Source organism: Triticum aestivum, chromosome 4D (genome assembly GCF_018294505.1).
Source record: "Triticum aestivum cultivar Chinese Spring chromosome 4D, IWGSC CS RefSeq v2.1, whole genome shotgun sequence".
In the NCBI taxonomy this organism is placed as follows: Eukaryota; Viridiplantae; Streptophyta; class Magnoliopsida; order Poales; family Poaceae; genus Triticum; species Triticum aestivum.
Genome location: NC_057805.1, coordinates 516,350,963 through 516,423,051, shown reverse-complemented (window position 1 = coordinate 516,423,051; position 72,089 = coordinate 516,350,963). Strand labels below are relative to the sequence as shown.

The window sequence follows — 72,089 nt, the reverse complement described above, 5'->3', positions numbered from 1 at the left end:
ACGCCACTACTGTGAGACTTAGCACTGGTGTTATACTACTGGCGTCTCCTCTCTGTGCGGTAACCACGTTTTTGGAACGTCGCTACTAGGCTTTTTTCCTACTAATGATAGGTGACAGAACTTTTTGCATAGTTGTGCACATCAGAGCAGACTAGAGGGGGAGGATCGGTGGTAAGGGAGAGAGATATGTGCCGAGGAAGAAGGAGAAGAGAGGGAAAAATAAGGCATGTTACTGACAGGTGGGACCCCCATCCAACTTAGCAGGTCAAACATCACCTAGCACTCTCTGCCATATCAGCCCCACAGACAAGTCCCACCTGTAAGTTCTGCTGTTAGACGCGGCTCATTTCTGAATAAGTGTGTTTTGTTACTCGCCGCCGCAAAAGTCGGGGGTTTATTTTTGTGATTTTTGGTAGAAGTGGTGGCAATCCTTTACCCTAGCCACATATGTAGTCGTTCTGAGCAATTTACTCCTCCTACCGCTATTTGAGTTGCAAAATTCCACCATGGCTTGTTCTTTTTTTCCTTCCTCTGTCATGCATATCAATAACACAAAACAGCTTCAAAAATCGCCCTATCCATTTCATGATGATATAAACATGTGTTGATTTGTAAAACATATTTTTTTAAGTAACAACTTGTTGATATATAAGACATAATTTTTCTAAGCTGTAGTACAAGGTTTGGTAACAATCAGTTCATGTTTTACTTTTCGATGAATGTGCTAAACATTAAACTATGAATAGACCAAAAAGCAATATCGTTGCAGTTATGAATTCACACCGTTGTAACTAAAATATATGCTTTTTTCTGCAGTGGGGTGGGCATTGAACCGAAACTATGAAAATCTATAGCACATTTATATTTATGCAACTTATTATCAAAAAAATCTATCATGGGAAACAAAAGAGTATTAGACCACTGCCTAAACAAAAAATCTATCATTTGGAGTCCCTGGCTCTTAAAATCGTGCCTCTGGGCATAACAAAAATAAAAAATAAAATCCCAGTGAAAAGAAAAATATGGTTTCACCTGTGCACATAAGTTACACAATCTTAAATCAAGACCAAGCCTAGATTGGTTCCCACATAAAAGTCAATCGGTATTCTTGCTCTTGCAGAATTGTAGGACGGCCAAAATAAAATTGAAACATCAGAAACTAAATGATTCAGTAGTGGAGTAGATAGGTCCTAGATCATATTATAAAGTAAATGATACTCCCTAGTGGAGTAGATTGGTCCTAGTGATCTAAACACTCTTATATTTGTTTACAGAGGGATCTAAACAGCCTTATATTTGTTTACAGAGGGAGTACCTCTGATAAAGCATGTTTAAGAATTTTATAGCACGAACTATGCACAACAAGCCCAGGTTGATTCATAGATACAATGCCCTTGTATTCAAGAGTAAGAACTGTAGGGGTGATACAATTAAAAATTAACCTATCAAAAACTAACTAATGCAGTTATGTAGTATACAGTCCAGTCAATACAGACACTTTGCGTGTCAAAAGATCAAGTTGCTCTTTCATAACACTTTGCGTGTCTAAGCTATACTGCAAGGTTTGGTAACAGTCGATTGATGTTTTACTTTTCGATGAATGTGCTAAACATTAGCCTATGAAAAGAAACCAAAATGCAATATCGTTGCAGTTATGAATTCACACAGTTGTGAGTGAAATATATGCTTTTTTGTTCTACATTGGGGTGGCTGCTTAGCCAAAACTATGAAAACCAATAGCACCATTATATTTCTGCAACTTAAACTGAAATTTGTCATATTAGGGGAAGCAAAAGAGCATTAGACCACTGCCTATCAAATCATTTGGAGTCCCTGGCTCATAACCTAACAGTAATGAAAATGAAAATCTTAATAAAGACAATAATATAATTTCACCTGTGCAAATAAGTTACGCAATCTTAAATCAAGACCAAGCCTAGACTGGTTCCCACATAAAACTGTCAATTGGTATTATTGCTCTTGCAGAAGTGTACTAATATGATTAAATCGGGGGGGAGGGGGCAAAGCCCCCTGGTTCCATCTTTATAGAATGAAACCACACATCATCCAATTTGTGTACCAATTTCGTGTTCGTATTCCATCTGATTGTACCAGGAACTAAACGCGTAGTCCATGTGTTTTTCATCATGTTTTAATTAAACCAACTTGTTTGGTTCGATCCAGTGCAATGTTACATTATTATTTTCAATCGTGTTCCTCTCCTCACCCAATCTCAATTGACAACGGCGGCCGAGTGAGCGAGAGAAATGGAGCTTCGGGCTGACCCTAGGAATTTTTATATCATTCAATTTTCTTCTTATTGAATTTTATTATTATTTTTAAATCTGTACAAAAAGTCGAAATATTTTTTGGAATACCAAAAAAGTTCTGGTTTGCAAATATTATCTACAGTTATAAAAATGTTGTGAATTTCAAAAAAAATGCTTCGATTATCGATTTTTTTCAAGAATTTAAAAAAGGTTTGCATTTTGAAAAAAAGGGTAAATTTTTTAAAAAGGTACATGGTTTGCAATTTGTATTCAAAAGTTTCATCAGTTGTGGGGAATTCGTTAATAATTTTTTAAATAGTGTTCAAGTTTGTAAAATTTTCATATACAATTTGAAATTACAAAATTGTTGATTTTTTTCAAGAGATTGTTAGGACATAAGAAAATATTCAGCTTGATTGATAATGATGGAAATTCCAAATAGCAAAATAATTCAAATTAAGAAAAACTACAAGCTAATGAATGCACCCGTCTGGCCTAGTCCCGCACACACCTCTCAACTTGTTGGTTTTTTTACTATTAATAAATGACCCAACTTCTTGCAGCAGCCTGGCGCAGACATATGAGGCATCCATACCAAGTTTGAATGACTTCCAGCACCATTTGCACGTTGCGACATGTCCGGTCATTTATCAACTCTTTTTAACCGAGAAAACTCTGGAAAAATGCAAAAAATGCCAAAATTTCAAACAACTAGGCATGATCATTTGAATTGGTCATAGAAGCTGGTGGAAAACATTTGGGGTCATTTGACTGATATCGAAAAACAATGTGCTTTGAAACGGGCCTTTCTGGCATCTACTTGAACACCTCCATGGAACATGGTATATTTTTAGACATTTTTAAAACGACCCTAGCTTTTGCAAGCAGGTGGGCATCCCCATAGATGGCATCCATGCTTGTTTGCAACGACTTTTGACACCGTATGCAAGTAGCTACACGTCCGGCCATTTATCGACCTTTTTTAACCAAGAAATCTCAAGAAAATGTAGAACTTGTCGAAAACACAACACAAATATCTTGGCGTGATGGCTTGAATTGGTCGTACAAGACCATAAAAAAACTGAGGCTATTTAAGGGAAGTCGAGAAATGAGGTGCTCTCAAACAGACCTTTCTCGGCTACCCGAACACTCTTCATTGAAAAGGCTATTTTTTAGAAGAAAAATCACAGAACTAACCCAAACTTTTGCAAGCAGGTGGGCATGCCCGTGTTAGGCATTCATGCCTGTTTTGAACGACCTCCGACGCCATATGCAAGTTGCGACACGTCCGACCGTTTATCGACCATTTTTCTCCAGGAAAACTCCAGAAAATGCAAAACTTGTCAAAACCCCAAACAACTTGGCTGAAAAAAAGCTCATCGATTTGGAGACAAGTTCATGAATTTGAAAAATAAGTTCACAAAAATGAAAAAAGTGCACAAAATTGAAAAAAGTTCATTGATTTTAAAAAAAGTTTAAAAATTTTAAAAACACTCATATATTTAAATGATAAGTTTGAGGATTTGAAAAAAATCACGAATTTAGGCAAGTTAAAAAGAAAAGATAAAAATAAGAAGAAATAAAGAAAAAAAGTAAAGCCGAAGAAAAAAGGCCAAAAAAGGAATAAAACCAAAGTAAGAAGATGCACAATAAGAAGAGAAAAACAAGTAACTAGGCACAATAAGGGAGCTGTCCCAGTTGGTTAATGCATGTAGAAGTAAACCATGAGGTTTTGTGTTTGAATCCTACTTCACGCACCTATTTTTTGAATGTTAAAAAAGAAAAAGAAAATAAATAAATGGGCCAGGCCCAGGACGGAGGGATCATCGTACATTGTGTATGTATATCGCATGCGACCCACCATATTACCCTTTACCCGTTTTGTGAGGGGTTGTACCGAAGCGGGACTCTTATTATTATTATCTCTTAATCTCTACTTCTAATGGAGCAGTTGCTAGGATTGCGTCCAGGTTTCTTTCGTCCCACAACTTTTGTCTGGTTTTTTTGACTGATTTTTTTCGTCCCCTCCCCCACCCCACCGGTTTAGTTTCGCGTCACCCTCTCACACAAAAAAAAAATCTAAACGGATCATAACTTTCCATGCTGGCGCAAGTTATTTAGTAATATATTTATGTGAAAGAATCAACCATGATCAATCTCTAAATATCAAATCTTATTAATTAACCTTACCTTAAATCGCCGAATCACATTAATTACAAAACAAAATAAATGATTTAAAAAATTAATTTGTAAATCATAACATAGAAATCTCTACTATCTAAAAAACATGTAAGGTTCCTTTTCCTGCCAATGACCGCCCCCTCGCCCCCACATCGATAGTCCCTCGTGAAAAAAAGCCCTCCAAGAAAAATAGGATCCCTCCCGATCCAACTTTCTCTCGCTGACCAAGCCCTATCCCCATCCCAATATGGTCGTCGCCACGATTGTCAACGTCGCCTACCCTCCTCCATCTTCTCACGAGCGTCGAGACATGGCTGTCCTCCAGCAATGCGCCTCCCACCCACCGACGCCGCACACCTGCGACAACAATGTACCGTCTGCGGCCCAGCCACTTGATGCGAAGCCTCGAGCTACTTCTCCAATGGCGTCCGCTGTTCGTCGGCTTCGTCCTGGTCTTGAAGCCCCTCTCATCTCTCTCGCATGGCAACGACCTTGGATCGAGAGCAACGGCGGCCGGACCTAGGCCAGCTCTGGCGGCGACCCAGGTTTTTTTACGAAGCACATCACTATGTACTGCATATATTAATATTGACAGAAGGAAAAGAAAAACTAGATCTAGAGCATGTATAGGAAAGAACCTACAGGCTATACAAAATTGTTTGCCCGGGCCTGGTTACAACAGCGTATTAAGCTAAGATTAAGACCAAATAAGCCCCCTATCAAGTTTTCATTCGGGTTAGAAGATAAAGTTGTGCGTATTGTTTCAGACAAACCATGAAGTAGCAGGTATGTGAAGCAGCAGGTCTAGCAACCCTTAATGTCCTTCTTTGCATTTGTAAACACTTGGCCTCATTGTTTTTAAAGATTGCTGCGTTTCTCGTGTTCCAAATGCTCCAGCAGCCAAGGATGATCAACTCATGGTGAAAAGGTTTCTTCAGAGAGCCCTTTAGAGCAATGATCCATCGACTGGCAGAAGACAAATTGATTTGTGATCAAGGGTGGGGCATAAATATTTGATTCTTTTGGAAAACTAAGTAGTCACACTTTTGACTCGAAGCGGCCACAACATGAGTGTTGTAGTTCATCAACTCTATCATGGCTTCCATAAGCGAGGTCTGCTAACAGATCAATTACATGCTATTGTAATTGGGGTACACAAGATGACGAGAAAGGTCACTGACGACACAAGTGCATTGGGTGGCCGGCAACCTTAGTCATGGGGTCGGTGGCAAATCTATCACATCTTGTGAGTATATTGCATGCGCAGTCCTGACATTAATAATTTATTTTTATTTTTTCTAGGTGCCTGAGATTGTTGAGAGGGGACTTGTACGTACGGAAGGAGGGAGTATCATGTAGATTGTATGGTTAAATTATGGATCATTATTATTGATTGTTTTTCAACAGTTTTTCTTGTTTTGCATATTTTACAACGCCTCCCTTCGCCCAGATCCACCTTGTTCGAGCCATGGCTGAGTTCCAGCAACTTGATAATCAGACCACTACTTGATGTGCAAATAGCTGACGCGAACGGGGGCTTTGAGAAGACTGAGATCTCATCAGTGGCAGATATACTGGCTCAAGATGTTCATGAGCTTCCTACAAGGTGCAGTAGATAATAATTTACATTTTGGATTAGTTCAGGCACATGATTCCTTTTTTTTTCGCCTAACAGAAAAAATGCAATTCAGACCAAATGTTCGGGCACATGGTGTTCAGATGCCGTACATCAAGAACAATTTATTAGCTCAGATACCCAGCTTCACAACTAAGTGCGTTTTCCATTTACTTGGTACCCATCTGTAGACGTTTCATTTGTTGCCTGTTCTTATCGACCACTTTTTTACTTGACAGTGTCCAAAATGCATGGCAGTCATTTGTTGCATATGATGCATGTGCTTTCGGTTTTGTCTGAATGCTTGGGCAAAAAATTGCATGGATGCTTCAGAATTCCTCCGCGATGAGTGCATGGTACTTAGAAGCGCCTTTGGGTATGCAACAAGTCATGCATGAATTAATGTTATGCGTAATCTAGCTTTATGTTATTTGACCTTAATTTTCCTTTGGGCACACAGCTTATGAACTCTTTGTGATGAATAGAATACAGAAATTTTTGCTCCATCCAAAGCATAAGAATCGAGATGATGGAAAACATACCTATGATAAGGATGAAAGTTGTAGCATGAAGGCAAGGAAACTTGTTAAATGCATTGAGATCGAAAGTATGAATCAGAACCACAGAACATCATCTATGTAGATCTCAACTGCAGTTTTCCTTTCACTGGAAATAATATCATTGAGCAAACTCTTTTTGGAAATGAAAAGTTCTCAATCAACGAATCGCAGAATGTAATTGTACAGGTTAGTTTGCGTGTGCTTTCACAAAAATTAATGGTTTGTTCTCATATTCTTATTGTTTGCTAACAGTAAGAAAGATACGTGTTGTACCGCAAAGACAGCGCCGGTCCTGGAGTTTTGGAGGCCCCGGGGCGAACTCAAATGAATGGGCCCAGTGACAGCATTGGAGGAAAAAATTGATTCCATACATTGATTACATTTTTTTTGCAAAGCTATAATAAACAACAGTAATTTTCCTTGGTAAATAACACTCCAAGTCATAAATATTAATTTCATACTTTAGGTGTAAATCAAACATCATAGAAGTCACGGAGCATAATAAAAAAGAATGACATACTAGCGAACCTCCAAGCCTTCAGTAATCATGAGAAACGGCTCCGTGCATTTTTTGATGCAAAATCATTAAATGAAAACGTCAAGATAAATGTAGTCCGTTTCAAACACAAGATTTTGTTCCCTTGTAGGCCTTTTTCAATCAGAATATCTCTTTATTTATTGTCAAGAGTGTCCCAGTTTCTAGGGTCATAGATATCAAAAGGAGAAGATCCTTGTTTATCTACACTTGCAGGATTCTCACGGCCACTCAAATATTTAGGAGACTCATATGAGCATTGTGTTCCTCAATTGTGGTCTCATTCTCAGCAGGTTGTTGTTTTTCAGCACCATTGACATCTAATTTCTCAAAATTGTCAGTAGTGTCATTCCTCACAAAAATTTATGCATAGCTCCCTTCTGATTTCCAATAAACTTATCTGTTCTTTTCCTCTTTCTTCTTTTCTCGGAACCAGATACATGTTTTTTAGGCAGCATGTTTGGAAGAAAAAAGGAGTGAAGGTACCTGAAGGCCGCTGTAAATCAGTGACAATCTGTATTCTTCAGGCTGCAGCTATCCAAATTCAATCAAGGAATCAAGAAGTCCAGGACCAAGCCGGCAACAACATACGATCCAACCCTACTCCAAGGCCACTACTGTTGTAAAAACAAGAATATAAATTAATAAGTGGATTAAGATTGAGGGCTCAGATAAATTCATCAGATTTACCTTTGTCTCCTGCCGTTCCTTGTGAACGTGCCCTATGCGGCAGCCGGTGTCGCAGATCTGTGGGAGACGAACAGGCGAGAAAAACGAACCGGCGTTGTAGACTGAGGAGGAACAGAGTCGCTGGCCTTGTGCCCCCCTTTTTTTTGAGCAACTGGCCTTGTGCCCCTGTGCGTGCCTGCCTGCTGCCTTCAGGCCTCTTGGCAGTTGGGCTTCTGCTGGAGATGGGCCTCCCTGCCTACAGAATCTTTTGTTTTTATTTAGCATTTCATCAAGGCCCATATCTATATATACACTGCAGCACACTAGGTCGGGGCCCCTAATTTGGCTGGGCCCCGGGCCGTCGCCCCTGCTGCCCTGGCCCAGGGCCGGCCCTGCGCAAAGACCAAAGCTTCGCGCAACATCATCCTTTAGAACTCTCTACATGCAAGCTGGTAGCGAGTATGTCAAACAGATTTCTAAAATTCTGAAGAGCCAGGTTACTATGTTGACATCCACATCATTGACATCTTTGCCTGAAGGTTAGGAGGATGCAAATGTTTTTATGGCTTATACCTGGCAGAATTCATTTATTTATTTAGTAACACAAATATCATACTCGAGTGACCTGACTATATTGCCTACTGCATGCATCATTACAGGGAACCAAAAAACTTGGATTGTGCGGCTCTGTTTGTTCCTGTGGTGATTAGCCTATTGTTTTCGGTTATGGAATTGCAGCACTGAGCTAACTTTTCCCTGCATTTTTGGGTCAAGTCTTAGGCAACACCTATGGGAAGGTAAAATAGTGCCATCTTGCTTTGTCTTCTTGCACCATAGTTATGTTTCTGTGTAATTATTTTGCATTGTTCCAGTATGTTGTATGCATAGGCCTATTTTACAGTCTCACGACCAAGTATAATAGTAGGAAGAAAGATGATGCTATTGTGCTTTATCTCACAGTCGCACTTTTTACGATTAATCTTTCTAACCCATAGTGATTATTCCTCTTTCTTTTATTGTATTGTTAGCCAATTAAAAAGGTTTTATCATAGGTTTATATTTTTTCTGTATGGTATGTATTATGCGAGTTATTTCTAAAGCATCTTGATCTTATTTTAGAATCATCTGACTAGAGTCCTGGCCCTTCGAGCTTAGTTAACTAAAGCATCTTTTATATCAGATATCAAAGTATGCACACTTGTACTAAGATATACTGTATTAAACTAGATTTTCACTCCTTTAATAGAGCTTAGTTAGCATTCAGATTTGTTTTTAGAATCGTTGCTCCCATATTTTTCATGCTTGCTGTACTTTGTTTAAATGTTTCTTCTTGGTAGTATCAACTATAAACAGTGGATGGAAGCATACCTTTTAAAGCTTAAGCATTTGACCTTTGGCGATACAGTGTTTTCTCTTTATAGATGTTCCTTCTACCTTTGTTTTTTTAATACATAGACAAGTTGGATCCAGTGTGTGTTCATGTGTCCCATGCGTGCGTTGGGTGAATACGTGATGAACATGGAAAGTTGCTCTATTTGACATTGTCATGCGGAAGATGCATTCACATGTCTGTAACTTTGTATCTTGGTTGTGTCTGTGTCGTTAATTCCAAAAGATATATTCACTTCTATGCGAATTTTATCTTTGTAATATGTATACTCTTCGTTTATATATATATATATATATATATATATATATATATATATATATATATATATATATATATATATATATATATTATTATTATTATTATTATTCCAACCGCGTTGCTGTTAGCGAGCATGTTTCTTATGGAGAATGGAGATGATTGTTTGAGTTTTCATTTTGATCTCCTTGTATCACAAATAGAGTTTTTACACAGTCAGATGTATGTACCTGTTTGCCCGGATGCATGGATGATGCAATGTACTGGAGCAATTAACGTATATCAGCCTTGTAGTCATTGTGAGAAACATTAATGTATACAATTTACTTTGTTTGGACTGCACAACACCCCTAATATAATTTATCTTTGCTTAAATTCTACTACATTACAAGCTAGGTTTTAGATGCTCTTAGCAATGTGATGTTTGTTGTTGATTTATTATTTAAGCTTTAGATTTTGAAGGATTTGAGCGCTGAAATAGTTATGGTGTGAATAATGTGATGACCGGGATCAAAGAGTTTTAAGGTGTTTCTAATTGATTAATGGTCAAACATACTACTTCCGTATCTTTACTATAGGTGCCGCAAATGAAAATGTCTTAGTGTTCTACACTGAATCTATCTTATGCAGTTTAATTATTTTATAAGCATTTATCACCAAAACTACTTTGTTAGTAGTGATAGGCTTGGCAGAATTTCCTAGATGTTCCTCATCGTGAGATTAACTTGTAGAAGAATCTATTCATAACCTTATGATGTGTGTGATGTTGAGTTGCAGCCTTTGTATGTTGAAAGGCTTTCTTTCCTTACTTCCATTTTCTTCCATGTGCATTGACTAAACATATGTTTTAAAATGTGGCATGGTTTGAGCATTTCACATTATTTTCATGCTTGTGCTTCCATTATTTCCTGCCCCATTTATATGTTACTAGCGGTTTGGAGGAAACTTGGCGGTGCCAGGTGGGAGGCTCCCCTTCCACTTTCCTTTTTAAACTATGTAGTGGTATTGCATCATAGGCATATTAAGCAGGGTTCAATACACACTTGATTGAATGAGTGACACATGCACCTTGGTTATTACAGCATTGATAAAGAGTGCTGAAATCATCTCCACAAAAAGAAGGGGGGAAACAGTGATCGTGGATGGAGTGGCTGATCATCATCTCGAGCTCAATGCATCCACTGTTCCAGATGCCGGGAAAGTCTTCGTCGTCGTCGGTAACCACTTTATTTTTGAGCCTCACCTCACAATTTGAGTGCAAAATTCAGAAACAAAGAGAGGAAGTGGATCAAGAGGACGGGGAGGAAGAAAAGCATACCTGTCAGCAGCGGATCCCACACCAGTGCTCCTCCAGGATCCACCTGACACTGCCTCCCTGGCCCTGCTACGAGGAGGCAACAAAATCAACAAGTTCAGTGTTCCTATGAAACCTACAATAGATCAGATCAGTATGATCGTGAGCATCTATATGCAAGAGAGAACATAAATTGGTTTATCATGACCCACTTGCTGACCCGTTGCTAGAAAGCCAAGTGAAATGACTTCATTATGTGTGATGAGCACAGGGAGAGATCTAGCTCTGTACTAATAAACTATAGAAGTGTTGGAAAGTTAAACAAAATCCCAAAACGATCCTCATTATTAAGCATGGATGATTAGGGCTAAGTAACTTTCCGATCAATGTGGCATGATACAAAAAGTAATGTAATTAACATGAAGACTCGCTTCAAAATCATTGAGATGCTTTGTAGCATCAATGGAGATGTTTGCCACTATTGTATTTGAAGCTTTCCTGAACCAGTTAAGTATTCAACTCCCAGCTGATCCTGGATAAGAAGTTCAGGGAAAAAGATAGCATCATAAATATTTAGTAACTTGACTTGAATAAATCCTTCATTTGTCATTAATTAATCCAGTTAATGCATACAATACACAGGTAGGTGAACTGTTGATTGCTGAAAGATGTATTGCCCATATCTCCAAATCAGCACTATAAATAGTACTGCTATTAAATTAGCACAACTAAAAATATATAAAATAATATGCGTGAAAATGCTTATGGATTAATTTCTCTAGCTTCTATTGTCGAGACAATAGCTCTGTTCTCTTTAGTGGTGAAGTTTCTTCATGATACACGAGATGAACATCGAAATAAAGAAACTGAATGAGATCTTATTTGGTCTGGCATCCAGGTAAAAGGTGAACGCCATACACCAACAACCATGAACATAAAGGTAAATAGAAGCAACAACAATAAAAAAATTCTGATATTACCTACTGCCCCAACAATTTATCCTCATGTTGGATCCATAACAGGGAGGAGAGACGAGAGGCAAGTTGTACCTGAGGCGTGCATGCGACCAAGGGCACGCACGAACGAATTGATGAAGAAGCCAAGGCTCACACGACGCCTCTGCTGCTCCTGCAGCACACATCCATTTCAACATCATTCTTCACGATGTCAAAGACGAGGAGGAGAGAGGCGGCTGCTTGGCCAACGACCAGCCACAACACCCTTCACCAATCCGGCTCGACCCTGTCTTCCTCCACATCCTGGTCAGCGGCACCTTCCCGTCACTACTCGACTAATTACATTAGGGTGCGAGACTATGAATAGACTCGCATGCCGAACTTCACTGCCCTCGTACATATTCGAACTTGGTCTTCAAGCAGTTTCACTTGTAGGTGGCCAGAGATTTGCATCAATGTCAAATGTTCAACAATCTCTTCAGCGACTGAAATATTCTTATCCATGGGCTGGAAGCAACAAAGTATATCCAATGAATAGTGCTCAAGCCATACACTAAAATACGAACAAATGTTCCAGAAAACCAATTCAGTTTGCAAGGAAATACATTCCTCTAACAGAGACCTGAAAAAAAACCAGAATATTTTGAGGTTTGCACACGCATACCAACAAACAAGAACATAGCAACTTGAAGATTAACTGAGGCTTCACTACCTTAAACTGAGAAAGAAAATAAAGATGTCACAGGGGAAGTTTGGATGTACCCAATTCCTCATAGCATCCCCTGTTGACCTGTCTCCGGACGACGATGGTGACTCATCAAAGTAAAACAGTACAATAATCAGGATATCTTACAGTTAACAATGTATAACAAAAAAGAAAACTTATAAATGATATGTTCTTCGACTGAATTTATATTAATGAGAGGCTCATCTAACTTGAAGGGAGAACCAAATTTAACCAATTGAACGGAGAATCAAATTTAACCAATGAGCTAAAGTTGCCTTGAGATGCTATATAAAGTATAACCACTGTAAACCAAATCCTTACCGCGGGCTCATTTGGATTCTTTTTAATAGCTGCAGTATTGTGAGATGCCCCTTCCTTATACTTTATCTTGTAAAATAGTTCATTGCCTGCAACATGCATAGCGGGTACATTCAGATTCTAGAAGCAGCAGTATCTGCGGACTAATTTGGCATCATAATGATATCATTCACTTATTCCTGAGTAGATCGCATCACCTCCGCCCCCCTGTAGGAAACACAGAAAAGCTTTGTTATCTCAAGCATCAGCATGAACTCATTGAAGCACAGGTATAACATAGGAATGAACTGAAGGTTAGCACCACAGATGCACATGTCTAAACTAAAAATATATATAACGCTACTTATGCAAACACCACGGCACCACACAGCAATTCAGCTGCCGGCTTAGTATTCTTCTGTATCGAACATCTAAAAACTTATTCCCAGATGTCAGTATGTTCCGTAATCAGACAGCGGTCCATTTTATAACAGAGAAATTGCCTCCGTTCTCATCGAAGAACTGCAACATTAACGAAACCAGAGTGTATCAATTTGTGTAGTGCCGCTTTAATCCACTCGAATGCTTGCGGATCCGGCTTCACTCCACACTATTCGGACTACGCCGGCTCACTGTCCCTGCTATGGCATCGTCCGCAGTGGTGCCGCCGCCATCTAAATTCACCGCCACCTACGAATCTTGCCCTTTCGTCGGCTACCCATGTCAATTCTCTCCTTCAGATCCAAGCTTGCTAGCGCAACTACTTCCGAAAAGATTGGCACCCTGCCACGGAGGCGGGGTTAAAACGCCAGATATGAGCAAACACGACATCTACAAAAACACCGCTACATGCATTCACAAAGAAGGGATCACCTGAAGATCTGATCCACACGGAAATCACCGGGGGCGCTGGAGGCGTGGGAAACACCGAGCGGAGGTTTCGGGCTCGAGCTCTAGCTTCCAGCCATATAGCATACAGCTCAGGGAGAGTCGCCCACCTGCAGAAATGAAATAGAAGGCATGTAGTATGAAAGGACCTCAGTTTATTGTGCTTGACATGGTTCTGCAGAAAATACCAAAAACCAGCCATATAGCAATGAATATTATCTGCAGATAACACACCACCGATCAACATATTCAAGAAAAAACATTCTCAAAGGACACATAGAGTCGGATAATTTGCATTAGAACACAAAAAAAACAGCATAACAGACCTGGTAATTGGCAATAACCATCCTGGGAGATGAACAGCAACGAAGCTACGTCCACCACAAGAAAACAAACATTGGTTAAAATCACATCCAACACTAAGGGTAATGCTTTTGATAAAAGTATATGAGTATTGAGTTCATGGTAATAAGAAACTACATTCCAAAATAGAGCATACAATTGGAAAATTACATCCAACGCATAGGCACTAACCTCATTCTCCTAGACGCCTCTGCCCCGCTCCACTGCGCTAGGGAAGTAGATTACCTTCTGCTGCCAAAAATATTTGCATGACCGTGTTGGCCCCATAATCAGGTCTTCCAAAAACAGAATCCTTCATCGGTGCCTTGCTGGACAAGAGTGCAGCTGGTGTAGGGAGTGCAGCTTTATCAAATTTAAAAAATAATCGACAGTATAATTTTATCCAAAACTCCTGCTTCTCCCTACACCAATATGTCAAATCAATTGAAAGGCTTTTCTTTACCGAAGCATGCTCTCCAGGGAGTTTTAGTTCATTTCATAGTCATGCTTAAGTTATTTGACGTCCCTTTTATGCTCCTGTTTCAAATAAACACTTGTTATGTTGATTTTATGGGTCAGCAGAAGCTTGTGATACATTTAACCACCTCTTCCATTGATAACAGTATGCTATTTGCTTTTCCTAATTCTTCCTTCAAACTTCAGGATTCTGTGTGAAATTTTCAGCTGAATAATAGCAAATCAGAAATAGTCCGAGACACACATGAATTAAATTACATATAAACCTACCATTTGCCATTAAACGTAATCTCTTATCAGATTTCAAGCTCTAATCAGGAATAAAATTAGATCAATTTGTACAATTTAGAAATTAATATAGAATGGAAGGCAACCAAATTCACAAGCTCCAGAGCACTTGTTTAAGTTGTTCCTATGAGAAAAATAGTATATTGGAGTCCGATGTGTCAAAGCAAAAGAAATTATAGTCCTCCCATCAACTCAATCGCCTAGGTGTAAAGGACAGCATACAAATTGAAGCCAAGATCATCAACTGAACTAATTTCATCTACATCCAGTAGTTAACATCTGAGATGAAAACTAATTTAGTTGAGCCATCATTTTAGAATTAGAAGTTTATCAACCTTCATGTAGCAACCTACCTGGTTGGTGAATTTGAATAAGGTTTCCGTGTGCAACCTTCTTAAACGCTCATTATTTGTGCAACACAAACAATCAAACTCAATGCTTCTTCTGACCTCAACAAGCAATGGAAATTACGTATTACACGATTTTGCACTAAGACGAAAGAAAATACTGAAGCTATACTGGAGAAGAATGCTGAAATTTCAGTGAAACCTCTCTTGAGATCTGCTATATGCGACTCGGGAGCTTCACGCTGCTTGGGTCAGAGCTGCAGTCCATTCTTAGAGCCTGTTCGCAACCTCTCCAATCTCAAAACTCCGCTCCGCGCTGCAGAGGAGACGAGGACCTCGGTTTGAGCCACTCCCTGATTTGTGATGCCGCTCCCTCCACTCCGGGAGCCGCAGTTGTGGAGCGGAGAGAATCCGAACAGGTCCTTAAAGCCTGGCCATGCATTAGTGCATCTTTATACCCATGTTCAAAACAACAAAATAGTAAGAGAAGATCAACATAGCGCAGGAAATAAATACTTAGACATATATCATCTTCCTTAGACAATAAAAACTGGTAGATTAGATGTCAAGTGGCAACACTCGAGTTCTGGAAGGAGTAGAAATTAAAAACATCACTCTCTCCTGCCCCCACAGACTATCCTACATGTATTTTGGTTCACATAGGAACTGGAATAAATGTCCACGGTCCAGCAAGTAATAATTTGCAGAGGGTTCGACATGTTGAGCGTTGGAGTTGAACTACTGTGGAAATTTCCCCGCACAACATCTCTTCACTGTAAATAGGAGAGACAATCTTCAACATAACCAATTGTCTACAACATTCTGCACTGCAAGATCGGCCAAATATGCAATCAACTGGAAGGGAAGCTGCTGTAAATACAACACTAACTCCCTGGACGCTAACTGCTCTAGATTCCACAAATGTCGTCAAAGATTACTATCTATTCAACGCTCTGCATCTCATAGGCATTTCATCTGACACCTGAGCCTGTGGAAGTTTAGCAGGAGTGACTCACGTGCATCTACGCATATATTGGCATCTATACAGCAGCGACAGTAGCACGAGCTAGCAACGAGCACAAAATAAAGTAGCAAGATAGCAGCAGTACGAGGAGAAGCTCAACAAATGGCTTGGCTTTACAGCCTACAGGTACACTGGGATTTGCTTCTCGCTATACAAAACTGCCAGCATTAATCTTCAGAAACTTTATATTGTAATAAATTCAATGACAAGGAGAGAGAGATCAGGAGCAGAGGGGGAAGAAGATCACCTTGGCATCAACCATTGCTCGAGGCAGGTGGTCGCGGCATGGTGAGGAAACCGGCACCAGGAATCTCGTCCAGACCGCTCTACCGCCTCCCGTGTCGACGCAGATAATATATCAAAACCGCCACCGCCTTCTCCTCCCACCTGCTTACCGTGCCGCCCTGGCGCGCATCTGAGGCACGGGAGCGTCGTTAGGAAGCAGAGCAGCACGAGAGAGCACGACAGAAGATAAAGACGACCGGACCAAGGCGTCGAAGCATCGTCGGTGATGAGGAGGTTGACCGCACCGAAACCCTAGACGGGTAAATCCGATGCGGGCAACCACATGAGGATGGGATCGATGAATCGATGCCATGGATCATATAGAGCGCGAGGAGAGGAAGAGATTGGTAGCCACCACGACGGTGGAGACCGCCGGCGTTCGCCGAAACCGGCCGACGAAGGGGATGACTCAGGTAACACCCTTTTTTTCTCGAGAAAATTCCTTATTTAACACTATCTTAAATTTCGTTTCCTTATTTGACACTGAAAAACTTTTTCTTCCTTATCTAACAACGAGTCTAAATTTTATGCCTTTTATGACACTTTTGTTCATTTTAAGTCTAAATGGCATCTGAAAAGACCATTTTGCCCCTCATGTGCTATGTGTGTGTGGGACACATACACACATGCGCGCGCACACATAGCAACACATTGGCAGCAGCACACATACCTAGCAGCACAGACGTACGCAGCAAGCAACAGCGCGCCCACAGCCCCACACACACGTACACACGCAGTCACGGGAACGCACTAGCTAGCTACATGGTCGGCCAGCACCAACGCCCGAACCGGCCACTAGTGCACGTACACATCACGCATGACCCGACCACCACGTCCAGCAACTTAACTCACGCATGCACTAACTAACCTGCAGTCTATCCGTGCACTAACTCACGCATGCACCAGCTAATTTCCTAGCCTGCTGCATGCATGTCCAGTTCGCTCCGGCCGTGCGTACAAATACAACCGACTTTCAACGAATCAAGTCACGATTATCCTAACACAGCAGCATACACAACGCACACAGGAAACATTTCACATGAGGGTAAAATGGTCTTTTCAGATGTCATTTAAACTAAAAATAGACAAAAGTGTTATAAGAAGCATAAAATTTAGATGCATTGTTAGATAGGGAAGAAATTATTTGTCGATGTTAAATAGGGCATAAAATTTAGATGCGGTGTTAAATAAAGAATTCTCTCTTTTTTCTCTATTCCTTTGGCACAGTAAAAAGACAGGTGGGTGCAGCAAGGGGGCGCCCTTACCACGACTATTAATAGGTTTAATTAATGTTCATTGCTAGCAACTACTTGTGTCATGGCCATAACATAACTCTGTGGTAGCTGGCTTATAATCGCTTATCTCTTGTAGGTCCTAGGAGAATATGACATGGATCTCATAAGAGACCACAGTAGAGGAAAAGATGCAAACATGATAGGTCTTAGCCTCTCAACCTTTTCTATTATTTCAGGTGTCAATTAATTAGTTTGGTCCACATGATAATTTTAAATGTGTATGCAAATACGATGCCTTAGTTTATAGGCCTGCTGCAAGTGGATATCAGCTCATTGGACTGCAGCGGGCATGTCTTTTGAGATAAATCTTTCTCTATATTTGGGAATTGTGGCCTCTTGGTTAATGTGAGTATGTTCTATGTTGGAAAGTGCATTAATAAGCTTGAGTTTGTCATTTGTTCATGCTTGGGTCGAATTCTATTTCATGGGTCGAGTTTATAGCTGTACATTTGCATTTGTGCTTTCTGAACGAATTTCTCTGTAGGTTCATGATCCATATCAACTTTAAAGTCATTTGATTAGTTGGATTTTAGGTGGTGAATATCGACAGTTTTTGCACAAATTTGTACATGCAGAAACAACACATCTACAGTCTATCTATCGATTTCGTTAAATGGCTAAACATGAGCATCTGTGTTTACTACGCAAGATTTTTGTGGTACTGATATGAGCATTGTTATGTCTATTTTTGCATGCATCTACAGTCCATCCAGAATATGTGGTAGTTGGTTTGCTCCGTGCCACCTTCTTTTCACCTATTCTTCCAGCCAACATATATGTTTTTGCGCCTGTCGTTTGTAAGCTCGAAGATAGCAAACCAAATCCGTATTGCCTGATTGTGTACTTTTTTGGGCACTAGTAGAAAAAGAGGCTTCCATACGCCCCCATTAGTCCCCAAAATAATCGAACCGCAATCAAAGGGGTCTTTAGTCGCGGTTTGGGAGGAGACCCGCGACCAACTATCTGGGCCCAGTGCGCTCGGTCGACAGCTGGCGGACGGGAGGGGCTTTAGTCCCGGTTGGCCTGGCCAACCGGGACTAAAGGTCCTCAGGCTGGCCCGAAGGCCTTTAGTCGCGGTTGGCCAGACCAACCGGTACTAAAGGGCCCATGAAACTCTACCCCTCCCCCCCCCCCCGGTGGACCGCCTTTTCAGTTTTAGAAAAACCAAAAGAAAATGATGGAAATGTCAAAATATAAAATAAAATAAGTTTCTCATGTGATATGTGGTCTAGTTGTTGGGAAAATTAACAAATATGAATTTCGACTTTATTTGCAAAATCTCTCTGGAATTTCTTAAAATGGGCATAACTTTTGCATACGAACTCGGATGAAAAAGTTTTTTATATGAAAAATCATCTACTCGAAAAGTTACATCCGAATTTAACCGGGGGAACCCCGTTAAACATTTTCAAAATCCTCAAAAACCTAACAGAAAAAAAGATACGGGGCTTTTAAGATCTGGAGAGGCAAAAAAATTCAAAAAATTTCAAATTGTGGTCAAACTGTGGTCAAACAATGGTCAAACTAATTATTCTAGAATATTAGTGTTACTAAATAATTATTTCAGTTTTTTTTAAAATTTTAGTCAAATCTGGTCAAACTGTGGTCAAACAGTGGTCAAACAATGGTCAAACTAATTATTCCAGAAATATTAGTGTTACTAAATAATTATTGTTTTTTAAAACAATAGTTTCAAACTCAAACAGTGAAATGTGTCACTTCATGCTCAAGCTAAATTCCTGAGGGTTAATAGAATTGACATCCTACTATTGTCAGGAAAACAACAAGTGCAGACTTGGAAACGAGGGAGAATAGAACCCGGAAGTTAAGCGTGCTCAGGCTGGAGTAGTGAGAGGATGGGTGACCGTCCGGGAAGTTAGATGATTTGGAATGATGAGGGATGATTAGAGATTAGAGGATAAATTGAGCAGTGATGAGGGGTGGTGATTAGAGATTAGAGGTTAAAATAATTCAGAAATTTGAAAATAAAAGAAAATTAAAAAATTCACAAAAAAACCAGGTTTAGGGGGGCTAAAACCCTAAACCTGCGGAGGAGGCCTTTAGTCCCGGTTAGCCACGAGAACCGGGACTAAAGGTCCTCCGCCCCGACGGACTCCTGGCGCCCATGTGGACCATATTTAGTCCACATATTCTCGGTTGCACAGCCGGGATTAATGGCCTTTGCGAACCGGGACTAAAGGCTTATTCTCTACCAGTGGGGTAAGATTTGCCCGTGTGACTCTAATTATGAAAGGCAGGAGGCCCGTATAAATAGTATACACAGGCCAGCTGTCTTCCCTGGCTTATAGATATTAATAACCAGGTTTGTCCTACTTCTTCAGATCAACTCCTCCAAATTGAACAGGAGGTTATTAGTATTTTGTGAACATTTTTGTTCGAAATAAGATATGAGTTTTGAAATCCCGAGTTTAGTTAAAGAATCATTTCTTTAGCAAAAGTTGCTAAGATTTTATTGCTGATTTATGGGTACAGGTAAAACGCCGTGATAATGGGATTTAAGTTACGGAAGCAAAAAACTGAAAAAACAGGAAGAAAGATGGAAGAGAACCTTATGGGTCGGCCCAAAAGTCATGGTGGTACGGCACCGATGCTGATCAATAGCGCTTTTTCTTGGGCCTTGCTTTGAGAAGGCCGCTGGTTGAGGCCATTTCGGTCATTTTTCCATCGGATACATAGGTCCAACCTAGAAGGATTTACACTCTCTCCTCGACGTTTTCTTTTCCTCTCGCAGCTCGGCGGCGTCGCCTTTGGACAAGCCCTCTGTCTCGATTCTCCCTTCGCAGCTCAGCTCCACTGACCAGGTCAGTCCTCACTAATGGACGGTTACATGCTTTGTTTTCCTTCTGAACTCTAAATGTGTGCTCGCCTTTGAGGAATTTCTTGGATCCACGTGTTCTTTTCAGATGGCGATGGCTGACGAAGAGTCCGATGTCCATGGCTCGCCGGGTTCCGCTGGCTCCACTAACAGCTGTCTGCGGGCGCTTGCACAGGTCAGATGAAACCCATCATGTCCGTCCTCTCTCTGATTTTACTAGACGGTTAAAAAATATGATCAGTGTGTGGCTCAGGAATTTTTATAATCAAAAGAAATACTCACATATGTAAACATTGCTAACTCTGCAAAGAAACACGCATCTGTTTTAGGGATTATAGATGCGCGCATATAGTTGTAAAGAAATAGTGATATTTAGATCCAGGCAGTGTAATGATTTAAACTCTATTTCTTTGACGCGCTCTTCGTGTAGTTAATAGTTTTGTAGGTGTTTCCTCGATTGATTAGATGTTGTCTATTCCTTCTATGTAGCTACAATTTGTTTAGAAAGCGCAAGCATTCTATGTGCCAATTAGATTTCTGTCTTTGAAGGTGATCATATTGACTGCTCTTACTAAAACAAGTTGTATTTTCAACTGATTAATAGCCCCATTGTTCTTAAAAGTGCTTGTCACATGCTCAATGACAATCTGATTAACCGATAGACTTACCATATCTTTTTATCACTATGATTGCTTTTATCCGCGCCTGATTTCTCTGACATCTCTCCCGTACTGTGATGCAATTACTTTAAGCAGTTCCTCGTGGCCTTATGTCTTATGTTCTCGGGCACTGTAGATACCCAGCGAGTGTTTAGGACCCCACACCGGGCAGTTCTTGAGATGCTCCTAGCACACCTTGGGCTATCACCGGATCAGCATGAACGTGTTTATGAGGACGGCAAGATCCAACGTGCTTTCTATGTTTGTACATTAATTGTTAGGTGATTTCTTATTGTGTGCATACAAACAAACCTTACTTCCGAATGATTCTTCGTTAGTTTTTTATTTTTATCATGGTTGAAAGAATATTGAGTGCAAAAATAACTTTGCTTAAATCTGGTTGCTCGGCTGACAAAGGTATGCATTCGTCTGTGTACCATCTTACTTCTCCTGTGATGCTTTCTATGCTATGGATATTATGTATTGGATAAGGGCCAGTGCTTACTTAGGCCATTTTGATTTTGTTAAGCCTATTGTTAAAGTTCAATATACTAGGGCCGATGCCTGAGTACAACTACATATGGATTGTCCTTGGAATTTCCTTTACGGTGAATGGATTGAAAATACGGTTACCTTGGCCATTGTTATTTGATGCATGCAGTGTGAATGCATATGCTAAATCTGACGTTTGGACCGGCGCCTTCGCGCCAAGGCACGATCCCGATCTAGTGTTTAACATGGAGATGGGAGACGATGAAAAGGGCCGATCACCGCGTGTCCGTGTTCGTCATCTCTTGCGGGCAATTTATATGTTGGGCGTGATGGTGATATTGTTCTCGACGAGCTGCGGCGGAGGCTTTAGGGAGCGGGAAGGGGCCGGCGTGGGGTGTGATGATGACCTTGGGCCGGGGCTCACCGTGGAGACGATGCATGGTGTTGCACGATGCCACACATGAAGAGAAATTGTAAGCTACTCGTCTGGAAGTAGACTGGCGCGGCGGGACACACGCGACACGTATGTGCACGCGCGCGGAGGAGGGTCTGGGGGAGGCTGCACCTCTCCAAATTGGATGCACAACTTTTGGTAAGTGGTCTCAAACTGGGAGAGGGTAGGCCGGCCGGTACTTGTGCGAGACGCTACCCCGTCGAATATCTGCTCTTGTGCGACCAAGACGCCACAACACGTACAGCTGCATCGCTCATGGCTTTGTACAATGCCAAGTGCTTAGAGAAATAAACGAGGTTTTCGAGCAACCATAGTGAGGACCGCGTCAGACAAGTAGATGCTTCAAGGAACCGTTGGCTCGCTCCAGTAGGAGATCTCGAGGGATTTCGGCTCATGGTGCGCCCTTCCGGGAGCGATTGGCAAGGGATGCTTCCGGGATCCTTTAATGGTGGAGTCGGTGGTACCGTAGGTTCAGTCGTCCGGAGGGGGGGGGGGGGGGGGGCAACCGCCCCCCGCCACCACATATGGAGTAAGCTCTGTCATTGTCTCTTTGTCCTGCAAACAACTGTGTGGCCGACTACGGCTACTACCTGAGCATTATTGTCATACTATAATCTATGTTACTTAAATAAAGAAAAATAAAAACATTTGGCCTATTTTGATCAAACATGAAATCACATGGCAAGCATGTATCGCAAAGGCAAACAGTAAGCCTTTTTTTTCTATTCCTAGACTAGACTAGATAGGTTTGTAACTCTGTATGCAAACTATATAAAATTTATAAAGAAGAAAATGTGGGAATAATTACTAAGGTCCGGTTCTATAAAAAGGGAAGTGGCTCAACACTTGCTGCCCTTGCTGCGTGATAGAAAGTGTGTAGGAATACAGTTGCAGTGTAAGAACAGCAGGCACCTCACCGACAGTAGAGTACATTAGAGAGAGAGAGAGAGAGAGAGAGAGAGAGAGAGAGAGAGAGAGAGAGAGAGAGAGAGAGAGAGAGAGAGAGAGAGAGAGAGAGAGAGAGAGAGAGGGGGGGGGGGGAGAGGGAGAGGAGCAAGCCCTCAGGCCGGTGCTTCACAACTTGGACGCTCACCGTTGGTCTTCCTCACGTGCGTCGCGGCCGGGCCGGGCAGCTTCGACGACCAAAATCACCGTCGCGCGATCAAGGCAGCATCACCGGCCAGGGCAACTTCGACCACCAAAACATCCGGCGCTCTTCCACAAAGAACTACCGGGGCCAGGGGCATCAACTTCGTCTTGGTCGCGCGCGACCCAACACGTACGACCTCCAACAACCTCCAAGAACTACCGGGGGGAAGGACAGTTTCACCGGTAAGTCCTCCGCTCCTGATCAGTCCAACCCAACATGACCTTATAGCTAGTAATAGTTGAACGTTCGTTGATCTCATCCATCTGGTCCACCAAATTCCTGCGTGGCGGTTCAGCTTCAGGAGGATTGTCTCTATTGATCAGTTGAACATGAGCTTGTCATGTCGCGAGTACGTGTGATCATGGGAGAGAATGACGCGATCATGTGATCAGACTACCATGATTGGTACAACTTTGTACGAAAGTTAATAGAAAGTTGAGACACTTATTTTGGGACGAGGGAAGTAATAGTTAGAGTATTAATTTGGATCTAATCTTGTTTGCGCTGGTTCCGATGGTTGCGTTCACCGAAGACGTGTCACCACCCGCGCAGATGACACTCTTTGCTTTCACTGCCGCCGTCATGTAGCGCCCCCCCCCCCCCCCCCCCCCCCCCCCCCCCGACGTCGCTGGGCCCAGCGAGCGTCTGCGCCGCGGGCAGTTGGTACTATGACACGATAGGTATGCTGCAGCCCTTTGTGTTGTTTACTATCTTCACCGCGGCGTTGATCACCTACAACGTGAAGCGCCGCCTCGCCACCGTCGGTGGGGACGGGACGCCGCCACTGCCCACGAGGAGGCTACGCATGTACATGTGGCTGGCCCTCGTCCTGTCAATGCCCGCTACCATCCGAACCGTGCCGTCCGGGCGGTTACAGGTGGTTGAGGGGGAGATGTCCTTATCTGGATTGGATTGAATTGTGGAGATGTGCATTTCCTGTCGACAGTTTGATTAGCCGTGTATCAAAGGAAAGGACGCCGGCCAGGAATCAAGTGCCCTTTGCGGCTACGATGGGGTTTTTAATTCTGCGGGCAGGTTCCAAATGAGAGGACCTGCTACCTACGGTGAGTGTGACGGCCGGATGGTGGTTCCTCTGTACGGTCATCGTGCACCAGGCATTGCAATGGTCGATCAGTGGTCACCAGAGACGGGTGGACGTACATACTGTAGCAGGGTGCATATATGAACCACAGGGCAGGGCAGGGCAGGGGAACCTTCTGTGTCGCGGAAAGGTCGGATCTTCAGCCTTCTTCATTTGGAAATCCATATATATCCAGGTTTTCTTGGCCACAAAAAGAAGAAGAATTTGCATCTGGATAAGAGGGCAATGCCATGCGCGCCCCGGAAGGCACTCATACAACGAGTACGGAATAAAACTTCACGATGATTTTTTTTGGACCCGAAGACACCCTGAGGACTTGGAGTCCAAGCCAGAAGAGCCACAAGGTGGCGGCAAGGGTGGAGGGCGCGCCCTGGGGGGCGCCCCTGCCTTGTGGCCCCCTCGGGATCCCCTGACCTACCTCTTCGTCCTATATATTCACATGTATTTCAGAACCCTCAGAGAGAGCCAAATACTTTTCCACCGCCGCAAGTCTCTGGCCTCGTTAGATACCATCTGGAGGCATTTTCCGGTACTCTGCCGGAGGGGGATTTGATCACGGAGGGCTTCTACATCAACCCTATTGCCCTTCCGATGAAGCGTGAGTAGTTTACCTCAGACCTACGGGTCCATAGTAAGTAGCTAGATGGATTCTTCTCTCTCTTTGATTCTCAATACCATGTTCTCCTCGGTGTTCTTGGAGATCTATCCAATGTAATATTCTTTTGCAGTGTGTTTGTCGAGATCCGATGAATTGTGGATTTATGATCAACTTATCTATGAATATTATTTGAATCTTCTCTGAATTCTTATATGCATGATTTGATATCTTTGTATTTCTCTTCGAATTATCGGTTTGTTTGGCCAACTAGATTGTTTTTTCTTGCAACGGGAGAGGTGCTTAACTTTGGGTTCAATCTTGCGTGATTTCACCCAGTGACAAAGTAGGGTAGCGAGACACATATTGAATTGTTGCCATCGAGGATAGAAAAATGAGGTTTTCATCATATTGCTTGAGTTAATTCCTCTACATCATGTCATCTTGCTTAAGCCGTTACTCCGTTCTTTATGAACTTAATACTCTAGATGCATGCTGCATAGCGGTCGATGTGTGGAGTAATAGTAGTAGATGCAGGCAGGAGTCGGTCTACTTGACACAGACGTGATGCCTATATTCATAATCATTGCCTTGGATATCGTCATAACTTTGCGATTTTCTATCAATTGCTCGACAGTAATTTGTTCACCCACCGTATTTTATTTGCCTTCATGAGAGAAGCCTCTAGTGAAACCTATGGCCCCCGGGTCTATTTTTCATCATACTTGTTTCCGATCTACTATTTTGCAATCTTTTATTTTTAGATCTATAAACCATAAAACCCAAAAATATTTAGTTACCTTTTAGTTTTATCTATCTCTATCAGATCTCACCTTTGCAATTGACCGTGAAGGGATTAACAACCCCTTTATCGCGTTGGGTGCAAGTGTTTGATTGTTTGTGCAGGTGCATAGGTTGGGGACTTGCTTGTACCTCCTACTGGATTGATACCTTGGTTCTCTAATTGAGGAAAATACTTATCTCTACTTTGCTGCATCACCCTTTTTTTTAAGGAAAAAACCAACGCAAGCTCAAGAAGTAGCACCGAAGACCTACACCAAGTCCCATCCAGCGCCTACGCCACCCTTCGCCCCCCGCCCCGCAACTCTTGAGCCCAAGCGCTTCAGCCGCCTCGCGCCCGTAGTAGGGGAGAGGAGCTCCCTCCCACGAGCCTCTCCAGCGCCCGCAAACAAGCAGGCCGACCGCGCCTCCTTCTCGCTTCCCTCCTTCTTCCTTTTTTCCACCGCGTCGCATCACCCCTTCCTTGGCTCCTATGGCATGGACGTCGGCATTAAGCAGTGGCCCGTGCCCGGCGGTGGAGAACGTAAATGGATAAGCAACGGTGGTGCCCGTGGTGAAGCAGTTTAATTAAGGCTCCTGGGTAGAATTGTAACTAATGCAGGCGTGTTTTGCAAAAACAAAGCATTTTCTCATATACCCACTTAAAATGGGACCGCGGGTTGAATCCTTAAAACAGAGGGGCTTTTCTGCAAATATGCCGACAACGTACGACCGCTTTATTATTATTAGGTAAAGACTAGCTAAAGGGCCCCTGCGTTTATGAACATTGTAGAAATTTTCGAATATTTATAAAATCAAGAATATTCTTTGAATTTATGAACATTTTGTATTATTCGCAAATATATTTTTAAAATTGTGAACATTTTTTAATCAATTTTCTTAAATCGGCGAACATTTCTAGAATGGAGGAAAACATTTCAGAAATTGGTGGAATATTTTTTTAACATTCACGAACACTTTTATGATTTAGCAAACAATTTTTTAAATTAAAAAAATATTTTTTGAAATTCATGATCCTTTAGCGAACATTTTATGAATGAATAAACTATTTTATAAGTCACGAAAAGTTTGCGAATTTTTAGCATATTTTTTCATTCATGACCACTTTTTCAATTGATGAAATTTCTTTCGGTTTCATTAATGTTTTATAAAAACATCATATACACTGTCTGATTTCACGAACATTTTTCTGAAATTTCATCATTTTTTTAATAAGTGAACATTTGTTTACAAAATAGCAAACATTTTTTGAATGCACAAACAATTGATGATTTATTAAACATTTTATTTCAAATTTCAAATTTTCTTAAAATTTTGTAACTTTTCTGAAGGCCCAAATTATTTAAAGTAAAAAAAAAGGAAAAGGAAAAGAAATATAACAAAATTAAAAAAACCGGCCGCCCGTCATGGGCCGGACCGAATGGGTGCATTGTGTCTTCTCCCAGTGCATAGAGCGCAATATAGGAGGATTCCCCTGTGTGAAACTTTTTTTTATCACTTATAGGTGGCATTGTTGGATAATAATTTGCAACTTTGGGGGAAATTTCAGTGATGTACCGTCGGAAGCAGTAGCCTCTTTATTATTTACTAGCAAAAGGGGCCCTGGGTTGCAACGGCAGAAAAACAAATCATAGCCTCCAATGACTATTACCAAATTTTACTGCAGCACCGAGAGACACTAATAAATCATAGCCTCCAAATCTCAGTTTCGTGAAATCATGAACAATTTAAAAAATCATGAACATTCTTATAAACTCGTGCACATATTTGAAATCATGAATATTTTGCAAACTCTTGAACATTTTTACAAATTAGGGAATATTTTATGAAATCATGAACATTTTATGAATTTATGAACATTTTTACAAGTTTCCAATAATGTTTTAAAATTGTGAATATTTGTTAAACAATTTTATAGAATCGGCGAACATTTCTAGAATGGATGGGCATTTTTTGGAAATTGGTGGAATAATTTTGAAATCCGCAAACATTTTCTTGATTTAGTGATTTTTGTTTGATTTAACGAACATTTTTGGAAATGCATGCTCATTTTTTGAATCAGCGCACATTTTATGAATGAGTAAACTATTTTGTAAGTCATACAGTTTTTGAATATTAGAATATTTTTCCAAATATGAAAACTTTTTGCATTGGCGAAATTTTGCTAAAATTCATTAACATTTTTAATAAACGAACTTTTTCAAAAACAAAATCAAGAACATTTTTTAATTTCCCGGAAATTTTTCGAAATTTCTAATTTTTTAACAAGCAAACATATTTTTACAAAATCGCGAACATTTTCTGAATCCACAAACAATTTATGATTTGTTAAACATTCAACTTAAAACTTCACATTTTTTGAATTTAAGGAACTTTTTTGAATTGAAGGAAATTTTTGGCAGACCCAAATTATTTAAAGTAGAAAAGAAAGTAAAATGAAAAATGAAAAAAGAAATTTGAAAAACAGGCTGCCCGGACATGAGCCATTCTAAATGGGCGCGCTGTGTCTTCTTCCAGCGCGCTGAGCGCAATATAGGATGTCTCTACTACATGGGCCGGTCCAGGCGGAGGATTACTGTATGTGAAACGTTTTTTATCACTTATAGGTGGCATTGGTTTCCCTAAAATATGGTGGCAATGGCGAGTAATAATTTACAACTTTAGGGGCAATTTCCGTTACGTACCGCCAGAAGCAATAGCCCCTTTATTATTAGGTACAGGTATGGAGGTATAGATATCGTTATCATATCATTATGGCGCCCTATAATCTATCATATAGTACATAATCTCATATAATATATAGCACATACTCCCAGTACTACGGAATATTAGATAATTTGTTTGGGGCACCTAGGCCCATTTGGGCAAGTCATATTCTCTCGAAATAGGTTTTCGCCCTGCTTTATAAATAAAGCCAACATCCATACAGCTAGTTCAATAGTGACGAAGCAACAAATACGGCTGGGACAATAGCACAATCACGCCCAAAGGAAGCACAAAAAAATAAGAAAAAAATGCACCTTGTCGCAGGAGGCTTAACAGCTCTGTGGAGAGGAGAGATGACAGGCGGTAGCAAAAAGCGCAACTGGCATGAGCTCAAAACTACCGCGGTCCCGCTATCTAGATAACGGGTGCCAGTGCTAGAGGAAAGAAAGAAACTTGAAGAATGAGTCAGAGTCCTGCTGAGGGAAGACCCTCTCAATCACCATTTTATTACATGTCGTTCATATAGTTTCCATGACATCTCCGCAAATATAAGCCATAATAGGTGGCGCCGCCCCCCGGTCTGGTTAGCTCTGGTTTCTAGGAACTCGGCAAGGTCTAGGGCCTCCCAGTCTGTCCCGAGGGCCTCGTGGAAGAAACTCCAGAGGACGTTCACCACAACGCACGAGAAAAGGATGTGGGACCCAGTCTCTGGTACATCACAGAGGCGGCACAAGCCAGTACTACGTCTATGCCTCTTAAGCATCTCTGTCTTAGAGGGGAGCCGGTCCAGCAACAATTGCCACACAAAGATCTTGCTCTCCAGGGGCAACGGGGCCTTCCACGAAGGCGCGGTCCATGGAATGGTCAGCATACGACATAGCTCATGATATGCCGAGCTCACAACGAATACATCCGAAGGTGAATGACTCCAAGAAATGGTGTCCGGATTGTTCGGTAGCAGTGGCGGGAGGGCTGCCTGCAAGCTAGGCCACTCTACGGTTTCTACCTACCCAAATTTGCGTCGGAACAAGATGTTACAATGCCCATTCTAGGCGGCCACAGAGACCAACAATATCGAATCAACACGAATAGCGAAAAATCTAGGAATGCACACCCGAAACGGCTCGCCACCAACCCAGGGATCCGGCAAGTCATATTCATTAGTTCATGGCTTACAATCGACAAAATAATGATTTTTCATGTTTTGTTTGCATGCATTAGTACCCTCAAGGGTTAATGATTGCTTTGCAAAAAAAATGTTAATTTCCTAGCAATAATTCATTTCCAAAACAAAATTGCATGGTGTTTCTTCTATAGTAATGCATGCTAGTAAATTTATAAATAATTTCTTTCATTGAAAAGTTATACTATAGTCAAATAGTCTGAACACTTGTACTTGGGTACGTATATACCCAATGACTTATTCTATGTTTTACATACATACAAGCATAGTTCAATATATTTTTAAGTGCATATACTCAAATCCCCACAAAAATGTGTTCATACTCAAGATATTTCTCTATATACATACCTCGATGTGAATTTTATTTGTTTATACCCATAAATGTCAAGTGGTACATGTACCCGAGATACCCACGCGTACATGTTATTAGATCATGATATCAGTTAGTGGGTTGATGGCGATGAGGAGCGCGAGCTCCTCGTCATCCAGCGCGTCGTTTCCGGAGTCGAAGTTCTCTTCTTTCACGAGGTCGTCCCTGTCCATGGGATCGGTCTTGCTGCCGGAGTTGTGGCCGAACCTGATCATGACGGAGGGGGCGGAAGAGATTGGGAGAGGAAGTGGAGGAGAAGGGAGGGGAGCGGAGAGGGGACAGAGAGGACTGAGGCTTTGAGTAGGGTTCGTCGAAGCGTGTGGGGGTTTTTGTGGAGTGATGAGGGCGGCACGGGGCATAGCTGGTTGGTCCGATGTGGCAGCAGTGTCCGGCCGCATACTGGGCTCCTCATATCCGCCCCACATATGGACTAGATATGGCGGTTTCAGGACAGCCCGGGCGATTGGGCTGGTTCTGGGGAGCCCAGTTAGGTGGCAATTTTTACTCTGGGCAGTCTGGCCGGCGTTTAAGCTGTATTTGAGGGCTCCGGTTAGTTTGATTCCATTGTTATACGGTTTCATGGGTGTAAATAATGTTGTACAAACTGGGTAATTTCCTACTGCTCACAATTTTCCTTTAGAATTCAGCTCCAACCCAAGCACGACTCTTCACCAAGAAGGCTCGCTCGTGGCTGTGAGAGATTTTGGAATACAGCTCAATGTGGACTGCTACGCTCTTCTGCCCCACGGTGCAACACTTACTGATCTAATGGTTCAATAATGTTTTGTTTAAAGGAAAACTGAACTATCGAGCTAACTATGAATCTGACTACATGGGAATTGCGGGTGCCGTTTATTACATTTCACTCATTAACGTGATTTGACAATGCACCCTGGGAGTGGGAGGGGTGGCTGTACTTTTTTGCTTGCGTACGCAGTGCTTTAGTCTGGCAATGCTGCAAAGAACCTTGTTTGGCTCGGTATCTAGAAGTCGTCGCTGATAAATTAAGCATGCATGTTACGAAAGTGTGGCGAAGTGTGTACTTGACAGATACGACGGTTGCATACTCCGTCGTGTACACATAGCATGCACGGGCATGGCCGGGGAGGCAAGTGGATGGCATGTGACCCAAGGAAACCTGGACCTGAATACAGTGTATAGCACAAGTCGGATGGCAGAAACTGATCGAATCATTCCAAGCGAACCAAGTTAACAACTGAAACTGATTATTACATGATGATTTTCTCCACTAACACTCCGGATAGCATATAAGGAAAGTTCTCAAATGCATACATCCAAAGGAGATAAGATACATCACACCTCACATACCCATCACCATCTGATAATTGGAAAGACAGCAGTACTAATGACATGGTAATAGTCGAGCCATAATCGATCGAAAAGACTAGTAAGCAGCCCACATGATGACTGTCGCGAGCTCATAGTAGGTAGCCACACACACTAGGCCAACGAAGGTGCCGAAGATGCAGGCAGAGGCCTTGCTTGCCCCGCTCCAGCAAGAGAAGGTCGAAGACCTCACCTGCGCCATGTAGGACGCGAGCACCGCGAGAAGAAGGATGCTCACGAACGACAGGAGGAGAGCCAGCATCCCATATGCTCGGATCCACAGAGTCGGCGGGGGCGCGTCGGCCGCGGCGGTGCGGCGCTTGAGGCTGGAGGTGAGGAGGCCGGAGACAAGGATGGAGAACAAGAGGTAGGGCTGTATCATGCCGATCCGCTCGTAGTAGACGTACGGTGCGACGCAAACGCTGGGCGGACGGAGCGAGCCCTGCACCGGCGGCGACGGAGTGACGAGGACCACGAAGACGAAGAGGCCCGCAAGGATGGCCACGACCTCGAAATGGTGTGCGAAGGTGTCCTTGAGAACTGCCATGCTCCTGCGGTGGGTCAACAAATGCCGCATGGTTTAGGTGAGAAATTAAGAGGCACAAGAACCCGTGATGCCTAAGCAGAATGCATGAAGAGAGGAAAGAGGAGCACTTACAAACACGAGGCGCGTGCGGAGGAGGAGGAACGCTGCGCAGCAAACGCAGCTGGAGTGGGTCGCGCCGCGCGTGAGGAGGAGGAGGACCAGCAAATGCAGATGGACGTTGACTGACGTGAGGAGAGGAGGAGGACAGTGGAGCTAGGAGGAGGTATGGAGTGGGGAGGCGACCGATTATATAGGGAGAGGGTGGGGCGAAGCTGTATTATTTTATCTTCTCATAATAACCTAATTAACCCAAGTACCACGGGGGCAACGGCCGGGCAGGGAAGGAGGCAGAGAGTGATGTTGGCGTTGTTTAGATAATTCTCTACTCAATAATACTACACGTACAGGATATTCATACAAAGCTCGAGAGTGCTGGCTGCCATAGCTCGCTTGGATATTATAGGAGTAGTACTACTTCACAGAGAGCCACCCGGATGTGACATGATGATGCCGCTGCTGCACAAGATTTGGGCTTCCCGCAGAATTCAATTCCTGCCTCAAGCTTTTCTTTGTGGCTCGTCGTGTGTTTATGGAGAGAGCCACCTACTTACATTACTACTACTCCCAGTTTGAGCCCTCTCTCTCAGTTTGAGAGATGCAGCCTCCCCCGGTTGTCAAATCCTTTTCGTTTCAAAAATGGGAGGCAAGCATGTGACCGCTGTGCATTTTGCACACTGCTCCACGTATTGCCTCTTTGGGTTTACCAAGGCTTGCGGACCGTCTTTGAATTAACAAAGTCATCAACTGGCCATGAGTTACAACAAACAACCCCAAATTACAACGGCCAAACCGATACAATGGGGAACACGAACTACGACCTCCACAAGCAGCTAATGAAATGAATTCTGACCTACTTACATTACTACTACTTCTAGTACTACTAGTCTAATCTATCTATCCTCGCCTGCTTGTGCAAAACAAACAAAATTTCATAACCGACGCGTCTTCTTTGGAGGCAAACATACCAGAAGCAAGCGTCCTCTTTGAGGGCAAACATACAGAAGCATGATCGGAAGGGCCACTGCAGTTTTAGATGGCAATGCAGTTTTCGGTTGCGTTTTTTACACGTCTGAAATGTATGGCATATTATGTACATCATGCCGGGCAATCTGTGTTGTCACTAACTTGCATAATCATGTCTGGAGGATTTACTAGCACCAGAGTAATGGACAAACAATCAGGCCAACACGTAACCATACAAACATTCATTTGCTAGTCAGTAGTTTCCCTACCATGGAATTTTTTATGCATACCCGGTGCCATTTTTTGTGTTTTTTTGTTTTCCATACTATCGTGGCAATTTTACTAGCATGACATTTTTATTGTTTCGATCATGGCAAATTTTTGTATGTGATTCTTTTGTTATAGCAAAGTAAAATTATGAGCATGGCCATTTTATTAATAAGAGCATCAGATTTTTTTACTGGCATGTCATTTCTATTGTTTCAATCATGGCAATTTTCTATTTTTGTGATATTGTGTTATGAAAGAAAAACATAGAGTATGGCCTTTTTCAATAAGAACACGACAATTTTATTTTCAGTGGCATGAAAATTTTATTATTTTGATCATGGCAATTTTCTTGTTTAGTCATTTCAATCTTCGCATCACTATCACCCAAACTAAATTTCTTTTTACCATGGCAGATACTTTTTTGTTGGTCATGGTACCTTAAATTTATAAAATTGTGAAAACTTTGAAATATATTTGTTTCAGTGCACAATGTAAAATTCCTATGTTTTTCTTTTAATTGACATGCAAATTTTCCATGTTCGATTTTTTTTGTAGTTTATCATGGCAATTTTCTGTAGGTTTGTTTCTTTTCCTAATTTGTTTGTAGCTTACAATGGTTTGTTAGGCATCTCCAATGCTAACCCTCTAAACGGACACCATATTCGTCCGCATAGGACGCATCCGCGGATAGTGATATGGTAGCCGGCCATCCAACCATGCCACGCATACATTTCAAACCAGATTTGAACAAACCGGAGGAATTACATGCATAACGGATGATTTTTATCTAAAGCATAGCACATTAATTACATTTTCGACATATTTTATTAAACAAAAATGACCGGACCTGAACTAGTCTAAATCTAAGGCGCCACATACTCTGTGTCCTTGTTGTTCCAATTTGTGCCAATGTCGGGGGTTGTCTCCATGTCCGGTGGTCAGTTGAGCCCCGTAGAGTGAAGGTGCAATCACCGGCGAGGAAGAGTAGGACATGGGACACAGACCGGCTCACTGACTCGAGGCCTTGCCATCTCATATGCCCTACTTCTTCTCATCGGAGGCCACAATCTGTCCGCACCAGTGGACGTGGGGTCGATGATGGGTGCGGACAGGGGGGGGTGCTCGTTGTGCCACCGGCCCCAACGACGCGTTGTTAGCGGAGCTAAGGACGCGCAACTGTCGACGTTCTCATCGTGATCGCCAGCGCCGCCTCCATGTCCGACAATGTCGTGACTGTGTTGGTGGCACAAGCACAAGAGGCCCCGTAGAACGCCCGCTGCTCGGCGACGAAGTTTGGGTTCTCTGAGGCTAGGGCCTCCTCGCTCGTGCACTCGGCATAGATTTGGCCCTCCGCCAACCAATGCTGCTCAAGGAAGGTGAGGTTGTACCAGCATTCCTCTTGTAACACCCAACATGCGGTCCTAGCCTTGACGAAGACTTTGCAATCCTCGCTAAAACGCATATTGGCCGCCACAACATATGACTTCATAACATACACATCGACATATGTTTGGTAACATGGTGGACATCATAAAAAATACAATTATTCATGAATAGAAGAGTAATACAAGATAAGATTATGGCAACATATGTCGATACATAAATATTTCACCAATCAGAAGTCAACATGATCGAACATTACATGAATCAACAACAAAGAAGGCACATGTCCGAGTATGGACAAGAAGCAAATATACTAAAGAGGCAAGAGAAATTAACTAAGAAACGTCCGCCCTGCTAATCCGAGGCTTCCTAATGATCTTCGTCGAAGAAATTATTCCAAAAAGAACGTAGCATGTTCTCACTTTAGAGCGATGCTTTACCTGTACCTACATCTGGGATTGTTGTGGTATCTGTGAGCCTTCTGGGACTCAGCAAGTACATTACAAGGGGAATCAAGACTAACAATACTTATGGTTTGGAATATGATAAAGTGATGAGCTTGCAGCAAGCATCTAAGCAATGTAAACCATCCAGTTCTACGAATATTAGAACAACATAAGATAAATCATATGCATAAAGGGGTCGCAACTAGTTGATCAAGAAGTGATCCTGATAACCTACCTACGAACCATTCATAACGCCACCGCATCCTCTTCTTTCTTGCCGGTGGTGCTCTCGGCTAGTGCGCCATTGCAATGTCGGCACCAGTAAGAGGTCACGTTCGCTTTGGGACGGCATGAATGTGGCGCTGAAGTTTTGGAGCGGGATGAATGCGCAACAAACTTCGCACGGGAAATGGCGTAGGCGAGGCAGAGGGTTCTGGGTGGGACCAGGTTGTCGGATGTGTGCGTGGAAGCTACCCGAACGCCCGCGAAGTACCCCTGGTTTGCCTCTAGTTTGCGGGAAACAAACATATGTACCAGTCTGCGGATCGATGGGGTACCGCGTTGGATGACAAATCACGTCCGGACCGCATGGTCCAAATAGATACGGGCGGTTTGAGTGTCAGCATTGTTGGAGATGCCCGTAGTGATTGTTTGGGTTTCAATATTTATACATGAGATCTTACAAAATCAGTTTTTGGAGAATTTTGAGGGAAACCAGTTTTTGTTTTGTTAAGGCAACTAAATACTAATCCTTGTTTGGTTGAGAAAATATAAGGAAACACCATCATATATTTCAATGGCATACCACGGCTTTCGTCCAACATTCACAGACCAGAAATCGAATTGAACGAGAACTAGTTTCCTATAAACTTGTTATCCAAATAACCCCTTAGTGCATGAAATTAGGGTTTTCCGGCCCAACTATTGTTTGTCATGTAAGTGAGGGGTTTGCGCTGGGGCTTTTTCCTACGAACGATTTCAGTAGCTGGTCTATTATCGCCGGAGGTGTCCCTATTTTATCCGCTTAAACTAATTAACCCAAGTAGCACGGGCGCATGCAGGTCAATGGATTACTCCAAGAGTAGCACAGCCCCGCCCTGGTCCTCGACCTTGTTGTGCTTTGCTTGCATCAAATACACAAGCCAAGGAGCAAGGGAGTGGGGAGAGTATCAGGTGATACCAACTCCCGAATGCTCCCATGATACCATTTAAAAAAAACAATTTCAAATATTTCAAAAACTTCTGAATATTCACAAGGAGCGTTCCTATAAACCCTATAAAATACAGGCCCAAATTCAATATGCACATTGAGAAACAAAAAAGATAAAATCCGGATGTGAATAGTGTAAGATGCTGGATTTATCTTTTTGGTTTCTCAATGTGTATTTCGAACTTTCATTTGAATTTGTAGGGATTGTGCATTCATGTAATTTGAACATCCACAATTTTATCAGATTTTATAAAAACATTTAAAATTGATTTTATTTGAAGCGGCATCATGGTTGCACCTAAGGGATGAGAGCACACGATATTCTCCCCCAAACGACTGATGTTGATAGCAACGCGAGCCAGAGGTGAAAAACGGTGACTTGACAGCGACATGCTATCGCTCCTCGATCCCATGTGTGTAGTTTCGGTTGCCATTGATGCAGTAACGGAGCTAGGCACGAATGCCAAGGGGGCCAAAAGTCAAAACATGAACAACTAAGAGGGCAAACATTAATTGTTTTCCTTATCTTAATCCCTGCACAGTAAATTTTCTTCATTGATTTGCCTAAGGCTGGGGGGGCCACGGCCCCCTCAGGGTTGCACTAAGCTCCGTCGCTGCCGTTGAGTGTTTCCTCTTTATAGTAGAGCTTTGTCGAGCCATCAAGTGCCTAACGTTGTTCGTATTTTGGGGGTGCAGCGTAGCATGTAGTGGTTTTATAGGTCTGGGACAGTCGATTACTACAATAGCAGCGCAGTCCCGGTCCTCGCTCTCGCTACATGTGCTTTGCTTGCATCAACACACAAGCCAAGAAGGCAGAGCGCGATGTTGGTCCTGTTTGGATACTCTAACTTAGCTAGAGGTTAGAGTTAGTTTCTAGCTCATGAGTAACCCTAAACTAACTCTAACCAAAGAGGTGTTTGGATGACAAGGTTAGATTGACAATAAATGCACTTTCTCAATCATTTGAAGGGAGGGAGGGATAGAGAGATAATAAATTTTTTAATGATTTTTTTAGTGGGCCCCAGAAGAACTAGCTCCAATTAGCACCTCTTGGGTGGGATAGTTTTTTTGGATGGATTAGATGCAACTAGCTCAAACTACCTCTCATGTTTGGATACTTTAGGGCTATTTGAGCCCAAAGTAGCTCAAACTAACGCTAACCCTTGGATCCAAACAGCGATATCACTAGTTAAGGAGTACTCGTTGCAAAGATCACTCCCACCTTTCCAGGGTGCGACAAGTGGCGCGTTGCATGTGCGCCACTTGTCGCAACCTGGGAGTTTTCCTTTTTTTCATAGATTCGTTTATTCAAAACGTTTTATCTCTTAAACTGTGCGTCCAAATCTTGATCCATTTTCACCATTGGATTCCTCGCGTTGAGATCTTCAAAACTAGATCCCATGTTGATAGGTTTTGACGGACTTTTTTTTCACGAAATAACCGGACGAAAAAACCGATCCGGGAGCACGGGGCCCTTTCCGAAAGAGACACGCCCGTGCCTCTCGCGGAACCACAACCGTGGCTCTCGTGGAAGAAAAACCGTGCCTCTCGTGAAAGGAAAAAAAACACGCTTTTTCCGTTTCCGAGGAGGCACGGCCATGCCTCTGGCGAAAACACAACCATAGCTCTCGCCAAAGAAAGAAAAAACAGAAAACACGTTGTTTTTTTCATTTCCGAGAGGCACGGCCGTGCCTCTCGTGAAAGCACAACCGTGCCTCTCGCGGAAGCAAAACCGTGCCTCTCGCGGAATGGAAAAAAACAGAAAGCGCGTTTTTTCCTGTTTCCGAGAGGAACGGCCGTGCCTCTCGCGAAAGCACAACCGTGCCTCTCTCGAAAGCAAAACCATGCCTCTCGCGAAAGGAAAAAAATAGAAAACGTATTTTTTCTGTTTTTGAGAGTCACGGCCGTGACTCTCGCGAAAGCAAAACCGTGCCTCTCGCGGAAGCAAAACCGTGACTCGCGCAAAATAAAAAAATACACGTTTTTTCGTGCAATTTTTTTTAATTCTTTTTTTCCAAAAGTTAAGGAAGACCGGTGCAAAACCGAAACGTCGAAAAAAACCAAAAAAACCGTTTCTAAAGCCAAAAAGCCTGCGAAAAAATAAAAAAAAAATCCGGAGGGAGCGTCCAGAGCGCGACATGTGGCGGGCGGCTAAGAGCGCGCCAAGTGATGCTGATCGTTGTAAGCCTCCCGAAGAAGCCCTTGTTAACTAGTTGCTCTCTCCAAACAGTGCCGTTGGCGTTTTCAATATTACTATTCGTACTTACTGCCGTAGCTGGATATCCACTCTGGCTGGTTGCCATGATTTTTTTGCTTTGCCCGATGAGCGTAGGTCTGCTGCGACCGGGACGATCGGGTCCCACCTCCATCTGGTTGTATAATTTTATTAGTACATCGACTAGACAATCCTGTGCGTTGCTATGGATAATATTATTTCCTACGTATTTGTATTCGGTCTCGATAGCTTTGTTTCCATCAAAATCATTAAATCAACACATTTCATCTACTGTGTGATCACTATTGCACGATAAACATAGATGTATTTTTTTATGCGAATGGACATAAAAGTATTCATATGCAAAATACATTTTTTTTACTTTTTTAAATGAAAGTTCCTGCAAGCTTTCACCTAGACAACAACAGCATGTAGATTGTTCCATTACATACATAATATACAATCGTATTTTTACTGTAATCAGGTACGCGCAAATGTACACGTCAACTAGGACTCACCCGCAAAAAAAAAACTAGGACTCGCAAGTCCGAGAATACGCTTCGACCCAAACCGCTCCAGAGCAAAACAGGCCGGTCGGGAGACGACAGTTTCCTTGCGGAACACCGGTGAAGACACGGCCTCCACCCCCTCTATTCGCTGCTCCGGCGGCGGGTGCATGGGGAGGATCCCGTTTTTCTTCCATGGTGTTCGTGTAGATAGGGTATATGTTTCCTTCTTTCATGTATAGTTGGATGTGGTTATCCTTGTACTTATATATATATGTGTGTATGTGCATCGATGAATATATTGTGAGTTGCATCAAAACTATTCTCTAACATGGTATCAGCCTAAAACCAATGACCCCCCCTAGGCGTGCCCTGCCGCCGATCCTCCGAGCTGTCGCCGTCACCACGCCGCTACTCCTCCTCGTGTTGCTCTTGCTCAACTCTCCACGAGTCGCTGAGCCGTGCTGTCCTTTCTGGTCATCCGCTCCTAGCCCACGTTGTCCCGCGCACCCGCCTCGCGCTGCTAGCCCGCATAACCACTAGCCAACTCGCCCGATCACCTGCATCACCCGCTCGCCCACTGCTATCCCGACCGCTCGCCTGCTTCGCTACCTCGCTGCCTGTACGCCCGATCGCTGCTGTCGCATCCTCTCTCTCAAAGGAAAAACAAAACAAAACCCTAGCCGCCGCCATGTCTTTCTTTCTTTCGCGGGAGGCCGCGGCAACCCTTTTGCTTCCTCTAGGAGCACCAACCCCTTCGATGGTCTCTCGGCCGCCATCCTCTGCGATGTGCCCATCTTTGAGCTCGTCCCGGTGAAGCTTTCCCACTCGGAGGCTAACTTCTACTCGTGGAAGACGTATTTTGGTCTTCTCTCCCGCGAGTACGATTTTCTTGACCACATCGGCGGCCAGGACGACCTTCTGGACCTGCCTCACAATGCCGAGTGGCTGGCCATTGACGCCACCATCATCCGGTGGTTCTTCTTCACTGTCTCCAAGGAGATTTTTCACACCGTTGTTCATGACGGTGACTCAGCGCGTACGCTGTGGACCAAGATCACTGGCCACTTCACCAACAACAGGCTGCAGCGCATCGTCTTTCTTCAGGAGTATTTTTTTGGTCTACACCAAAACACCACCTCCATCGACGAGTTATGCATGCGTCTCAAACTCTTGTGGATGAGTTGCGAGACTCGGAGTTTACCGTCTCCGATGAGCTGCTTCTCTCCACGTTGACAGCCGGTCTCAGTGAGGACCTCAGTAACGCCGCCTTCAACCACACGTTGTTGAATACACTGACCTTCAAGACGGCCGTGGCGTACCTTCGCCTTGAGGAGCGCCGACTGAAGCAGTTGCATTCTCGTGCGCTTCACACTGCTTTTGCCGTCGGGCTCTCCCGCGGTGGCCCTACACTGCCACCCCTTGGCGCCCGCAGCACCGACCCCTCTGTAGCAGCCGCCAAGCAACAATGATGGCAGTAACCACCAGCGTGGCCGTGGCGGGCAGCCGTGCAACAACAACAGCGGCAACGGTGGTGGAGAGTGGCGGTAACAACAACACCCTACGCCGCCTAAATAATAAACTGGGGCTAATGATAATTACTCAGAATTATTTTGTGAACAAAGTTGTTGAGTCTATAAAACGATAGAGATATATTCTTTGAAACATGAGATGTTTCAATATTGTCTGAATCAAGAAATGTCTTGATATAAATAAATATTACAAAAGTGGTAAGAAACACATAAGATTATACAAGAAGAATCTTGATAAAATGGGTTGATTCAAAGTATGATCAAGAATAGTCTTGTCATAAGTTAATGTGGTTCTAAGTAGCTCAAAGCAAGATGGATTGAGATCCTAAAATTAGACAAGACTGACCCAAATATTACTGTGTTTTGAATATGTCAAAACTAATGACAAAGGCTCTACCACAAGCAAATCATAAGCAACACCAGATAAGCCATAAGGTGTTTCGACTCCAGTGCAAGTGGGAGACTGTTAAAAATATGCCCTAGAGGCAATAATATTGTATTATTATATTTCCATTATTCATAATTAAGAGTTCATATTTCATGCTATAACTGCTATGATTCTACAATATGTGATTCAGTGGAAAGCCCATATGCACATGTGAAATGATAAACGGTAAAACAATAGGTTTCCGGTCCCACCTCTAGGACCGGCTCAAGTGTTGTTGGTGATCACATTTTCCGGATCTTAGGATATCGTTAAGCGTAACGACAGTCCTAAAACAACATTGAGAGTATGACGTTAGAAGAACGATCATATTGAATCGACCTAAACTTGTTTGTTATACTTTGTGATCAAATCGTCTGAAATCATTTGTTATAACACAGAGTGTTAGCATGTGTACTAAAGTTCCTCGGACCATGAGAGTGTCTGGGTTACTTCCTACAAGACGGTAGGCTTTGGGGTTGCTCAAACGTCATATGTAACAAGGTGATCATAATGACAACTTTCAGGTTCACTGAAAAGTTTGACAAGTGACCGGGCAGCTCGAGAGTGGGATTTGCTCCTCCGACGATGGAGAGATATTCTTAGGGCCCTCTTGGTGTGACAATATCCATCATCGCATGGCCAGACATAAGTGACTACGTCACGGTGATGCAGGACACGTTAACGAGAAAGAAGAACAAAACCGGTAACTGGAGCAATAGTATAGTGAGCATGGTGATGACTCAGTAGGACATCGATGCACACCGGGTTTTGTAAAATATCGCGAAGCAAAGGGAATGTCACATGATAACCAAAGGTTCACTCTAATTCATTCGTGTAATCATAGGGACCGATATAGATGTCCATGATTCCGCTATCGGTCATTGAACGAAGGGGTTTCGTTCATGTCTATGGTTTACCGAACCTACGGGGTCACACGCTTAAGGAAATCACGACCTGCTGAGTATTAGTAGTGCGGGAGTGATGAGAATATATTTGTGGAATTGTTTCATTATATCCGGAATAGTTCTGAGAGGTTCCGGAAGCGTTTTGGTGTCCTGACAGGGTTCCGGTGAATAATGGGTAATACCGATTAATTATATATAGGTGGAAAAGTATTTCCGGGGCTGTTAAATTATATATATAACGCTTCAAAAATGTTTAAGACATTTTATATTTAATTTAAATATGAACGGGCCTTAAAAGGCCAAGAGGAGGAAGGAGACTTGGGCCAAAAAGGCCCAAGTGGTGGTGGCGCCCCCCCCCTTCCTATTGTGGGGTGGGCTCCTACCTAGGGCAGGGAGTGGGACTCCCCCCCATGGCCGGCGCACCAAGGGAGGACTTTCCTCCCTTGGTGGCTGCCCTCTCCCTCCCCTCCTAACCTATATATACTAGAGGATTTCCACCTTATTGTGTACAAGTTTTGGAGCCTCCTCTATTTCATCTAGTTTTAGTTTTAGTTGGTTCTTGTTGACTAATTAGAGCTAGCTCTAGCCACCTCTAATCCTCATAAATAGAAGCCCAGTGTGGTTCTAATCTCCTCCCTCTAAGTCTCCAGCGACGATTAGCTCTGGACGACGAAGCGCTGCCGGATCGTGAAGACCGCATGCTTGCAACCAAGTAGAGAGGCCATGCTTTCGGTCTTCCGTTCAAGGGATCGCACATGGGCGGTTCACGGGATCGTCATCGACGCTCGAGGGACTCCAAGTACGATCTACACCGACTTTTCTACCTTCGCCGCACTTCGTAGTCGGTAACGATCGTTGATCTCAACCCGTTATAGATCTTCATATTGTTCTTGGGTGATCGTATGTGCGATTTTTTTTGTTTTCTACTACGTTTCCCAATAAATCCCTCCTCCGGATGATCTCTGCAGGCTAGGGTTCTACCTTCGGGACTAGTTTCTGGCCCCCCCTAGGCATCTGATCCCCGATCTGATTTCACGAGGTAGAAGTAGTCGACTAGGCCTTGGTGTGGCACCTCATATGACTGCCCATACGAGCGGGCACGATGGTATGGAATGTCGTCTTCTGCTCTGGAACCGTGGAGACTCCTCCTCCTTTGGCCTCCTTGTTTGATTCTTTTATGGTAAGTGTTTATCACATTAAATACGTCATTCCACTACCATTTCCTGGGATTTCTTCCATAAAGTGCTAAATGGTCCAAAAAGAGTTACCTGAGGGATATCAACAAAAAGAAGTGGGCGAATGCGGTAAAATTCCACAAAGCCTACCATGTAGGAAGAAAATAACTATCACAATTATCACATGAATTGGATCCATCAGTATCCTAAAACAATCAAAGCCATCAAGCAATCAAGAACATGTACTTTCTTCTATGGTGGGCATGACATAATAAAAGATAATCTCAGATTATACAAATTGGTGGAGGTTGACTTGATGTACATAGCCATGTTAATCCAATATGTTTATCTTCTAGAACCAAACAACACAAAATGGCAATAACTATATCATGTGTCCCAAACTTGAACAATTTTACCTACAATGTCTTCATGGTATTGTTGAACTAGAATAATAGATAATCAAATACCATTCTTATTATAACATTGGAATAACTAATATCTAAGCTACCTAGCAGAACTGGCCATAAAAATACTTTATATAGGCTCCAACACATTCATCGTTGAGTACTACTGGAGCTCCAACATCTTGGTGCCACATCCGAAAAAGAGAACATTTCATCGACTACTAAAAGTTCTCAAACTTCAAATTTAAAAATGGTCCCGTTAGATTAAATAATAGCACAAAAGTTTATAGAATTGCGTAGCCAAAAAGAAATAATTGTGAAACCACCATTAGGATGGTTTCTTACTATGATTCATCATTAGTCAAAATATAGCCCCCCCCCCCCCCCCCCCCGTTTCCATGTCATCCGTAATCAACTATTCCCTCCGTTCCTAAATATTTGTCTTTCTAGAGATTTCAAATGGACTACAACATACGGATGTATGTAGACATATTTTAGAGTGTAGATTCACTCATTTTGCTCCGTATGTGGTCACTTGTTGAAATCTCTAGAAAGACAAATATTTGGGAACGAAGGGAGTATCACATAAGCTCCAGGATCTTATTGCATGATTTACGAAAAAAAAATAGCTCAGAAGAATGAAGATCATTCTAAATAGTTTTGATATAATAGATATGGCACTAATTGTTTCCTTAGTGCCACCACAAAAATGCATATCTCGAAGATAAAGCATGGCCTTCCTAACATGAAATTTGATAATTCGAGTTGCTAGGAGTCAATATTCTTGTCCAGATTGTAAGAACTCTGTGACACCCAAATTTTTAGTGCTCTCCATTTGATACGACATTGGGACACACCTCTGAGTTTCATTTCAACTAATATACCTATCTATTTGGACTCGTGGGCATGTTTTGCTTTTGCGATTCTTGAAATGGGCTGACCATTTCCTATCCTTTCTAGCAGAATTATGAAATGAATCATGCTTAACTAAGTATTCACTAATGGCTCCAAAAGAACACCTATTGCATGAACAAATTTGTAGGTGTGGAGCAGTACATGCAAATAGAGTTACATACCAATAATTCAATCATGCCATATAGATCTCAGTTGCACTCAAGTTTGTCATCCCTCACCCAAGTCAATGGGGCGGAGGCTACCGTGGGAGCAGGATCACTAGATGGTCTGGGTGGGGAGGGGGGGCTTGCGCCGCAACCATGCCCTGTGCTGATCGCCAGTGGTGTTGGCCACCGACCTGCCGAGGGGGATTAGGTGGTTTGCCGGGAAATACCCTTTGGCTCCCGCATGTATATACACCCTATATGGGGTATTTTTTTAATAATTAAATAAAATGTCAAAATAGTTCAAAAGTATTTTTAGATTAAACTTGACTTACTTGCGCACTAGTATATAAATTTTCACAAAATAAAAACTAATGTTGACTTCACAGCAAAAAAGACAAAATTTATTTGCTATTATAGGTCACTATTCATGCTATTTTGACCGAAAATTTGTCTTTTTTTAAAAGAAGTCAAAGAGGAATTTTCCTTTTGTGGAACTTTTCTCACTAGTACAACGAAAGGTCAAGTTTATTTCAAAAATATTTTCAGAATTTTTTGACTGTTTGTTGAATTGCTAAAAGAATTTCCATATAGTTTAATGGCGGGTGGCCAACACCATTGAACCAAATGTTCCCCCTCCGTGATTTGCCCCACTTTAGTAGGGGTTAGATGATTTTCCCCAGGGTTGTTTCAATGGCGGGTGGTCTTGGAAAAATTATCAAATGGGATAGTAAAGTGGGGCTTCATGCAACCGTGCAACCACCATGTTTTTCCTTGGAAAAAGGAAGATCACCGCGAAAAAAAAAAGCCTCGATGCATCAGGAGTCGACATTTCAAGGGAGCTTAGACTTTTAGGAGATATATTTTCCTTGCGTGGCAAGAGAGAAAGAAGAACTGAAATATTATCTCGGTTGCTTGCCGTTTGATCAAGAGATGTTGGGATGTCCAGATGAATAGTAGGACTCTTATGTATATATTCTCGAATTCTTAGATACCGAACAGAACAAGCCTTGGGCTAATTCTTCATGCACGTAGCTTGGTAGCTTCTAATTAATCTTTTACTGTGCCCACTTGCATGCAGGTATCCCCCTTGATTGCCTAAGCACAACTCTGTACTTTGGACAAGACTAAAAAAATACATATTTTGTACAATCGTGACATATTTCGACTACAAATACCTTGGAACACTCGCAGCTGTATCAACAAATAGGAGGTGCCGCGCCAAAGGGCCTGTCCTAAAGCAACTAGGCCGTCTCAAACTAGAGTACACAAAGCGAACCAATGTGTGATTGGATGATCAGAGGTACAATGGTATTCTCAGCGCACCAGGGTTCAAATCCTGGTGCTCGCATTATTCATGGATTTATTTCAGAACTTTTGACAATGCGCTTTCAGTGGGAGGAGACGTTTCCGTCGACGACGAGGCGTCTACGATGACTTCGTAAATCTGAAGATGATATGCTGGCTCAGTCTCTCGAAGGTGCTCATAATGGTAGGATGTGCATGTGTGCGGGGTGAGTGTATGCGCGTATGTATGAGCACTTGTATTTGTACTGTTTTAAAAAAACTAGAGTACACAAACGTAGTGTTACCTTTCTCCTGTTTTTTGTTTTATTTAGGAACCTTTATAATGTTTTGGCATGGTGAACCAAGCTATAATTGAATGGTTAGGAGGACAGTGGTATCCCTAGACCACTAGTGTTCAAGTCTTAAACTTGACATTGATACTCGCATTATTCCAGGATTTATTTCAAGCTTCCGACAATATTCGTTTAGTGGATGGAGACGTTTCCGTCGACTGCGAGACGCCTGTGATGACTTTATAAAATATTAAGATGTTATGCCGGCTTAGTCTCTTGAAGTGCTCATAGGAGTAGGGTGTGCATGCATGCATTAATAGGGGTGAGTGTATGCTCGTGTATGTGAGCTACTTCGATTGGACTATGTAAAGAACATGCTTCGGCCTAGATAATTTGTTTTTGTTTTTCCGTTGACCTATTTTTGCTTTTGCTTTTGCTTTTTTATTTCTTGGATTTGTTTCCTTTCTTGTTTATCTTTCATTTTGGTTTTCATATAAAAAAAGTTCCCAGTGTAAATTTTAAAAAGTTACATATTTCAAAATCTTCTCAAATTTTAAAAACTTAAATAATGTTTTTACAAATGTTTTGATTATTGAAAAAATGTTTACTTTCTAAATCTGACATTTTTATATACATGAATAATTCTACTTTTGAATATAAATTTAATTTTTAAAACATTTTTTATATCTGAAAATTATTTTAGAATTGGGAATTTTTTTTGTATATGAGAATTTTTTACCAATTAAAAAAACAAATTTAAGAAAAATTTTGTAGTTGTGAACATTTTTTATATTTGAGAACATTTTTAAAATTTGACACATTTCTAAAAAAATTACAACAAATTTTCAAACTATGAACTTTTCTAAAATATAGAATATTTATTATTTTTATGAAGATTTATTTGACTATAAATTGTCCAGCCATCTGTTTACGGAAAATTACTCGATTAAACCAACAAAGAGATATCAATGGGAACTCACTAGAGAAGCGGTAAGCATCATATCAGGCTTAGTCACCTCAATGCTCGTCAACGTGTTGTTTGACGCAGAGAGCAACAAATAGGTGCTCCCTTCAAGAGCTATATGCGCTTTAATTTTTGTTCCTTATATATTTTCCTTACATTATTTTTTTGATTTTTTTTCTTTTCATGTGGATCTTTCTTTTTGTTCGGTACATATAACAAAAATATTTTAATGTTCTTAAAAATATGCTCATTCTGTATTTCATAAAAAGCATATCACATCAAAAAAATGTTTAGTATGTATTTACAAACTATTGAACCTATACTTTGAAGAGGTTGATCACAATTTTCATCGTGTATTACAAAAATATTCAGGTTTATTCCAAAATTTTCCATAATGTATGAAAAATGGTTTGTTGTGTATGTAGAAACTGTTCACCAAGTATTTGAGAAATATTCATTGTATATTTTTGAAGAAATTCATTGTGTATTCTTAAAAATATGTGATTTTTTTAATAGATGACATGATCATTATGTACACATGTTTAAATATGCGGGAAAAAAATTAATACACGGTGAAAATTGTCTTAAACAACATGAAGAATTTTTGAATGTACACGAGCTATTCTTATAGCGTGAACTTTGTCTTAAACAACATGATTTTTTTTAAGTACGCAAACTTTTTTTTATAGCTTGAACATTTACTTCATGTACATGAACATCTCTTTTGAACAGCGTGAACATCTATTTGAATAGCGTGAACATTTTGAAGGTACGTGAACCAATCTTCTTAATAGCACATACATTTTATTTAAAAGTACACGCATGTTTTTGTAAGACTGAGTGAACAATTTCTTTGAACGGTCTGAACTTTTTAATTAAAAGTACATGAACAAACTCGTGCGCACGCGCATACACATTTTTTTTCGAAAGGGGGATCTCCCCGGCCTCTGCATCAGAATGATGCATACGGCCATCTTATTAACGAAATAAAAGGTTCCAACAAGGTTCCAAAGTCTCCGACTGAAAAGAAATAAAAAGACAGCTCACACAGAGCTAAAGAGGCTGGGCACACAGACTAGCCAAGATAAGACGCCACAACCGGCTGGCTAAAGATAGATAGGTAAACTAATTGTCTAGCCTATTAGATGACCGCCATCCAAACCGGTTGAAGATATCCCGAGCTACCATCTCCCAGCGGATAGATCCAGTAACCAAATGCTCCTTGGCCTCTATCGGAGTGAGTAGCGACCATGAACGGATCACGGCCGTGGCTCGGAAAATAACCTGCAAAAAGTGAATACGTGATATTCTGTTAAAGACCAAATCATTTCTGCAAGTCCAGATAGTCCACAACAAAGCGCAAACTCCAACACGAATATGTCTCGCTAATTCAGGCTCAATCCCGGTGAGCCATGTCCCAAATAACGTAGTGACAGAATTCGGTGGGGTAATATTAAAAGCAATGTGGACCGTCCGCCAAAGTACTCTGGCAAACGGGCAATCAAAAAAGAGATGTTTGATCGTCTCGTCCCGATCACAGAAGCTACACCTCGTAGGTCCTGTCCAATTACGCTTAATCAAGTTATCCTTGGTTAAAATAACCTGTTTATGGACAAACCACATAAACACTTTTATTTTCAAAGGAACTTTGACAGCCCAAACATGCTTGGAGGTAGGAATGGAGCTCGAATTAATTACATCAATATACATTGATTTCACCGTGAATACTCTAGACCTAGTCAGTTTCCAGCGTAATTCATCGGGTTGTTGAGAAAGATGGACATCCATTAGTCTCCGAACTAGACGGAGCCAATCTTCCCAACGATTGCCCACTAAAGACCGTCTGAATTGAATATTAAGGGGGGGGGGGTGGATTGAAACACCGTAGCAACGAATACCTCACGTCGTTGAACAATGCGATATAAAGACGGATATTGAATGGCCAAGGGTGTCTCGTCAAGCCAAGTATCCTCCCAGAATCGTGTACTAGCGCCGAAATTGCCAATAACAACCTTTGTCCTATTAAACATAGATTGTTTGACTTTCATCAGGCCTCTCCAGAAAGGCGAGTCAGTTGGCCTTACTGTGACCTGGGACAAGGATTTTGTCTGTAGGTACTTGCTGCGAAGGATTTGGGCCCACATAGCATCAGTCTCAAAAGAAAGCTTCCACAGCCACTTGCTAAGAAGGCATCTGTTCTTAACTTCAAGATTCTCAATACCAAGACCCCCTTGATCTTTCGGTCTACAGATGATATCCCATTTTGCAAGTCTGTACTTTCTTTTTAGCTCATCACCCTGCCAAAAGAAACGCGATCGATAAAAGTCCAGTCTTTTCCTAACACCAACTGGGACTTGAAAGAACGATAAGAGAAACATAGGCATACTCGTGAGCACCGAATTAATCAGAATTAATCGGCCTCCATATGACATGAGCTTGCCCTTCCAGCAACTCAGTTTCTTCTCAAACCGGTCTTCGATGCACTTCCATTCTCTATTGGTCAGCTTTCGATGGTGGATTGGAATACCTAGGTAAGAGAAAGGTAAATCCCCCAAGTCGCACCCAAACAATTGCCTATAAGCCTCCTTTTCGTTTTTGGCTCTACCAAAGCAGAACAGCTCGCTCTTATGAAAGTTAATCTTTAACCCGGTCAATTGTTCGAAAAGGCATAACACCAGCTTCATATTTCTCGCCTTGGCCAGGTCATGCTCCATAAAGATGATTGTATCATCAGCGTACTGAAGGATGGATACACCTCCATCAACCAGATGAGGTACCAAGCCACCCACTTGACCATTCTCCTTAGCCCTTCCTATCAAGATGGCTAACATATCAACCACAATGTTAAACAGGATAGGGGACATCGGATCTCCTTGTCTTAGGCCTTTATGTGTCTGGAAGTAATGACCAATATCGTCATTCACTTTAATTCCCACACTCCCTTTTTGCGTAATGACCAATAATGATTCGACCTTTTGTACTATCAGCTAAGAAAGAAAGAAAGAAACTCTAGAGCCTGAGCGAGCGGTTGCGCCAGCTCGCTAAAGCGATATATATAGATGCTCCTTGCTATATAGCTACCGATTTTCTTTCTTTTGTTCTGCAAAACCTTTTCTAAAAATTTCAACCTAAAAGGGAGTCCAGAATAAAGTCTAATTGTGTCCTTTTGCCTGGACTAGAATCTTTATTCGAATTTTTGCAGCTGGCTCGGTAGAACATTCAGAACCGGTTTCAGTGACCCCTCGGAAATGTTTCTGTACTTTCAGCAAGAAGCTAAGTGTGTTGGCTAGCTCCGGAACAAATTTAAGATATGCAAATTTTCTTTGTGGTTGCTGGAAGCGGATGAAGATTGCTTGGAGTTGAGTACATCCCAGTGACACCTGGTGAATCATCCATTCCATCGTCAGTTGATCTCTTGATGTTGTAGCTATCTCTTCATAAAGGAAGCATCTTAATTCATCCATTTTCCATTTTAGTTCCACCAAAGCCATGGTTTAGAATGTTTTTATAGGCGGTACCTACTCCCTCTGTTTCGAAACATAAGTCTTTTTAGCTATTCCAATATGGACTACATATAGAGCAAAATAAGTGAATCTACACTCTAAAATACGTCTATCTGTATGTAGTTCGAATTAAAATCTTCAAAAGGACATATATTATGGGACGGAGGGGGTATTTTTTTTATTGTTAGTTTGTTGGATGACTAAAATTTTGCTAGTTTGCACATATTGAATGTAGAACATGTGCATAATAAACTGAAACCTCGATTGCGCCAAACACAAGAGACTATGCTGATTGTTACTTTTTGTATTTGCAAAAATTCTCTCATGGTAATTATGTGCCTATAAAAAGAAGGGTTTTTTTTCATTGTAAAGTGCATAATTTCTTCACAACATGTTGTTTACCAACATTTCTTTCATTCTCCTTTGAGCTGCAAACCAGGGCCAGAACCAGGACAATCCAATTACAATCGATAGTATAATAATTGCCACCGCTTCAGCGAAAAAGAAAAACCCAAGTGCAACAACGCGCGCCTATGCTTCTAGTTATTGCAGGAAATTAGATGACGCGAACATGGCATATAGCATGCAAGGCCAAATATCTCGCTTGGAAAACTTTTGGATTACAATCTTGCCTTTTTATATGTTGTTGAAAATTGTTGGAGTGAGCCTTGTTTTGAGCCCTCAAGTGTACCCTTATTTGCATGAAGTTAAAAAATCTTATATATGAGCTCAATGCTTGGAGCACAAGGATTTCTCGCCTCTCGATTAAGTTTCAAAACACTAGGTAGCTCCTTCCATATCCCTTTGGCGGCTAGGGAAAACTCTCCCCTCCAGGTTTCGCCGAAGAGTCCGTGGATTCGCCTCCCCTCTGCCTGCTGGTCCGGCAGTTGGTGGCAAGGAGGGGAATCCCGGTGCATCATATCCGGTTAGTAGTTTAGATTATGTTTTTTTATTCCTCACATGATGTGGCACTCGGGCGAATGATGACCCTTCTTCTTCGATTTTGTCTTCTGGGCCCCAAACCTCCCTGAGTTCATCTGCCTTGACATATAGTCAGTGTAGCTTTGATGCACATGCTTGTTGTCTCCTTAGGATGGTGAGGTTAGGGTTTCTCGTTGTCTGACGAGATTTGGTGCCATGTGCATGATATCTATTCAAGTGTGCAACGACAATGCTTGTATCTCCGGGGCATTGGTCCTTAGATGCACGTGCACGTAAACTTGTCGGGTGTCATCAACAAGGTCAAGCCGGCTTGGTTGGGGAGCGGCGACAACAGCAGGTTGGTGGCTTGTTCTGGCAGCGACAGTGGTCTCTCGGGGTCACAAAATTTCGATGCGATCATTCTTATGTTTGAGGTGATTTTTACTTCCGGTGAACTTTTATAATAGATCTGTATCCTTTAAAAAAGATTCAAAACACTAACCAGACCCTTGATGGGGCGGAAGATAGAAGCTCGCTTTCTGTCCCCAAATTTATTTCTTGATTGATTCTTAAGGCCCACCTTGTGCAACTCTCGACCGACCATTCTCTAGGTAATGTTTGGTGAGAAGAATTCGAAATTCTTTCATTTGATTGTGACCGAACGACATCATTTTAATCTTGCTTTTCTTATATTGCCAATTTGACACAATTAAGCGTCAAATGGGGGCTCACTCACGACCCTAGTCATACTATTCCACCATGTAAATATCACACAAGGAGCTATTTCATTTTATTTACTATTTTTTAGAAGTTACTATGCCTGCATGTGTATTCGTGGGGAGCAGATTATCCATGTCCCTAGTCATGGGCTAACCTAACTCGATGAGCAGAACCTTACTTATTCATGAACGCGTTTGACAACTGTTAATCTTTTTAAACAATATAATTTGTAAATAATAATTGAACATTCTTCTAAATTTTTAGTATTTTTTAAGTTTGCAAAGAATTTTGAATTTTCATGAATCCATGAAGAATTTCTATAATTCATGAATTATATATTTTTTTCCTAAAATTCATAAAAAATACATTTTTATTAGTTGGCAAAAATAATAGCCAGTCCTTTTTAGAGGTGGGCAGTGCCATTTTTTTCCTTCTAAGAATGACACCAACTTGTTTTTTCTTCCATCAGGAGGTGCATGGAGCATTACGTGGGATCGGCCCACCTGGGCATAATGGAGGAGCAACAGATATGCACAAATGCTAGACATTGCCTACTGCAAGATGGAAGACGACTCGCCTCTGGAGTTCCCGCTAGCATACCAGACCAATAACATGTGTAATGTACCTTCGTGAGAGAGGTTAGAGGAAGCATCTATGGACATGTTCAGACCGATTTTAGAAGTATCTGTGCATTTTTTCGTGTGTTTTCTGTATCGGTTTTCTTAACACATAATACATGCTGAATATTTTTAAACGCACAATCAACAATTTGTACATACAGGTTGAACACTTGTCAAATACAGATTGAACTTTTAAAGAACGTGTGAAACATTTTTCAAATGGTACAAAATAATTTTCCAAAAATTACGAGAACAAATTTTTAGATTGTATAATTCTTTTCAAAACATGTGCATGCTTTTGGAATTTGATGAAATAATTGTTTGAATAACAAGAGCATTTTTAAATGCATTTTGAATTTATTTTAAAAATAAGTACAGTGATTTCTAAAATAAATATTTATAATATTTCGAAATATATATAAAGAAAGGAAAAACAAATGAAAAGAAAAGGACGAAACAAACGAAGTAAACTAACTGCTCCCTACTGGGTTGACCCTGTTTTTCAAAAAAAAAAATATATACTGGGTCACTACGATACCTTGAAGCGAGCCATTTTTTTCATCTCATTGGAGGTGAGATAAAGCGCGCCCAAAGCGATTACCTTTACCCTCTTTCGTCGGGCCAGGATGTGGCTGCCAGGGGCCAGGGGGAGCCCCAGTTTTACCGCTCTACAGCTTGCATCTACGTTTGCTTTGTATTTCTAAAAAAATCAAAATCTACGTTTGCTTTGTTGTTTTCTCTTGTTTTTCTCATTTCCCTAAAAAAAAAGCTATTAGTGGTTTAGAAAAAACAACTGCCGATTTCTAAAAAAAAATCTACGTTTGCTTTGTATATTTTTTATTCGACTCAAGTGACATGTTGCGTCGGCCGTGTGAATGGATGTCCACCGTATTAGAAGTTTCAGTGAAACATGTCACATGATCACTCTGCTTACCACCGGCGCTGCAAAGCGACAGAATCCCTTGCAGTCTAGTTTAAACTACTACTTCTATAGTTTGCATGCTATCTAGTCTAACTCTAGGAGTACAAAATACAACCTACTGCAATAGGAATGCCAGCACTAGTGAAAGGCCAATCTGTAAAGGAACTATCTTTTTTGTCTATGCGTTCTGTTGAGAATCCATTTTAGCTTCTCTATTAAATTCCTTGGGCAAGAGTATAGACCAGGTTCAACGTTCTTCAAGATGAATTCGCAAAAAATGCGTTCAATGTGAAATTGTTGCGAGTGATCCATATAACCCGAGACACCAGGATGATCAATTCCCAAAAGAAAGGGACTTGTAGATGGACTTAACCTTTTTTTTTGAAGGTGACGGAGCTGAAGCTTGTGACGCTCACGACGCCATCGGAAAGAGCGGATTTCGCAGCAAGGCGAAAAAGAGGCGGCCGCTTCCCTTTGTGTTCCGTCAGCGCTGCCGCTGGTTCCCTCTCTGTCCACCGGCCACTTCGGCGGCGATGGGGAGGAGGGACCTCGTATATGTGATTCACTTGTGTTCATTGTAGGGTTAGTGTTGAGGGAGACGCTATCGAGACGCATCGCACCTAAATAAGTTTCGTACGCGATCAGGTGGGGCTCTTGCTTCCATTTAAGAGCCAGCAGGGTTGGGGATCCCCGTTTCTCATTGAGGTCGCGGGCTATGGTGTGTCCTTGAATGGTTGGTGGTTTTGCGGATAAGGAGCTTATTCTTCCTCCTTGTCAGTATGACCCACTGTTGATGTTCGTCTCTTCTTTGTGTTGCTGCTCAAAGGATGTCCTCTTTGCCCGGGCGGTTGGACTGGCCGTGGCGCTGGAACCGGATCATTGTTCTCTTCACATATGGTGGTACTCAAAGCCACAAATGGCTGGTGCAGACTCGTTGGATGCACAAGTGTGTCCTTGTCCTTCTGGCGCCGAAGCAAAGAAAGGTGGAGTAGTGTGGAGGTGATGGTGCCGTGATTGAAGATGATGTCCTCCTTCGGTTGAGTTGCAAATTCTTTTGTTTCAGGGGTCTTTCAGTTTGTTCAGGGGTACACATAGCTCCAGAGATATTTGTGTTTTTCTGGGGTTTTTGGGGTGCTCTTTGTTATTCTGCCTGAATGTGCGTGTGTTAGTGCGTCTTGTAATAGTTTAGGACTTTGTACTGTTTCGTAATATGAATACAAACATATCTTTCTAAAAAAAAAGGGGACTTGTAGATGGACCTTAAGCTTTTTTTTTAAAGGTGATGGAGCTTAAGCTTCTCAGTTCATGTCTAGCATCCATCCATCGCGACAGAAAAGCATGCATCACCTAGGCCTGTGGAAGTTACTCCTCCTTGCTATTCCCACCCCAACCTGTACCGATCACCTCTACCTCAGATATGTCCCAGCTCTGGTAGCCTCTAGGAAGTTGCTTGTCTTCCGACCTTCATTGAAACAGCATATATCAACGTAGAGAAAATCTCTAACTTGTCTATTTGTCTAATATAGATTAATGGTCCTCAACACACGTGACGTCTCACGGGGCGATTCCCAGCCGCCGCAACAGCGAGCGTCTCCCTGCGCTCCTTCCCCTTGTCGCTGCCCTGGTGGCTGCCTGGCTGGCCCGCGGTGCCGGCGGGTGCCCCTCCGTCCTCTTGTTCCCCTCTCCTATCCTTGATCCTACGTCGCCTTTCAGCATCCTCCGCGCCTGGTGGTCCAGAGACATTGCGGGATATAGCCATGCGAGCAGCACTCTGGCGGCGGTGGATCCGGGGTTCCCGACCCAGATCTGTTCCCCTCTAGTGATGGTCCTTGTGTTCTTCTAGCGTAAGATGGCGTTCTGCTTGATGCCGCCCCCCATTGATCTGGCTGTTGACGAGTTCCGGAAGGCTCTGTCGGAGATCTTCATTGGGTTCTTGACGCCTGTAGATTGCTGGATCGGATGGAATTCGGTTGTGTGCGCCTCTATTTCAGCCCGTGTGGCTTAAGGATGGTGTGACACAAAGCTTTGTTGTCTGTTGACATTATGGGATATGTCGGTCTTTCGATCCCTATGGTGAAAATAGTGGTGGAGAACGTCATGGTGGCTGAGGTCTGAAGCCTAGTAATGTGGGATCATGTCTTCAAGGCGATGCAGACTTTGCTTGGTGATTCGTGACTCGTAGCAGCGGCATCGGCAAGTGGGGGCGGCAGCACAAGCATAGTACAAAAGTCTTACCTTTCAGGGTGAAAACCCAAGGTCTAGCCTTAATTGGTTGTGCCTGGCAGTGTCCTTGTTGAAGGCATTGTTTTGAGAGAGCGGATTTTCTCCAGGTGAAAACCTTAGATCTATGATCGGACGATGATGGCGCTTGTGCATTGTTTCCTTCTTGGAGGCATCGCTTGTGGAGAATTTGGACTTCGGGTGTTGTCTTGGTGGTGGTTCATGCTGCAACTACGATGAATTAATCACTGTAGCGGGATCTTTCTTTTTCTTCTTCTTTTCCTTTTTGTCTTTTGACTGTGTGCATCTATAATGTCTTTATGACATTTCGTTGTTGCAGAGACTGGATGTAATTGGTATCTTCGTGATATTAATATATTTCCTTTATAATAGTAATACTATTCATCACCCAGGTTGCAGAATAAGTTATTCTTCGTCCGAGGTAATCTTACGATTGCTTCATAAATAAATTACATTTGGAATACAAATAGTTACATTTATATTGATTCACTACGTAAAATTTGGTATAAGAAAACAAAAAAATAGGTTATAAGACCAGAAATATCGCATTTTATGTATGTTTTTACGTTCGTAACTTTATGTAACATAAAATATTTTTTACGGCAAGTATATATTTTCTTATGCTCTCTTTTTACGTATGAAATAAGACAAAATTTATGAAGCATAAAAATACGGTGCATTGATGTCAAAATAGAGAGGGGATGAAGAATAACTATTCCTCACCCAGGGTGACGAATAGCACGACCCTTATAATAGTAATACTAACAATAGATTAATAGGGAAGGCACCACTGCCTCGCCGCAACCGCTGATCCCCTAAATCAGACGCATCAACGCGATGCCACTTTTACAAGCTAGCCACTTTTGTAAATTATATAGTTTGCGTACAGAGATTAGGGAGAGAAAGCATCTTCTCTAGTATCGGATTAGAAAAAAAAAACGGAAATCCATAGCTAGCTTCTGTCCAAGGTGTAGTCCGCCCAAACAGGGTCTACAAGTGGAAGCTGCTGCTCAGATGGAGAATCGTCTATCCAACAGAATAATTCCATCTACAATTGGCTACTCTAACCAACTCATCAATATGGAAAACTTTCTTCTCAAAAAACCAGGATTCCATGAAAGAAAGAAAAAAAAATACTGGTTTTTTCTATAAACGGGAACCCTGATTTTATTAGTTTACGGGCAGTTATTTCTATATGGTCATAGCCCCAATAAAAATGCCCACTTTCTTATTAAAAAAAAATCAGGATTTATTAGTTTACAGTCAGTTCTTCATTTTTGTTTCACCTTTAAAAGAATAACATGGGAACGAATTTATTTCAAAAAGTGAACATTTTTGGAATTTTAGTTACAAATTTTTAAATGAAATAATTTTTTTAAGTTCATTAACATTTTTCTAAAGCGCAAACATTTTTTGAAAATTCAAATAATATTTTAAACATATGCTGCGTTTTAATTTTAATATTGTTTTAAGTGTCATTTTTTTGAAATATTTGAACACTTTTAGGAGGTTCCCAAACAGAGATTGTTTCTATTAGCTAAATGTGCCATATCAGAAAAGCAATGTACACTAGGTATCCTATGCGATTGTCCGCAATTGGACGTAGCGAGCGCCAAATAGAAAATGGCCTTTTTTTCTGCGGTTGGATAGAAAATGGCCTTTGACTACCTTCACGGCTCAGTGCCGCAGGAGGGAAAATTGTAGAGCAAATGCACATAGCAATCCACAATGGGACGACCCAATTAGAGTTTGTGAGTTTTCCGTCCAGTTGTAGGAATACTGAAAAATATCCTATTCCATTTTTTCCTTTTTCTATTCTTCTTTTGGTTTCTGTACCAATTTTCTTCTAAAACATTTTGCAGGAATTGTGCTTTAAGAAAGTTATCAAAATCCATAAATGTTAATATTTAAAAACATTGTTGAAAAATAGCTAACAAAATTCCGAAAATGCACATAATATTTAAAAATATTCACAAAAGGTTTTAGAATGTTTCTGTTTTCCTCTAAAGAATATTATTTTTCATATAATTGACTTTTAAAATAAATAAATTCATGTTCTCAGACAGCAAAAAAGAAAAACCATCTGAAAACTAATAAAGCAAAAAACAAAAAAAGGAAAAACGATAGGAAAAGCTGGTTACAACGATGAGTGTTGAATGGGGCGGCATAGCCGGGCGCCCAGTGCAAAAATGTCGCCATAATGGCGCAGCTGCCGTGAAATGGGGCTCTTTTCTTCTCATCGCGTTTTCCAACATGTACAAATATCACACAAAACAGTTAAAGAGGTCACACTTGCAGCTAGTCATGGAGTGTAGAATATGTTATTTTCCACACATTGCCTAAATGGAAGTGAGCATAACCTTTCTTATTCATGAACACCATTGAAATTGAGAATATTTTTATTTATTTTTCTTTAGATGAAAAAATAATTTTTTATATCATTCACTTGCTTTTTTGTAAAGAAGTTGTGAATGTTTTTTTTCTAAACTTGTGTTTTTTAAGTTTGTGATGATTTTTCAAACTTCATGAATTAAAAAACATTTCTTTACTATTCTGAGTAAACTTAATAATATTTTTTAGATCTGTAAAAAAAAGAGTCATCTTTTTTAGAGCCGGGCAGTGCCCAGCTTTTCCAACGACATTTCTTTTAAGGAGGAGACCATACGTGAGATCAGCCCACCTACGTATAAAGGTTAGATTTTGCCCACTGCGTGACTTCTGGCACTCTTGCTAGCAGAATCAACCAATAACATGTATATCGTAGCTCTGTGAGAGCGGTTTTAAGAAGCTTATAAAGGCCGGTTCAGACCAATTTTAGAAGCACTAGCTTGTGTTTTTAGTTGTAGTTTTTTCACGTGTTTTCTTTCCTATTTTGTGTTTTCAAAGTTTGTCTTTTTTTAAACTTTTTCAAATTCCTCTTGACTTTTTAAAATACAAGTCTGACATTTTTTGCGCATACACACTGGTCATTTTCTAAATACACGTTGAACATTTTCCAGATACATGCTCACTGTTAAAATTTTCCGGGTACACGTTGAAATGTTTTTCAATACATGGTGAACACTTTTTTCAATACACATTGAGTTTGTTTTCATAAATTCCATTAACATGTTTAAAAAACATTTCTTTTTTTAAGTGTTACAAGTATTTTGAAAATGTCATGAAATTTTTCTAAAATTGTATGAAACTTTCTACAAAAATTGTGCAAGCATATTTTTTACATTGTATAATTTATCTTCAAAATATGTCCCAAAAATATTTTTACAAATCATGAGGTTTTGTAAAATGTGTTGAAACAATATTTTAATGACAAGCACATTTTTTTAATGCACGTCAAGGTTACTAAAAAATAAGTAAAGTAATTTTGGAAATATACCTCGCCCTGCTGGCGGAGAAAGAAGTTGGCCTCACGGAGATCGACGAAGTAGTGACCAACACGTCCGCGCCTGCTTCCATCATTGAGGAGAAGTAGAATATGGGAGGACACTGCTGCTTGGGTCCCATGAAGGCCACCACCGAGGCAACGCCGGCGTACACAACCGGTGTCTTGCCCGGTCGCATGCTACCGTCCCCTTCTCCTTCGGCTGAAGCACATCTCGATGGTTCCACTCCAATGAGCGACGTTGCCGAACATGGGGAAGCGAGCCACCCTTTGCCTTGAAGCATGCATATACCTCCGGGGTCTCACAATAGTCCAATGAGCGGGCTGCCGGACATGAGGAAGACAATAGAGATCCGCCGCGGCCAGCCGTAGACAAGTCAAGGGTATCAGTGTTGTGGGAGTGGATATACGCCTGCGCCAGCCATAGACTAGTTTTACCTTAGTCTTGTATATTTTTTACTTGAAAATTGTCCAAAATGCAGTGAATTTCGTCTGGTTTATATGAAATCCGTCGTGTTTGCATGGATTTCCTCTGGGTTATATGAAATCCCCGTGTTTGCATGAATTTCGTCTGGATAGTTGAAACTGTAGTTGAAATGTATGTGGGCAGCATTGGATGACTATCTCCGACATCTATGTCTGTGGACTGGTCCCTGTCCGCCGACGGACACCAAAGTAAATTTGCAGGTGAGTGTTGGAGATGCCCTTAACTCTGTAAAAGTCACCCATAACTTTAGCATTTTGCCACCTGGCGTGATCATGTTTTGAGAAAAAAAATGGTCAAGTCAATTTTTGGGGCATTAGATTAAGATTCAGCAGTCGTTCTTTTTTTTCTTCCTCTAACTTTCTCCTCTCACAAAATCGTTTTACTCAAATTGCACATTTAGTCAACCTATATATAGCTGTTGTATTTAAAACTAGTGTTTGAACGTGCCTCTATCATACCTCACGCTTACTCGCTAGACCATTGCTTACGTGGTCCACCAGGTATCTCTACTATTTAAAAAGAACCCAAGGTTCCATTTCACATTTCTTCCCACTACCTTTTCGTCCAACCTTTCATGTATATGAGAAGTAATCATCTTAATTTACTTACTTTTTGAAATAATTCTATTTTAATTTACTTAACAAACTTTAAATCAAAATATAAGGTAATTCACGAGCAGAATTTGATGAATATTTATATCCCGTCGCAACGCACGGGCATTGTTCTAGTGCGTATTCATGCACAATCCTTGCGACTCTCATTTCACCGTCCTCGAGCACATTGTTTGTTACATCGGAGAGACCCCGCAGCTCGGTTTTCATCTGCATCGTTTCGGTGACAACTAGCTCGTAGCGTACTCTGACACCGACTGGACCGGCTCGTCCTGACGCGTGCAAGTCCACTTTGGGCTTGTGCATCTACTTCAGCGACGTTCAAGCGCAAACCGACCAATCTCGTACAAGCGGTAAGGCCGAGAATAGCAATGTGGACGGGTCGATGGAGGCCAACCACATCACCAACAACGCAGCTAACTTGAGCTCGTGTTGTTTTTCATCAAAGCACCCCTCTATCCTGGTCGGTGACAGATCTTACATGCCTGTTCACGCCACCAGCACCGCAGCCCTCCCTCCTCGCCCTTTCTCTCTCAACCACGTACTGTTTTCTCCTTTAGTTATCAAGAATTTACTCTCTGTTCGACAATTCAGTACTGACAACTCTGTCTCCGTCGAATTTGACCCTCATGGCTTTCTTGTGAAGGATCTGGCGAGCAGGACCCCTCATGAGGTCAAATAGTTCCACTGGGCTCTACCACTTCTCCGGCGAGTGACCCACTGCCCTCTCCATCAACATCGACGACCTATGGCATCGGCGGCTAGGGCACCCCGGCCGCGCTTCTCTATCTAGGCTAGCACAAGATTTCCTTTCCTGTAATAGCAAGAGCATGTCTCCCTCGGCTTGTGAGGCATGCCAGCTAGGGCGGCAACCACGGCTTCCTTTTCCCTCCTCTAGCTCTTTTAGCACTTCTCCTTTTCAGCTCATTCATAGTGATTTGTGGACCTCTACAGTGCCTAGTTGCTCCGTTTATGAATATTACTTGATAATAATATATGATTTCAGTCACTACTCGTGGTCTTTCCCCTTGCGCCACAAATACGATGCCGCTGACGTTCTCATACGTTTCTACGCATATGTTCTTACCCAATTCCACCTTTGCATCCAGTACCTCCAATGCGACAATGGGGGGGGGGGGTTCCTCAACGTTCGCCTATGCTCTTTCCACTCGGACAACAACATATCTCTGCACCTCTCCTGTCCCCACACCTCCCGACAAAACGGCAAAGCCGAAAGGGCTGTCCGTACCACAAATGACATCATGCGCACACTTCTGCTCCAAGCAAAAATGCCCCCAAAATTTTGGATTGAAAGCCTCAACACCGCCACACATCTTCTTAACGTTTGCCCTTCGCGCGATTCAAACAACACCCCCTACTTCATGTTACACGGCGTCTCACCCACCTACGATCACTTACGCACGTTTGGGTGTCTTTGCTACCCCAACCTCTACACCACCACACCACACAAGCTCGCGCAGACGCTCCCGCCGTTGCGTCCTCCTTGGTCTTCCCCGTGGGCACAAGGGATACCGTTGCCTCGACCTAGACTCCCGCAAAGTGATCACCTCTCGCCATGTTGTTTTTGATGAGCAACAATTCCCTTACACCGATCCTGCTCCTTCCCCACGTGCCATAGAAAATCCCATGCAGATCCCCTACCCACCACCTACCTCGTCCGGCAGCTGCAGTGCATCTCCTTCGGGATCAGCACCCGACAAACAAACCCTGCCCCTCTCCCCTGATTCGCCGCCCACTAAATCTGTGCCGGATCGCGTGCCCACTACATCGGCCCACCCTGCATGCAGCCCCGCCTGCCCCCCCCCCCACCAAAATCCGACTCCGCCCGATCCCACCTGGTCGGACACATTCTTTGCTGCGTATGTACTGTCGGGCAATTCGTTATCCTTTGGAAGCTTCTTCTTCAATATTTTCAATAGCCTCTCAAATCCTTTGTCAGGCACAACATTCTCTGCCTTCCACTGCAGCAATTCCAGTACGGTACCGAGCTTTGTGTTGCCATCTTCGCAATTGGGGCACAACCCTTTTTGTGATCCTCTAACATGTGATCGAACTTCAGCTTCTCTTTTTGACTTTCGCATTGCGTCCTTGCATCGACAATGACCCGGCGGAGATCATCATCATCGGGCACTGGTTCCTCTTGATCTTCAGCAGCTTCCCCCGTTGCAGCATCATTGGGCACATCGTCTGGTTCCTCTTGATCTTCAGCAGCTTCCCCCGTTGCAGCATCACCGTATTCAGGGGGCACATAGTTGTCATCGTCCTCTTCTTCTTCGCCGTCTTCCATCATAACCCCTATTTCTCTGTGCCTCGTCCAAACATTATAGTGTGGCATGAAACCCTTGTAAAGCAGGTGGGTGTGAAGGATTTTCCGATCAGAGTAAGACTTCGTATTCCCACATTTAGGGCATGGACAACACATAAAACCATCCTGCTTGTTTGCCTCAGCCACTTCAAGAAAATCATGCACGCCCTTAATGTACTCGGGGGTGTGTCTGTCACCGTACATCCATTGCCGGTTCATCTGCGTGCATTATATATAATTAAGTGTGTCAAAAACCATTACATCACATCATGAATAGATAATTAAGTGACCAAATTAATAGAAGTTCATCATCACATTAAAACCAAAGTACATACATAGTACTCATCTAACAACATATAGCTCTCCAGAGCATCTAATTAATTAAACCATACATTGAAACTATGTAAAACATTTCAATGCGAAAACAAATGCGATCATAATCGCAACCAAGGCAACAATTGATCCAACGGCATAATGATACCAAGCCTCGGTATGAATGGCATATTTTCTAATCTTTCTAATCTTCAAGCGCATTGCATCCATCTTGATCTTGTGATCATCGACGACATCCGCAACATGCAACTCCAATATCATCTTCTCCTCCTCAATTTTTTTATTTTTTCCTTCAAGAAATTGTTTTCTTCTTCAACTAAATTTAACCTCTCGACAATAGGGTCGGTTGGAATTTCCGGTTCACATACCTCCTAGATAAATGAAATCTATGTCACGTTGGTCGGCATAATTTTCATAAACAATAAATGAACCAATAGTTATAAAGATAATATATACCGAATCATAGACAGGACGAGGGCCGATGGGGGCGGATACCAAAACCATCGCACTATATAATAACAAGCAATAAAATAGTAAAAAAATTAGACAAGTATCTATCTAAAGTAAGAATTTTTTCTTTCAGAAAGAAGATAAGAACAAGAGGCTCACCACGGTGGTGCCGGCGACGAGATAGGCGCGGGCGATCGACGGCGGTGAAGACAGGAATGGGACGTGACGGGCCGCTAAACCTAGACAAATCTCGAGGAAAATGGAGCTTTGAGGTCGAGCTTCGAGAGGAGAAAGCTTAACTAGTGTGGCTCGGGCATTTCATCGAACACCTCATGTGCATAGGAGGTGAGCTAGAGCACCACAAAGCCCTCCCCTCGCCGGCCAGAGAAAAACAGAGCACTGGAGTGCCCTGCTCGCGGGCGAGGGGTATATATAGGCACCTCATTGGTCCCGGTTCGTGGCATGAACCGGGACTAAAGGGCAGCCTGTGGTCCCGGTTCAAGCCACCAACCGGGACCAATGGTGGTGGGCCAGGAGCGAGGCCCATTGGTCCCGGTTCGTCCCACCAACCGGGACCAAAGGGGCCAGACGAACCGGGACCAATGCCCCCACGAGGCCCGGCAGGCCCCTGGCCTCATGAACCGGGACCAGTGCCCCCATTGGTCCCGGTTCTGGACTGAACCGGGACTAATGGGCTGACCCGGCCTGAACCAAAGCCCTCTTTTCTACTAGTGTGCCTTCTCATCATCAAGTGGGTGAGAGCAAAAACAAGCTAACATTAGATTATATATTATTACAATAAGCGGATTTAGAAAGAAAACCACAAAAAATCCCAAAGTAACCCTGGACATGTCTAGAAAGAACTGCAAAACTCGTACACACAGCCTGGCTTCAGAAATGTTACAAAGTAATCACCATCAAGTCATATGTCACACACATAGGTGCTAACCCCACCCCACCCCACGCCCCCACGTCACCTAAACCTAGCCGACACGGGGGAGATCACGCCGCCGCGCCCTCGGCCTCCTCTACCCGTCCCTCCCTCCCGCCGCCGCCTGAGTTCACACTGGCGTAGCCCTGGCTATGGGCTGTGACGGCCGGAGGCGTTGTCTTCTCTCTCGCGCGCGGACGGTTTCCGCTGGCGACGGTGACATGGCCAATTCGGTGATTCGGCAGTGCAGTGCGGTGGGATCCCGACGGCGGTTGTGGCGGCGGCGCGACCTTCCGCGGCGGAGGCGCCCTCCTGTAGCGGTGACCAGAATCTCGGATCTCGCCGGTCCCTGTTGCGCGGGCCGGCGGATCTGGTGCGCGGCGGTAGACTGGCGCGGTGGGCCTGACGAAACCAACTAATCTGGCACCGTGGTGGTTCCGTGACCAACTAGGCGACGACGACTGTATCCTTTGGGGCAGGTCCCCGACATAGGAGGCGGCGATCCGTGCAGAAGAAGCTGGATGGTGTTCTTTGAACAGATCTAGGTGAAAACCTGCTCTCGGCTAGATGCCATGGCCGACGATGGCGGCACTCTTCGGTGTCATTCCCTTCTTGGAGGCATTGCCGTGGAGAAGTTCTAGGCCACTATCTGCTACCTCAGGGAGGAAACCCTAGATCAGTAGATCGGAAGACGACGGCGATCTTGTGTGTTTCCACCCTGGGGGCGTTGTTCTTGGAGGTGTGCATGGGCTCGAGCGACCAGCGGAACTCATATTTGGTGGAGCGGTGCTTCATCCAACACATTGATGGCGACGGATCTCGACGGCGTGGCGCAGTGCAGATTCGGCGTTCGATGTGCGAGGATGGACTCGCGCAGGAGGACGATGTTGTCTGACATCATGGTGGCATCGATGACAGTGAGGACTGACTCGGTCGATGCGTCAGTTTCTACTCTGAAGATGGATCGATGGAAGATGGTGGTGTCGGGCCTTGCAGGGTGTGCATGTGGTGCCCGCTGTGAGTGCGCCGGACCGGTGTGTGGCCCCGTCCCAGTATGAGGCTAGGCTCGGGCAACCGGCTTTAGATGTTAGGCTTTGATGCGATGTCTATTTGGTATTAGGCTCGGACATTCGGCACCCTTTCTTCATGGGGATAGATGTAGCAGCAGGTGTTGCCGGGATGGTTGCTTTAGGCGAACTGATATATTACTTCATAAGGTCCTTGTGAATAATTAATAAAATGGATGCATGCATCGTTCAGAGACTACTCTGAAGGTGCATCTCTTCCATTAAAAAAACACATATGCCTTTAAGGGAACAACACAAACGTAAAGATCTGGCCAAATATATAATACGGGAATGACTTCATCTTCCATGCTCCTATCTTGGTGACGAATGCGCTACATTGACTGGGGTCCGATAGACATGCTTGGCATCGGTCCGGAAATCTAGATCTATCATCTTCAATGGGGCGATCCATTTCGTTCACCGCCGTCTGTTTGGGTTGGCGCAGACACAAAAGGCGGCCCAACGCGCCGACCCAAACGGACGCGCGTCCGCTTTTTGTCCGTGGGCGACCCACCCGGCCCATTTTTGAGCCGGATTTGCGTCAGCACGGACACGCGACGGACGCGCGCACGCTCGTCTTCTCCTCCCCCGGGCCCGCTGGTCGGTGGCACATTGGCCTCCCCCATCCAACAGCAACCCTCGCCCGCCTCCTTCGTCGCCGACGCCGACGCCCATTTTTGCCGGCGACTCTGCCAGCTGCCGGCGCCTCCACATCCGCCCAGCAACGCCGCCCACTCCCACGTCGCCCTCCACCGCCGTCTTGCTGCCGGGGAGCCGACTGCTTCCCACCCCCACGCTCCCCCACCACACAGCTGCCCCCGACCAGGAAGCCGCCTCGCCGCCCAGGCCAGATCCTCACCGGCACGCTCGTCGGACGCCGGCAGGGCAGCTAGGTGGTCCGTGCGCGCCGCGACTCCCTTCGTCGGCCGTCTCCTTCGTTGACGCCCACAAGTTGTTCAACAGTTTGCCAAGGTACAAAATGGACTCCGCCGATGAGTTCTTTTTTCACAATTTCCTTTGCGACTCCGACGATTCGTCGTCCGATGACGAGGAGGAGATATTGGCAGCCGTGTTGGTCCATCACCACCTCAACAGCCAGCGGCCGTTGTTCCGTGGCTCCATTTCGGGCCACCTTCCGGCGTTGAATCACAACTGAGAGAGCGGGCATTTCCTTCTTTTGAAGGACTACTTTGATACAACAAACCCGTTGTTCAAACACCAAAAATTCCGCCGCCGTTTCCGTATGAGTAGGCATCTTTTCAACCGTATTAGAGAGGGGGTGGTCGGCTATGATGACTATTTCGAGTGCAAAGAGGATGCCGTTGGGAAGATTGGTTTCTCCTCTTATCAGAAATGCACTGCCGCCATCTGAATGCTTGCATACGGAGTGCCCGGTGATCTCATTGACGAGTACATCCGTATGAGCGAGTCTACATGCCTAGAGTCCCTGTATAAGTTTTGCAAGACTGTTATTGCTGTGTTTGGCCCTGAGTACTTGAGAGAGCCGACTGCTAAAGATACAGCCCGTTTGTTGGCGATGAATGCTAGCAGGGGCTTCCCAGGGATGCTTGGCAGCATAGACTGCATGCACTGGGAGTGGAAGAACTGCCCTTCTGCTTGGCAAGGGAAGTATAAGGGCCATGTCAGGGCTTGCACTGTCATACTAGAGGCCGTGACGTCTCAAGATCTCTGGATTTGACACTCTTTCTTTGGCATAGCCGGATCACACAATGATATCAACGTGCTTCAGCGCTTGTCGGTGTTTGCTAGGCTTGCCGAAGGCAACAACCCACCGATGAACTTTATTGTCAACGGCCACAACTACGACAAAGGATACTACCTGGATGACGATATCTATCCTCAGTGGACCACTATTGTCAAGACAATACCCAACCCTGTCGGAGAGAAGAGAAAAAGATTTTCCCAAGAGCAAGAGAGTGCTAGGAAGGATGTCGAACGTGCCTTTGGTGTTTTGCAATCTCGATGGGGCATCGTTCGGTATCCTGCTCATACCAGGAGCACGCAGAAACTGTGGGAGGTGATGACTGCTTGTGTGATCATGCACAATATGATCGTAGAAGACGAGTGCCCGGAACGTCTGTACGATCAAGGGTTTCAGTTTCAGGGTGAGGATGTTGTGCCTGAGCATGGAGGAGCGGCAACGTTTGAACAGTTCACCCAATTTCATCATGACATGCGTGATTGGAAAACTCACGTGCAACTGCAAAATGATTTGGTTGAGCATATGCGGGCTCATGTTGGCAACCAATAGATGTATCTTCTTTTATTCATTTGCAAAACAATGTGAAACATTTTTATTTATATTGGGCTTATAAAACTATACTATTTTATTCGGTTTAAACTATGTTATTTGACAATATGTTTGAATGCAATTCATCAATGTAAAATAGGGCGGCCAACCCGCGCTTATATGCATCGGCGCGTTGGGTGTGCTGCCGACCCATATCTAAAACAGGGCGGACACCAGGCTGACGGTCGACCCAAACGGACAAAATCGCTGTCCTTTTGGGTCGCCCCCGTTGGAGTTGCTCTAATGTCCAAAAGATTGCATATCGATGGTGACTAGCAACTGGGGAAAAAAAGGTGGCCCCCAAATTGCTTGTCAACGGTGTGGTCGAACGTTCACCCCCTCTTCGCTCGTTAACCGGCTGGACCCAAACTCTCCTCATCCTGTGCTCTGAACCTCATCCCCTGCCTTCCTCTGTATGTTCTTCTTCTTCTTCCTGCACCTAACACCCAGAGGACTAGTAGGTAGTACAGTGTTATCTGGTTCTGGGCAGCAGCCGCGCGCGTAGCGGCTTGGCCATGACGACGGTGAACTCCGGCTTCTCGGTCAAGTCCACCTCGTCGCCTGCAACCTCCTGCCACTCGAATTCCTTGACCAGCTTGGCCACCAGGTACTCGAGGTGAAGCATGGCGACGCCGAGCCCCGCGCAGATCCTCCTCCCCACGCCGAACGGCATCATCCTGATCTCCCTGCTGCCGGTCACGTCCACCCCCTCGCCGTCGCCGCCCGGCAGGAACCTCTCGGGCACGAACTCCATCGGCCTCTCCCACTCCCGCTCGTCCCTGCCCATCTCGGCCACCATGAAGTTCACCGAAGCGCCCTTGGGGATCAGGTACCCGCCCACCTCCATATCCTCCGCCGCCCTGTGCGGCAGCACGAAGTGCCCCGGCGGGTGCTTGCGCAGCCCCTCCAGGACCACGGCCTTCAGGTACGGCATGCCGTGCGTCTCCTCCTCGCTGACCTCCTCATCGTCTCCGTCTCCTCTCTGCTGCTGCGCTTTGGTGATCTCGTGGTAGAGCTTTTCTTGGACGCGCGGGTTCTTGGTCAGCTCCGCCATGATCCACTCCAGCGCGGTGGACGTCGTGTCCGTGCCGGCGTTGAGGAACTCGGAGCACAGGCTGACCATCTCGTCGTCGGTGAGCGCACGCGAGGACTCCGCCTCGCCGGGCAGCTTGATGTCGAGCAGGGTGTCCACGTACGAGTGCTCCAGCGTCGTGTCCTCCTCCGTTGGCACTGGCTTGATCTGCATCTGCTGCTTCTTGCGCTCCCTCCGCGCGTCAATCAGCGGCAGGAAGATCTCCTTCTGCCGCCGCCGCAAGGCCAGGGCCGTCTTGAGACGCCCGCGGAAGAGACGCTTGGTGATGGCCGGAAAGAAGGCAAAGACGCTCGTCTTCCGCGCGGCGAACATGAGCCAGTCGCGCTGCGCGGCGCCGACCGCCCGCACGGCGGCCTCGTCGAGTTTCTCTCCGAAGCACATGAGCGCAAGGAGGAAGAACATGGCGTGCCGGAACGCGTCCATGACCAAGACCCCGCCGCCGTCGGGGCCGGGCTCCCGCTCCCGGAGCTTGTCCAGGAGCACGCGGCGCGCCCAGGCGCGCGCGGGCGCGAAGAGGCGGGCACGAGACGGGTGCAGCGTCTCGGAGACGAGGTGGCGGCGCAGGAGGCGCCAGGCGGGCCCGTAGCTGGCGCCCGAGACGGTGCATCCGCTGTTGATGACGAGGTACGGGCGGTCGGCCAGCGCGGCGCCGCGCTCCACAAGGAGAGCATGGGCCACTCGCCGGTCCGCCACGAAGATGGAGAGGCGGGAGCCGACGCGCAGTGAGACGACGGGCCCGTGCCGCGCGACGAGGCGCCGGAGGAGGTGCTCCGCGTCGACTAGGGAGTTGCGCAGCAACAGCAGGCTGCCGAGCAGCGGCACGGCGATCGGGCCCGGCGGGATCTTGGGCTTAGAGGCGCCGTGGTGCACCGCTACCAAGCGGACGAGGAGAGCGATGAAGAGGGCGAGGAGGGGCAGGAGGAACCATGCGACCTCCATGTCCATGGTGACTTGCTACCGGCCGTGCTCACTTGTTCATCTTGAGGTGTGCATGCACTTGTTTCAGGCGTGACGTGACGGAGATTGCTCAACACACCACGTGACAATGACATGGTAAGGGAGCAACTTGAAAAGATTCTCGAGCAAAACATGGCCTGATTTTCAATCAAGATGAGTAATCAAGAGATCTGTACGTTTGCAAGCAAACATGAATAAGACAAGACATCCAGCTCATACAAAGCCAAACTTTTCTTTTTCAAAAGGACAGATCTCGTCGTCGCACTACTAGCCGTCTGTCGCCGCCGAAGAGGGCCCATTTTTTGCATGCCACTTCCACCAGCCGGCAGCCGCATCACCATAGCAATTTTTTTAATGTAAAACCAGAGACAAACGTGGGCGGACTTTGCGAGCATCTGGACAGCACCCACGCCCGCTTCTGACCACCCTGACCCATCCAAATCCCTCTCCTTCCTCGCCCGTGCGCGTTCCCTCCCGAAGCCTACTGCTCACATTCATGCCACTGTAGAGCACGTCGCTCCACATTAAAGACGACTTAGGGCGACACGACCTCTCACTGCCTCCGTCATTGAAGCGACGCGCCGGCCGAGGGCGCCATTCGCGACACGTCCCAGGTGTCCGCGCCTGTTCAATGCCGGGGACGCGTTATTGGACAGGACGGGATGAATATCTACCTGCTCGTTCAATGCTCCGTCCGTCCGTATGCCACCATTAAATAGGCTCGCCGGCCGAGAAACCCACTCTGGCGCTGCGCATTGACGCACCTGGACGTTTGGTCTCACCGGGATCCGCTATTTAAAGATGGCCACACCCGACTAACTCCATGCCACAACACAAGCCGCTCCCCATCCTCCTCCCTTGCACCGCATCCGCCATGACTTTAGGTGGGAAAGCTCTGTGGGAGAGCCTTTCCACTGAGAGAAGTCCGAAGTGGCCGCCCTTGCAGTCGGCTGGCAAAGCTAGCTTGCCGGCCAGCTCGCCCTAGGTCTTCGACGACGAGGATGACCCCACGATGGAAACGGGCTCCGACGACACCGCCCGGCACCCGCGCCTGTGCACGCTGGTTTCACCTTGGAGCAGGCGCAGCCGCACCACAATGTCGTCAAGGCGGAGGTGCAGCCTGTTCCACGTGGAGCAGCACCAACTAGCAGAGGGCCAGATCAATAGCGAGCGCGCGAGCGAGAAGGCCGTGGTGACCATGGCCGTGGCGAACCCCAACTTCGGCGCGGAGCAGTGTGCCATCTATGATGTCATCCGCGCTCAAGCCGCCGCTCTCCAGGAAGCTAAAGGAAATATGCCCTAGATGCAATAATAAAGTTATTATTTTATATTCCCTTATATCATGATAAATATTTATTATTCATGCTAGAATTGTATTAACCAGAAACTTGATACATGTGTGGATACATAGACAAAACACCGTGTCCCTAGTAAGCCTCTACTAGACTAGATCGTTAATCAAAGATGGTTAAGTTTCCTAACCATAAACATGTGTTGTCATTTGATGAACGGGATCACATTATTAGGAGAATGATGTGATGGACAAGACCCATCTGTTAGCATAGCAAATTGATCGTTAAGTTTTATTGTTGTTGCTTTCTTCATGTCAAATACATATTCCTTCGACTATGAGATTATGCAACCCCCGGATACCGGAGGAATGCCTTGTGTGCTATCAAACGTCACAACGTAACTGAGTGATTATAAAGATGCTCTACAGGTATCTCCGAAGGTGTTTGTTGGGTTGGCATAGATCGAGATTAGGATTTGTCACTCCGAGTATCAGAGATGTATCTCTGGGCCCTCTCGGTAATGCACATCATAAGAAGCCTTGCAAGCAAAGTGACTAATGAGTTAGTTGCAGGATGATGTATTACGTAACGAGTAAAGAGACTTGCCGGTAACGAGATTGAAGTAGGTATGAAGATACTGACGATCGAATCTCGGGCAAGTAACATACTGATGGACAAAGGGAATAACGTATGTTGTCATAACGGTTCGACTGATAAATATCTTCGTAGAATATGTAGGAGCCAATATGAGCATCCAGGTTCTGCTATTGGTTATTGACCGGAGAGGTGTCTCGGTCATGACTACATAATTCTCGAACCCGCAGGATCGCACGTTTAACGTTCGTTGA

The 72,089-nt window shown here is 43.6% G+C and overlaps 2 protein-coding genes across 2 annotated transcripts; both read right to left on the bottom strand.

Annotated features, from left to right (window-relative positions):
• Positions 1–31,252: 31,252 nt before the first annotated feature.
• LOC123100816 (uncharacterized) lies at positions 31,253–32,321 on the bottom strand. Its single transcript, XM_044522689.1, has 2 exons — positions 32,049–32,321; positions 31,253–31,941 (listed from the first exon to the last, which is right to left on the bottom strand). The coding sequence occupies exon 2, from the start codon at positions 31,935–31,937 to the stop codon at positions 31,449–31,451; it is 489 nt and encodes a 162-aa protein (XP_044378624.1). The 5' UTR covers positions 31,938–31,941; positions 32,049–32,321; the 3' UTR covers positions 31,253–31,448.
• A 35,536-nt stretch (positions 32,322–67,857) lies between these two features.
• Positions 67,858–70,155, bottom strand: LOC123099257 (cytochrome P450 89A2). Its single transcript, XM_044521426.1, has one exon. The coding sequence runs from the start codon at positions 69,935–69,937 to the stop codon at positions 68,372–68,374; it is 1,566 nt and encodes a 521-aa protein (XP_044377361.1). The 5' UTR covers positions 69,938–70,155; the 3' UTR covers positions 67,858–68,371.
• Between the last annotated feature and the right edge of the window lie 1,934 nt (positions 70,156–72,089).

Excerpts from the sequence above, each read along its gene's own strand:
- LOC123099257 (XM_044521426.1), bottom strand. The coding sequence starts at position 69,937 with ATGGACATGGAGGTCGCATGGTTCCTCCTGCCCCTCCTCGCCCTCTTC.
- LOC123100816 (XM_044522689.1), bottom strand. The coding sequence starts at position 31,937 with ATGGCAGTTCTCAAGGACACCTTCGCACACCATTTCGAGGTCGTGGCC.